Below are 72,089 nucleotides of genomic sequence, written 5' to 3'. Positions count from 1 at the left end.
CAACCAAATTTACAGATGTTCTTAGTGACAAATCAGTCACTGGGAGCAGGTGGACATCTAAACTTAACGTTGAATTTATTTTCACACAGACAAAACTGTAAATGGGCAGAATCCACAAGATAAGTTGATGAAACTGAAAAACTTTACAGCCCCAAATTTTATGTAATGGAAATTTCAAGATCTCATGTAAATCCCTGCCAAATTCAGCATCCATACGCGCTGCTCTGATGTTGATTTGAATTTTGAATTTAACATGTTACTTTTCTGCTGGCTTATAGCATGTTTGATAAAGATATTCATAATTGGAGAAAAGATGAAATGAGGAAAAGATGAAATGAGAAAGAACATGAGCAGAACATGAGGAAAAATGAGAGAAAGAAGAATGTCAGATACTGGCATAGGCAGAGGTTGCAGCAGCACCAGCACCACCTCACACCCTGGGAGCTATGGAGCTGGGGGCAGTGTGAGGGTGCTCCATGCTCTAAGGGGATTTCATTCACAAGCTCTGGAGAGGGAAGTCAAGTTAATAAATATACAAATGGCACTTTTTCCATCTGATTGCTTGCAAGACCATGCAAATGAAAGCTGGCAATAATGCTAAATGTCTCTCCAGGCTGGATGATTGTGCAATTATTGCCACTTCCTTCCTCTATGTTTAGTTTGTATTTTTTTGCTACAGTTGGTTCAGCTCGATATGTACTTAATTACTGGCAGAAGTCACTTACTTTAAACAGAGATTGTGGAGAACCATTACGAAGAACTTTGAAGACCAACCGGAGGAAAAGAGGAGCATTCATAACCTCTTATGGACATTGATGGAAGATTAAACATAAACATGGGCACACAAACCATGCACTGAAGTGCACAGTGAGAAGCAGATAAGTTGTTCACCTCAGTTGATAGTCTCATACCCCTCTTGTGAGGCTGTAAATCAAAGATGTTTTGGAAAGACAAGGAGAAAGTGCACCACTGAAGTACAAATCCACAAGTTCTCACATTATGATGGGTTTCTTCCTTTACATTCTCTCTATTTTCCTAAAATAGAAGGAAAGTAATTTCATAACTTTGAGAAATTTTAAAAGCCCTCATGCATATGAACTGAAAAAAAGGTCTGGTTCCTGACTCATTTTATTTCCTATCTGAATACTAATTTCCACAGCCCTGTTGTTCCCACCAAACAAAATAGGCCTTTAGGCTTTACCCCTCCTTTATCCAGCGGGTTCCATGGTGGTTCTGCTCACTCTCCAGCTACAAAAACAGCTTCTTGGCCAGAGGGGACTGGGTGATGCAGCTCATACCTGTGTAGCACTTAGCCAATCTACAAGCTGATGGAGAAAGCTGGTAGCTAAGGATGTTAGTTCTGAGATTGTCAGTCCACTACTAAACTTCTCCCAGCTGCCAAAGAGACAATAAATGAGGACTTTTTTTATTTCTCTGATACTTCATTTTTTTTTTTTCCTATTAGCAGTCCACTCCATGTAGCTAAAATCTTAAAGATTTTTAGTACATTTAGTACAGATTTTTAGTAGATCTAGACAGTTTCAGTAAGTTCCAGCATATTTCTTCCTTATCCCTCGATTCCTAAATAAGTATCAGTGCAGCACACACCACTTCTGACCTACACTTCTTTTCAATTCTTGCAGCAGCTCCCAGTTTTGACATCTTTACTGTCTACAAGGAAGGTGCCTTAGCTGCTTCATACTCTGTTCTCCATTCAGCAGAACATGGAACAAATGCTCAGTGCCAGCCTGTTATACACCAGTTCATTAGCCCAGAAAACAAAAAGGCTACTGATAGAAGCCTTTGAAAATTCAGCATTTTGTATTTAAAGTTATTCAGCTTTGCAGTAACGTGATAGCTCATTCTGCAGCTGGATTTCCAGAGACATGTGGCTCTGTGTGTAAAGCAGTATTACTGAATTGTTAAGACACTTTAGGAATTCCAGTACAGAGCCCTTTGTAAGCTCCTGAGAAGTTTCTTCTACGTATTGCAACAGGAGCAGCTAACGATACAAGTACCCCACTAACTTTGACAGAGCCCCTCATGAACCATGGCCTCTCCAAGAAGTCAAACATTTTTGAAGATGTAAAATCACAGCAATGTAGATTGATAACGACACGTTTCTCTGGTAACCATGTATTTCTGTGCAACAATAAATCTTAAACGCTGTTTAGATATACTGTCACTGTTGGTGTTACAGCTGGAAAGATTACAGTGGTGAAAATGGGAAAAGAAACAAACAGGGAAGAAAAGCTCACCTGTATCCAAAGATCTAGGTTCATAGGAAAGACTCCAGAGGAGGCATCTCCAGAAAGATCCTTCCAGAGTGGCAGTCAACCCTTAAATGGGGTCTAGGAGGGGGTGCAGCCAGGCTTCTGGTCACACAGGTGAATTGCCTTCACCTGTGCTCCGTCACTGACTCAGTCCTTTCCTCAGGTGATCAATCAGTGGTTCAGGCTGTGACTCAACAGTTCCCATACAGACACTTCACTACCAAATGGCTGACTACCAACAAAGCTGTGCTTCTGTGTTAAGAAAAGAGCTGTTTGTATTAAAAAGGGAAAGGAGAAACCTTCAAAACTCATGTGCGGACTTGGTGATACATTGTCCCAATTTACTTCTGTCTCCCCATTTTCTTTTCTAGGACTCCAAGTCACTCCATTTTTTTCAGATTTCCCTCGCCCAGGCCCTTGCTTTACCATTGGTTATTTACTGCCTGCATTTACTTCATGCAGCACCTTGGAGGCCTTACACCCTTCCCCTCTAGGAAATCTGTCTTCTCCTGCATGACCAATGCCAAGAGCAGCAGGAGCTCCATTCCTGCCCTTGGGATACCTTGTGCAGCTACATGCTCTGCCCACTGTGTGAAAGAATTCCATTTTTCCCTGGGGCTGAAGATGGCAGTGCAAACCTGTTCCTATTCTGTTCACTTAGAATGCCTTCATGGATTTTTGCCCATTGCAGGAAGGCTGCATTCCCAGCAGACAAGGCTGAAGGCTGCAGAACGAAACAACCTTCCTGCTGAGAGCATCCCAGGGCTGGGGAGAACATTCCAGTGCTTCCCACTGTTCCCTCTCCTATTGCACTTATAATTCCCATTGAGAGTCAGCTCCTCCAAGCCAGCCAGGAAACACTCCTTAACAAAACAGAAGGTAACAGGCTGCAGGAACCACCAGCATCCTCTTCCACATAGTGCTCAATTTAATATGAACATTTGAGGGGTCCAGCATCATTCTCTGCCTGTATTCAACACCTGTGAAAGGTTTTAAGCAGCTTTTAGACAACTCTTATCAGGATATTCCTTTTCCAATTGCACATAAATGACATCTGAAGACGACTTATGTGTCTGGTCAGTCCTCAGTCTTCTAAGAATAAATCAACAAGGTGCAAGTTAATTTCCAGTGACACATAATGTCACTGTGATGCAAATATCTTTTCAGGCAGTATGGTTTCCTTACTATCAAAAAATAGAAAGCTGTCCTCATGGAGAAGGATGGAAGTGATGCAACAGCAGTGAAGCAATCCTACTGCAATAAAGGCAAGAAGCCGTCATACTGCAGCTTGTTACTAGGTGCTGGCTGCCACCTGCAGCTGCTAGGAAAGCTAACAGTGCACTGTTGAGAAGCTGTTCATTGGTGTGGATTTCTTTCCTTTACCTGTGGCACCCTGGCAGCACTGCTAAGAGAGGGTAAGCTATGAGGACAGCTGACTGCCAATTAGTGCTATTCTTCACAATTATCAGCTCTACAGCACTGTAAGTCATTAATCAATGTTTTAAGAACAGTTGTCTCATCTTTGACTGTGGCATGAAAATACATTCAACATCTTAGGAAAATAAAACCCAGTAGCTCAACATAAAACAACCAGTGGGTCCCTGCAGTTAGTTTCCTTCAGAGCTATCAGCGCGCTGGCCAGCTGAGCAATGATTCCACCAGCAACTAAGTGCCAAAATGATGATTTCATTCCGTTTCATTTATGCAAAAACAAGGCAGCAAATTACCCCTGTCAAGAGAAAGCTGATGCACAGAGGGCAGCGAGGGAGTCTGTGTTTTTACCTTTGTTCATCCAGGAAGCACGGGGGGAGGTTTGCAGAGCACATTGCGGTCTGTCAAAAACCCTCGCTTAGCGTTTGAGTCACCACCACTCTGTGACCTGGAACGCCCACAACTTTGTTGTTGTTGATTGAACTCCAGGAGAGGTGAAAAAGCTGTGTGCCACCGCGAGGGAGGAGGGACGGAGGAGCTCGCAGGCCGCTTTCCAAACAGATTTCCCAGAAATGGAGCAATTAATGAGGTCTCCAGAAGTGCTTTTTGTACACTTCTATTTGTTATGTCATAGTGTCAGCTGAAAGCTTAATGAATCATGAAATGCAGCATTTTTATGATTATTTCTTTGCATCTAATCCAGATATTTCAAAATACACAGCGTATTAGCAACACTCATGCAGCATTTGGATTTAGCTTCCCCTTGACCAAGGTCATATACACAAACAGTTGTGAAGAAGATAGCTAGGGGAGCCTGCTTTGTTTGGATGCTGTCTGGGAGATGAGCTCGCTGCTAGCAGGCTGGGTGTGAACTGCAAGTTGTACTTGGGTACATGTAACATAGCTCCTTGTTTAGAGTCTAGTTGTCTGATGAAAGCTGAAAAGAGGCTTTCCCAAAGTAGGGCCGCAAGCTCCCTGTAACTGGTTCTTGAGTTTCATGGATTTGTAGCAATATAAATTTTTTGAGACTGCTGCTGCTCTCAAGCTCAGTTAGCATTGGAAGTAACTTAATAATCTGCCACAGCAGAACAGATGAGTACATGACCACAGGATTGCACAGGCCTTGTTCTCTTAGAAAATCAGAACAAAAATTCCCAGACCAATGAAAGGAAACTCCAGGGAAAGAAAAGAGCAATTTATGCAATGTATTGACAACAGCTATAACGCACTGCCTACAACTATCCACAGCAAGCAAATCCACACACACTAAGTTCTCGAGACAAATATTGTTCACAGATTAAAAACATCTTAATGACTCATTTACCACAACTGTTTCACTTTCTCATACAACACTGTCAGTGGAATGAGCTTCCAGAGGACATGCTTTATCATCATCATATCAATAAGGTAATACAATGCATTAAGAGATGTTATCCAGTGGATGAGATTTCTCACTCTGGAATCAGAAAGACATCACTAGATGTCCATCTTAGTTCTCCCTCTTGCGAAAAAAAAGAACTGGAAATGAAGCCAAGTAGAGATATTACCATTGAGATAAATAATAGAATGAGTATTCAGTCTCTTTAGTGACTTGGGTTTGATTTTACACTGTTATTCATTAGAAACAGGACCGAAGCAGACTTTGCTAAAGCGTGCTTGCGGTTCTGCAGAAGCTCTGATCTGAATATGCATGTCTGTAGGACATGTCTCTGTTCAGTTCGCACAGAGGCAATTTCCTGATTCAACAAAGCTGCAGGCTGTGTGATGAGAGTACAGTCCTGGCACAAGAGCAAACTTACCTAATGGACCTGAACTAACAAGAAGCCTTTGGTAAAGAACTTCCATCCAGACATAACAGCTAGAGCAAGTCTTCCACACTAATGGCTCAAGTGAAGAGTGTCAGCACAGAAGATATCATTTTTGTGTTTTTTTAAACCAGAACTTCTTTCAGTTGGTTTTGCACAGGAATCAGTTGGCTTACTACACAAAGTTGGAATTTTAGGCATAATGTAACACGACACGCATTATGCTGAACACAGTTAACAAACACCAGTAACTGTCTGGACTCACAGGTGGCTTATGACTTCATGATGCTCTTACTGATGTCCTTGTTAATAAAAGATCTCTATATGAATGTATTTCTTCAGATTTAAGATTTTTCCTCTCCCTTCCAAAGACTACTCATATTTCTCTCGTACGTTAAATTCAGCTTTTTCTTGGTCTCCACTTTTTGCTTTAGGGAAGAGTTCTGGTTTGGAAAGATTTTTTCCTTTCAGTGTCCTTTCTTTCCCCTCTCCATGAGCTGCTGGCAGTATTTCAGAGTCATTATGAGTTAGTGAGCCTGGAGAGCTCAGCAATGGAGCCCAGGCAAGTCAGAGATGATATTCTCTTTGGTAGCTTTGCTATACCAATGACGTAAGAATAGCAGCGCTCAGGCTATACTGATGCAAGCTGTATGCTGATATGGCTTGCTTTTTTACTAACTTGTTCATATTTTTAAGCAAATACATATTTTTATTGAAATCTCTAAGGAGAGGCCACATCCACAGGGTAACTTAATTTTGTTCTGGGAACATTCATACACAAGTGAATAGAAGACAGGATTGTATGACACAAGTAAGGCACGTCTGTCCTAAATTAGATCTGTAATGCTAGTTATGACATGACAGCAGAACTTATAGTTCCTTTCCAGCTTTACATTCCCTTCCTCATCCTTCCTGTTGCCTTTCCACCTAGCTGTAGTTCTTGTGACCCAATTCACACCACCTTCTCCTCCCACCCTTCCCAGCGTCCGCTGAGTGAGATGTCCTTCACCCTGCATGGGCACCACAACATTGTGTCTGAGCTCAGTGGGTTGCAGCACAGCTGGAGGGGCTCAGCTTAAGAAGCTGTACTTCTGCAGCTGCATAAAGGAAGCAGTGCACTGGTAAATACTTACACTGGTAGGCAGATTAGATTTGCTACTGGGAGAAGAGATTATAGAACAGAGGTAAACAATCTGCAGTGCCAGTCAAAGGAGTGAATTGCAGCATTCTGTTCTCTCCATTCCTTGCCTCTGAATTAGCTGCTAAGAGCTAATATTTATTTCTCTCAAAATTTGCAATATGTGCTGATTAAATTAGAGCCAAGAATTCAGTGTTTTCCCGTTTATGGAGCACTTCACCTTACAAGCGATACAGACCTCCACCAATAAACATACCTAAGAGTTTTGTGTTCCCTGAGGTTGATGTCACAGTTTCCCAACAACCACCCAGGTAAGTGGAAATAGCAAGCTGGGAAGTTTTTGCATTCAGAGCAGGGCTAGCAGAGCTCCAACTTCCAGGAACGACATAAGGGGGTGCTTGCTGTCAAGGTGGCAGCACTGTCACCATAATCCTGCTTTGTGTTTGCACCAGGCAGGCTGTACCAGCTGCCATGGGTTTGTTTTTCTGATGGCCTCTCCCAGGGAAACTGAATCCCCAGCAAGGAGCAGTGACTGCTATAATTGCTGAAAGCAGAAACAAATGTGCATTCAGGAACTATCTAATAATAACCTTTACCCTCCTTGTCCCTATCCTGTCTATTTTCTATGTTTTGAACTGTTACATCAGCTATATGGAAGCCAGAAAGTAATCAGACAAGGCTGAAACCTGAGCAGAACGGATGAAATTATTTCAGTCCCTCCCCACAGCAAGGAGTTCCATGAGTCGGTGGCATTTACATGACGGCTTATAAACAAACTTTCTCATTCAATGGAACACAGACATTTTTCAAGGTACACACACTGGACATGCAGAAACTCTGAAAAAGCCAGGTATTAATGCAGACAAGAATCCTGCTGCTTGTAACTTTCTTACCGCATTTGAATTATTATTCTCTCATCTCCCAGTGGCAGTCTGCCAAACGCCTCTATCTCTTGAACTGCTCTTTTGTACGCTTGCTCCAATACAAGCATCAGCATGCATTAATATTTCTATTTTTGCACAGAGCAGCAGTTCACAATATGACAAATATGATAGCACAAAAACAGAATTTAATCGAGGCTGCTGATGACTGGAATCACATTTTTCCTGGTGGGAAGTTAAAGGATTTTGACGAAATCTTAATAGACTGGAGATCTTTGTTATGTGCAGATTTGGGGATTCAAATGAGCACTCACTGGAATTTACCCTTTTTACTAAATACAAGGTATTTAATCTCTCTACTCAGGATTCATCTTGATTTCTTGATAGAGAAGAATATACTTAAGAAAGGTTTGTCACATTCCTCAGCTCCCCAGCTCACTCCTTTATGATTTTATCTCAAGTTCAAATACAAATAGTTTTCTATCATTATTCCACAATGAAACATTAAGATTTGGCATTTAGATCTCCTCTGAAAAGAGAGGATACAAGTTTATATACTTTTTAAAAATAGAAAAAGCTCTTTCATTTATCCATTAATTGGAACACTTTTTAGTGCAAATGGCTTGCTTCTAGCTAAACATCCCACTCTGGAAAATTCATCCCCCACACTGCTCTTGTTTCTATTTAACTATAAGAAGTCAGAATCCAAATCCTTCATTTCCCAATGTTCCCTTTAATTATACAGCATCAGAGCTCACAGTATAACCTACATCAAGTGTTCTTCTCAATTCTGCCTTCATGACAAGGCATTTCAAAGGGTGTGTGGAGGAGGTTTAAACTGCTTACTGTAAAGGGGCTAAGAGGATGAAAGGCAAGAGACAGCCACCATGTACAAAGATTCCTGCAAAAATCAGTGTACTTATGTGTTTGAACAATGCGTCCTTGTTTTTCATTCTAAGTGACCACTTGTCGGGTATAAAACTATTTTGGGACAGCAAAACCTACAGTGTTTCAAACAACCAATTTCTTTTAATTCATTGAGTCGCAGCAGGTGAAATGACCATGTTAATTCTTGCTGCTCTTAACAAAAAGCTGGGATTGTCAGGCAGGACTGACAAGTTCCAATTAATGGTGTGGCCAGCTCTGCTTGGGAAGGTCTATGGGGAATGTAAGTAAGCCTTGTCCAAACTGATGTCCAAATGTGGCCTCAGAGGTTACACAATATACAGTTATATATGTAACATTAAAACAACTGAAAAATAAATACTGTATAAAGGTCTGTCCTTTTATGCCAATGTCAGAGTTCCCATTTGTCTTCTCCTGTCCTTTCAGAGGGAACTTCAGAAAAGGCCACTTGTGGCTGACGGCTAGCATGAGGTAAGCACTCGCACCACCTGCTGTCATTTCTAAAGCACGATTCAAGGAAATTATTCTTACCTCAGCAAAAGCTATAATCACATTTCATCAGAAGGAAAGGGAGCTTTTGGAAGCGCCCTGTGTCCAGAACATGTACCACTGCCATCTACAGGAACATCAAGTTGTGAGTCAGCTACTGAGCCCAGACTTTTCCCTAAGTACACTCACAGTCGTAACATTGCTTCTGACTAAGTCACTAAGTCTGACAGTCACACCATTGCTGTTATAGTTTTAAGTCTACTATCTGTGGCCTTGATTTTGAGGTAATACCAGAAGATACAGGTACCAGTTTAGAGATCTTAGTCACTGTTACACTGATGAGAAGGGTATTAGTCAAGAGAGTCATTTTTTCACAAAGCCATTCACTTTCCAAATATCTCAGATCATTTTCCGCTGGGAAGGAGATACCCTCTCTTGAGCAGAGGTAACTGAAGCACTGGAGAGATGAAGTGTTGGCACCACCACCTCGCTCCCCAGTATGACTGCTCTTCCTCACCACAGCTGGTCATGCAGGTGAGCTTGTTGGTGGCCATTCTGTGACTTGAAGCTCCTGATGTCTACAGTGGGAGTTAGGCCAATATCAAACACTTTTCAAAAAAAGCGTCTGAGATGTATCTCAAATTTATTTTAATACTTTAAAAAAGGCTTCAAAATAAGGCCATTGTGGAGAACACCATATCAGTGTCGAGTCCATGCAGTTTGAGGGATCACACAGAGAGCCTTGAAGCACACTTGGTTCTCTTGCTTTCAACTTACTGAACACATCTCCCATCTTCACTAGCTCCACCAGGGCTTTCTGCCAGCTTCTGTAGTGCAGTTAACCTTCCTGAAATATGAAAACAGAAGAGGAAGAAACCATGTTCTCCTCCCCTCATTTCTTATAGAAGCCAGGAAGTGCTGAACTCACTGATCAGTATTGCCTAAGAAGATTTTCACCATTACTGTGTTGAGTAGGAAACAAATTTTCACTCAGACTTGTAGTGGAAATAAAGCTGTAATTACTTTCTGGAGAGCACAGGCAGTCAAGTCAGACTGTGCTACTCCAGGTTCAAAAGAAGAGACTGAATGAGGCTCTTCTTTTGGCTCATTTGTCATTTCTGCTGCCCTAATACGAGTGGTCTACAGAACTCCTTGTGAGAGCATATCAGACTAAAGAGAAATTCTCAAATGTCATTATAAGGCACTTGTAAATGAGTCAAAGTGTTAAGCCTTTGATTTCTGGAACTACCAAATGCTGGCTCGAATCCCAGCTCTAGCACACTGTATGCATAACTAGGACATACACCGAGCAAATCAACAAGAGAAAGCTTCTCCTTCTTAGAGTTCAGGGCAACAAGAGAGCCACTTTGCACTTAACAATTCACTAACTGCATCTGTAATAATTCTCAGACATCTTTTCTCAACTGCATTATCTTTTCTTTTCCTGTCCCTGAGAAAACCCTGTCAGTCACCCTCCATGACTCACAGCCTAGGTCAGATGCTCTGACCTGAATCCAGCACCCATAGGTCTCCACATGGATGTTCAGAAATGCTCAGATGTGGGAAGCTCTAAGCATACAGCGTGCATCTGATAAGGTTAATGTTTCATTGTCTTGTTTTTGCTAGTGATTTAAGGAGTTCCCAAAATCAAAGAGCAGCACAATCCCAAGGAGTTTTTTTTGCAGCACTGGCCAGGAGGAGCTGAGCAGGGGTATGACAGCTGAAGCATGTTCTCTAGCGAGACCAAGGCGTTAGCAAGTGCTAGAATTGCACATCTCAGGGCCAGTGAAAACACAGTTTGTACATACCTCGAATTCTGAAGATTAAAAAAAATGGAACCATAAGAAACTTGCTAGGTAACATTGATATTCCCTTCTTTTTTGACAGTTTAAGTGTGGGTGAGGAAGAAAGGAAAAGAGTTTTCATCTGGAAATGCTTTTACAATGTGATGTCATCCAAACATAAAGGATTAAATTCTCTAATGTAGGCTGACATAAATCAATTGCCTTAAAGCACTAGATTTGGCCCAGAGCTGCTTCTGTCTTCTTTTGGTCATCAGATAATATATCACTAGTTACTTTTGGCATCACTAGGACTCCTTCACTTCATTCCCAGAAGACAGAACTGCTATGGAGTTACATGACTGAATAGGCACCTTCCATCTGATTTATGTCTCTGATCACTGGACACTGTCTCTCTGTTTACCTTGTCAGATTGAGCTGCCATAAAACTCAATAGCAGAGTCAAATTTTAATAATGCAATTAAAATCAAGACAGAAATCTTGCACTTTCTAAATAGGAAACAGTCTAAGGTAATAGCGATATATCTTACGATATATCTCAACTATGTGTTTTTCTTAATTCTTATTATTCTTTGCTAAATAGAATAAACAGCCCACACTGTACGGACTGTTAAGGCTGTGTTTGATCACTGTGGTAGGAATATACTAGATAGCTGGGGGTTTGTGCATTTCACATCCCAGAAGAACTGGCAATTGACAGACCAAGGATACAGAAATTATCACTTCAATAAAACTATGCAGTTGCTTTTTTAGAGACCACATGGGATAAACAGTCATGGATTTTCAGGAAGAGTGGCAAGGAGTAAAGTACCACTAAGTATATAATCAACTGGGCTGAAAGGAGCGCAATATAATTTTTCCTATTTTGTGGAGAAAGTGGTTTAGATTCTTCCCTGTGATTTTTTCTGCTTTTTTAGTTGATGAGGCCCACTTAATTTCTTTAATCCACAAAAGAGAAGCTACAGGCTCCTCAAAGGTAAATTGCAATCCATTTTGTGGCTGTTTTCTGGATTAGTAACTACATGTTAAAGGAAAACAAGCTTTCATGAATTATACATCCTTATTGGTTTGATTTCTAAAGCTCTTGACATTGAAGGTATAAATAATCTAATTAGTCTTTTGTACAACAAACCTTTCCTTTCTTCTAATGAGGATAGTGTGTTTTAATTATGTTACCAAAGCTAGGCCACAAATTAAATAAATCCTGATGTGGTTGGTTGGCAACATTAATGTATCTCCATTTAGCATTAGCGCACTAATGGTTAAGTTGGGGAGGACATGTTCTACAGGTCCTTTGGGATTTCTGCTTTTTCTTCCGCAGCCAGAGGCATGAGAACAGGTCTGCTGAGCAGGACAGTGTCCAGACCTCATGCCTTGCAGGATGTTATTACAGACTTGTTTCCAAAGGACCTTTCTTGTATCACTCCTTAGCGGCAAAGAACTCAATGAACTTGCATTTCAGGTGCCTTCAAGCTGAATGAGCAAAGGAGATAAGACCAAAGCTGAGGGAGGAAGCTGTGTTTTGAGTTTGATAAGGAACATATGATGCAGAACAGGTTGCCAGGAAGACAGGAGATAGCACCTCCAGTGCAACTGGATGTACTGTGTGCAGTAAACTACGAGCTGATGACACACATCAGGCTTTAAGTTACCAGAACAGCGAAGTTAAGGGTTGCTTTCTGAGACACTCAGGATGTTTTGCAGCTGTTCTTTAGGGAACTGAGAATTCATCCTCCCTAACACCAATGGTAAGCCTCTGCTAAAGGGGATTCCATGAAATATGAAGTGCATTTTAAGACTTTGAGAAAAATCTAAACAGGAAACCAACAAGCAGCACTTCTACATCGGGGGTTTATACAACAAAGTCAATTCAAGAAACTCTCTTTCTGCTTTACCCATATTTTTATAAGTGCTAATATATTTTGATGTGATAATGTAATTCATAGAATTCCTCACCAAAGTTCTCTGATTTTAACTCTCTTTCTGAAAGGGCAAAGCTAAAAATTAAATATTTTAATGAATTCATTAAGTCAGATACTCCACATATACAATTAAGCATGGAAGGAAGCCTGTAGTTTTCTCACATTATCTTGTTTCACAGTTATTATCAGAATACAAGAAGAAAAATTATTGAATCATTCATTTTACAACTTTGGCAGCAATACCAGTGAATATACAAAGCCTTTCTTTCAAATAAAAGCCAGCTCTGATTAAAGCAAACAACAATTTCCACCACAAAAATCTACATATACATGAACGTTCACACTTCTGTTGTCCTTCTCTTCGAGAAGAGTGCTTTACAGAGCACAGAGAGAGAAGGGGCTGAGACTATTACAGGGTCACAAGATACAAACTGGGGACTGAGGCTGTGCCACAGGATGAAAACATCCACTATTGGGCCGCAGTGGGGCATAATGATGGACAAGAAGGAAAAAAAATGGAAGGCAAATATTTTGACATTTAGTTCCCATTTGTTTTGGAAGTTGCTAACTTACAAGGAAATCATTATTATTATTATTTTTAACTGACAAATCAAGAGAATTTCACTTTGAGTCAACCCAACTTTTTTTTTCATCTAATGATCCCAAAGCCCCAAATTATTTAGGCAGATCTAATTGCAACCTATTCCCTTAGCTTGCAGAGCTTGGAGGAAATTCTTGTTGGTGCTCGAAGGGGAATGGCTCCAAGGCTCTATTATAGGAGAAATAACACCAACTTACGGGAAAATCCTCAATGCACAGTTTAAGAATGTAAATTTCAGTTATCCAAGGTGCAAAATGTATTTCAGCTGCAAGGACCTTCACAAGTCCACGCATTCCTTCATTGTTATTAACATCTGTATAACTCAAAAAAAAGGGTAAATGTGTTTGGGTAATTGTTTATCAACAACAGGAGAGCTTTCCAAGTAGAGCTGGCACTTCTCAAAGATGTAACTTCTCTGTAATTGGACGAAACGGGGATACCTTTTCTCCACAACTCAAGTTTTACTGGCACAAATAAAACCTATAAAGGAATTTTATGAAATCCCATTTCATTAGAATACCCTCCCTTCAGAGCTGACATGCTAATTTAATATTTCCTAAAGTTACTGTTCTGTCTGAATTTTCACCTTCTCAACTTACTGAAGTCTGTTTGTAAAAGCCATACACTCGTGCAAGTGTGAAGACAAGAATTTTATTAAAATGTAGTTTTGGAACAGGAAAAGCTGCCTGACATAGAAAACAAAGTTGGAAACCCAGAGAATCTCAGTCATTGAGAGTAAGTGGTGTTGTTACTATCACACACTACTGAGGGTATTTAAAAGTAAATCAAGGTGAGATTAGTGGAAATTACTGACTTTCAAAAACAACGAAGATACTTTTTGACAGTTGATTCAGATACTTTTCCCACCTCGAATTGCAGGGCTAGCAAGGATCTGAAGAAAACTCAATTATTTGACATAGGTGGGACAACTGTTAAACCGGTAATTTTATTGCTGCTTCTGTATCTTTCAAGTATTCTTGCTTCATGTTCTTTGTGTAAGCAGTAAACATAGGTATTGATTACTGCTGAAGAAAATCATACTTTTGGCTATTGGTCCAACAGAATCTAAGTTAGTGTCTGCATGACAATTTTCAGACAAAGAAACCAAAGTCTTTCAGTGGCCACCTCTTCTGTTTCTACTTGTACCACTCATAAAATATTTACCTGTGCTTCAAGTACTGGACTGCATGGAAGAAATTTGGTTTAAAAAAAAAATAATGGGGAAAAATGCTTGCAAATCTCAGAGAAAACCAAAGCAACCACTGCTGAAATTTCCTGCTTATACCTTCTCCCCATCACTCGGAACATACTTGTGGCCCATAAGCCTCTTTCTGTATTCTCAGCTGTATCAGCTGGTGCTGGGATGAGAGCAGAGGAGGAGAGTTATATCTGCCATGAGTTGAACTCAGTCTTTATGGGTCCCCACCAGCTTGGGAAGTTCTGTGATTCTGTGAATCAATTAGAGTTGCTCTTTTCTCCTCTCCCATCTCAAACATAAAAAAAAAAATACACACGACATGACAATACAAGTTGTATTTTATATTGGACACTACCAACCAGCGACTTTCCAGTTGCCACAAAACAAGCAACACTTAACATTATCTTTCAGAAGGAAACTACTTATCATTTCGTTTTCAGTATTCGCTTTCTACCCAGATTCTGAAATGCTTGTTTAAAGTCACTGTTTCAGTATATCACTGGTATTAAGTATAGGTGCTAGGATAGCCGCAGAGAAACAAGAGCAATACGTAAATGAATATAAGTAGCAGTGAGCTTAAGACCGTTCACAAAAGCCAATTTGCACCTTTCTTTCAGTTTCAGGGAGGTATCAACACAAGCCGACAGTGCCATGATGTACTCTGAAATGAATTTAAAGCCACGTTATTCTTAGACAATCAGTGCTGGGAGTTTTGTGGAGTTTCCCCATCCAGCTGGAGCTGATTGATTTATGGCAAGGGGCTGTAGTGAGCTGTTGTGCCTCACGTAGGATGTCCCACCTGCACTTCCACAGCTACCCACTGGTACATAGCCCCTGTCTTGTTTGTAAGCTTGAGATCTACCTTGTTACTATGAGCTGCTCAACAAGAAGTTCAAAGCAGAGCATGAGAAAGTCTAGTAGCACAGAGACAGAATGGAACAGAAGCACATACAAAGACACCACTGGGGGACACTAAATGTTTTGGAAGGGCAGCATAAGGGATTTACCCAGCTGTGATCTGAGCATTATTCCTGGGTGACAGTAAGCATGGTCATCAGGTATAGGAGGTTCAAGTGAGAGCAAATTCAACAGCCTGGGACTTGTCATGGAGATGTTAATGGGGAACACAGCAGTGCAAGGACAGATAGCAGAGGGAAAAGCATTTACGGGGAAGCAGGGCCCAGGAAGACATCACATACAGCCAAATACGATTTATTTAGTCTGGCAAAGTATGCATTTGAGGTGGTTTCTTAGTTTATGTTCCTTCTTCTCCACCGGTGCATATGGCAAAGATTAAGATAGACAGGTGGGTGCAGCTGTAGCAGAAGATGTATTCTACTTTCAGGACTAAGTCAAAAGTTTTATTTTAAGTGTCTCCATCTTCTTCTAATTTCCCACTATACTCAGTTCTTGCCCACCCATCTCTATGAATTTGTAAGGCAAATGTTCCACTTAGGATGCTGATCGCTCATTATCTTTCTGCTCAGGGTTCTAATAGAGGCAGGGCTCAAGACCTGAAAAATAGAGTCTCCTTTCAGATTCAGGGCTGAGTCCGTGTAACGTCCTCAGTTGGGATCAACTCTGTTCTCTCCCTAGGAATAGATCCCTGAGTGCACCACCGTGCAGATAAGCAAGCATGGCTCTGCAGACGAAGCTACTTCCTGCACTTGTGCACTTGCTGGGATCTTATATCAACTTTAAAGAACAGATGCCAACAATCATATGTAAGTGATATTAAAATGCTTCACATTTTTGTCTCACATCTACAGAGCTAATTTTAGTTGACAGAAGTACTTCCAATTGTGGATATTTTAGTGTTTTATGTTTATTGCAGTACTTTCCCTTGGTAGAAAGGCAACTGTTGTTTGCACAACAAGAAAGACAAAGCTATTAGAAGCTATTTACCCTCATGAGCATTAATCTAGGTATTCATATGGCCTCTGGCTACATGAATATGTTCTTCTAAAACAGGATTTAGGATTTAATCTGCAAACATATTTAACAAGTGCCAACCAAGAGCTCCCTGAGCAAGCCTCTGCACATGACAAGTCAAATATGCAATTCAGAAATAGAAACTCAGAATAAGGTTAATAGAGTTTTATGGAAAAAAGGTATTATGTTATATAAAGCTCTGAAGACTGGAAGAACAGAGGAAACTTCTTGATATATAGACAAAGTTTATATCCTGGAATAATCCAGAGACTCAAGAGCTCACGTGGCACACCACATAGCATAAGATGTTCACCACATCCTATTTGTACAAGAGCTATGAATTTGTTTCTTTTAGACAGGAAAAAAAAAAAGTTATCATCAGCAGATACTTGCCACTGCGTTTCTGTATTTAAGTGAGAAATGAAGAACAATTGTCCATAAAGAGATGAAATTTCTTTTTTCTTTTTTTTTTTTCCTCTTTTCTTTTTTCCCATGGGAATTCAGGTCAAGGCACGCAGGAGGCTTTCCAGAAGGCATCCTGCAGCAGCACAGCTTGCTCCTGCAGGGGACATCTGAATGGCTTTGGGGGTCCTGCACAGCAACAGGAGCAAGCTCGAAGAAAATTCAGAACAGCATGAAAACAAGAGTAATGAGGAGAGAAGTACAACCCCAGCGGATATTTAAGGTCTGAAGGGCTACAGGAAGGGAAAAGTATATGATTCTTTGTTTTTTAGGTAAAAAAGGTAGGTTAGATTAGGTTGTGATTTGGATTTAAGCTTCTGAAGTAAATGGAGGTGGAAAGATAGTAACGTTAAGGCTCTGAGATTTAGCAATGATCAAAGAGGGATGAAGAGCTGGCTGGGTGCTATATGAAATACACTGTAGGCAAAGGGGAAGATGGAAAGTGAACAAAAGGAAACTGCCACCTGTGCAATAGCAAACTCAAAATTGTGAGTAATGGAGACAAAGAGAATAAGCTCACATTGGGGGAACTTAGAGCTATTGGAAATTTAAAAACTAGAACCTTCAGAGCGGGCTTAGCCTCAGGATTATTTTAAAATGAAAGTAGAAAATGAAAAATATTTGGAATAGAAGAAGGGAAATTCCAGCACCTTCTCTCTAATATGAAAGAAATAAACAAGCAAAGGAAATAGTAGGAAAAGCCAAGAAGTAAGAATTACTTGTTTATATGAATGATAAAATTGTCTTAAAATAAAAAGATGATCAAAACAGGATAAGAGCAGCCTACTGCTGCATTTCTGTGAGAGTCCTATGACCTGATAGGACTCCATTACAGATTAAAAGCAGCTGCCAAGTATCTGTCTACCTTGAATTAGGTATTTTGGTACCTTCATATCATTACCATAAAATGGACTTTCTGCCTGACCTGAAAACAAACAGTACTGGCTTTTACTGCAGTTGGCAATACTGGGATTGAACCTGAAGCACCTTGTAAAGGTCAGCAGCAAGAAATTTTATCCTGTATTACTCAGTAGCCAACAGCTGGGGACAAGAGCTACAAGTTGTTTTCATTATCACTGTCAGAATTTTAATACCATACCTTATTCACATGATAATAGCAGGGGAGCTTTATTAGAAAGCTACGAACAATTACTGCTGCGGTCAGAGGAGGGTGATAATCCCCCTAGTGTTTCACAGTTGAAGCCTGATGATGGCTCCTATACATTTAGCAACAATAAAACTTCACTGAATTCCTTGGAAGAGTCCAATATAAATGTGTAACCTTGCTTTGTTATGAGACATCTGGTACTGTCTGATGCAAGAAATTCTAGAATAAGTGTTTTGAAACAAGTTAACAATCCCTTCCACACCACAAATCACAATAATCTCTAAACTCTAAAAGCCTACATCTAGAAAAATGATGAAAAACATCCCAGGGAGTTCTGTTCCCAGACAGACATCAGCAAGGAAAGCAGTTGCTTATGGTTTTATCAAATTAATTTCAATAGTTCCATTTAAAAATTCACAATTTCCCCACTAATATTTTGCGAGATGGCCTTCACACGTTCAAACATTTATCATTTCTCTCCCATCCAGGCAGTGCCGCTGCCTGTGTTTCCTCTACCCATTACATTTGGTTTACTCTAGGTTACAGGGTTTACAGGGTTTTTTGCTCAAAACCCTGTAAAATCATGAAATCAGAGAACAGAAGGAAGAAGTTGATCAACTGCTTCAGGTCAATTATGAAGACTAAGGTAAGCATTTTCCAATTTTTCTATCTTTTCATAGCCAGTTGTTCACTGTTTGAAATGACTCACCCTTGATAAACAAGATGATGAACCACCAGGTCTTGAAACAAACTGGGGGGAATCTAAATTCCTCTGTCTTGCATCATGAATAGCAAGTCCACTTCCCTGACACCTCGTGCGCCCATTTTTCTCACCCCCATTTTAGACACTTGTTCACAATAGTTTTCCCAGGTGATGTTTTCTACTTTTTTTCCCTCTAAATTTTGCCACGCTAAAAAAAAAAAAAGAACTAAAAATAAAAAAGCATGAATGAGTGCTTTCTTTCAGGAAACAACAAACATACTGCTCGCCCTAATGTAACGCTTGGAGTTGTGCCTGATAAAGAGCATTGGAGCTGATCCAAGCATAAGCTTGAAGCTTATATCCTTGATAAAGATACTCTCCACATCCATCCAAGAAGATCAAGACACCCCTAAGGAACCTCATTTAACTTCTGAGAATTTCAGACTGGATCAACTGTTAGCTTCTCTTTTTACTGAATATATGGACTGAAGCAGACTGCTTAGTGCTCTGATAACCAAAGCACGTTGATCCATTGAAATCTCTTCAGTTCTATTCTGTCTAGGTTCCTGCACCAGCTTACCAGCTGAGTGCCTTCCAGTCCAGCATCAGAAAGCACATTTAACAGTCACGTACGCTGAGTGTTCTTACCTCCTTGTTCAGGAGAATGATTTGTTTTGGTAGATTTTTCCCCCTAAGAACACGCATACTGCTATGCTCGCATTTAAGCACAAAGATACATTCTTGGAATTTGTTTTGTCAAAAGTTGCATTGTTCTCTTTTTTTTGTGAGAGTGTTTGTGAGTTTGTGGAAGAATTGTTTCAACATCTTGGAGACAGGAAAGATTAACCTCCTTCACAAATCTGCATGTTGAAGTGAACCTACTGACCATGGGAGACTTGAGCAACAACTCGACAGGATAGAGATAGCTTAACTGTAAGAAACAGTCAAAAATCCCAATTCTGCATTGGCTACAAACACAACTGCTCTATGGCAAAGATAGAGCAGTGCTAGCAGCATCTCCAGCACCATAGGATAGAGCATGGGTGCACACAACTGGGTGAGCACTACAACAGAAGCGCATCCATGCATGACAGTGCCCAAAATGACCAGAGTGCTGCCTGCAGCCCTGATAACAGCCCAGTACCTTTTGGAGCTCAAGAGTAAGTGGGGAGTGGCTGTTCTGAGCAGAGCTGCCCTTTGTAAAGTGCAGGGCAGTGCCTGCTGCATATGAAGTATTGAACTGTGCACTGTTACAAAAAGCAGCCAGACTCCTTGAGAACGAAACACAGTTGCAGCATCTTCTCTTATTAGAAGTGATACCACATCCCTCTAATGCCTGAAACAAATAGGAAAACTACTGGGGATTTTGTGCCTATAAGTAACGAGATGCTGCAGAAGCATTAGCAATGTTAACTGTGGGTGCAGCGAGAGGATCACTCCCATCCTTGCAGAGGCCTCACTTGCTATGCAGTACTTCAGGCTCTGTTCACAAGATGACTGTTGTTTTAACAAATTGCAAGGCTGAACTGCTTCACATCCTCAAGGCTGCTAACCAAACAAGTATTCAACCACAGCACAGCAGAGCCTTGGTAGAACCTGAGCAGTTCTCCAGTGGCTGTTCTAGGAGCTCCTTTCCCTCTTCTCTGCTGGCAGAGACATGGGGTCCTCAGTCCAGAAGGAACAGGCCTTGAGTTTTTGCTCCTAGGGTGCCAAGACCAGCAGGCCCAGCCTGCTGGGAGGCCTGAGCATTTTGAGCACTGCTGCTAGAAATTCCCTCAACTCCTCAGCCTTCAGCATCTTCTCCACTCACTGAGCTAATAATACAGTTCTCACTTGCCAAGAGTTTTCATGTCAAACTGCCCCCCAAAGCCATTGGTGCAATTCTTTCATGTCAAACAGCAGCACCACAGGGTACCAGCTTAGCTCTTCAAAGATACTCTGTAAGGCATTTTCCTGCAGATGACTGGATCCAAACAGCTATCTGCAGGCCTGCAGTGGCAGAAAATTAAACTACCAGGCAATACTATTTGGATTCAAGCATGAGCCTGCAGATTCCCTGGCCCACAGCCAAAGCTGGGTGAGCACTATCACAAAGGAAAGCTAAAGTTTCTTCAAAGCTGAGGATAGATTTCTGAAGTTCTTGAAGAGTCCAGTTTCCCCTGGGGGTTGGGAAGACAACCACCAAGCATCAGATTTTTTAGATACTATTCACAGTGAACTCCAACTAGATTAGTCAGTACATCTGTTACCTATCACATGCACCACTTCTTCCCCATAACTCCTCTGTGGGAGACATAGCCCATCCCATTATGGAAGCACCAGACCAGCACATCTCAAACACATCCAGTTTGGTCCTTTGGTCCATCTACATCTAAAAACAGAAGAGTGGCGAGGCACTTGGTCCGTTTGTCCTTGCTACCAGTCTTTAGCCTTCTTGGTCATACATTTGTGGTGACTCTGGATTGGTACCCACTGCTAGGTACAGCCTCTGGATAAACAGAGAAATTGGAGTATCTCAGGAACTTTGCCTTCCTCAGGGCAGTGCTTGCACAAGCACATGTAATATTCTGCCTCATCTTTTGCCTTTTTACTTCAAGTCATACAAACTCACACTTGCAAGACAATAACCCAATTCCAGACAAAGGCAGCCTGCATTACTGAGAGGTGATTCAGCCGTACCACACTTGCAGGTGGCACTAAGGTGCCCCCAGAGCTGTGCTCCTCACATGCTAGCATTCAGGGTACGTAGTTATGCATGAAGATGTTCAGGGTAGATACGAAGTCTAGACTCTCTCACCCTAGGGTATATGCAAACCTGCCAAGGTCATGTTGAGATTGCTTTATCCTCTTACAGCATAAGCTGGGGGTACATTATATCCATTAAAAGAAAATAGCTCTTTGCTCCCAAGGTATAAACTGAATGGCAGTTGAGGTGGAAGATCCTACCATCACTGATCTCAGCATTCACTGTTTGCCTTCCTCAATACTGCATGGAGAAATCCTACATCTGCTTTTGAGTGCCCTGCTTTTCTTCTAAGTGAAGACACAGCTCTAGGATCTCTCTCTAGCAAGAGAACTAGGGCTAGAGAACATGCCTTCTCAAAGTGGGATTGCAAAGAGTGCCCAGGTTGTTCTTCAGCCACTGCTTTGCAGACAAATCTCCACACACAGAGCCCACAGCCAGCTATGGCTGTCACATGCCTTTACTATTCAAGAACAAAACACTTAGAAATTAGCATGTCACCCTTTACCCCTCCCCCAAGCAAGATGCTCTTAAATCTCACTGTTGCTGCCAAATTGGCATGCACACATGGAAGTTTAAGTGAATAAGCTCTGTCAGAGCAAGCAATCGATTAATAAAATTTGAAAAAAAAAATATCTAGAAAGATGGGATGTCCAAGCCTACCCAGATGTGCTTGTGGAAAGTACAGAAATTCCACAGCCTGTGCAGAGAGACCTCCTGTATCATCTGGCTCCAACATGGGATTCATGATTTCTAACAGTTACATTTATTAACATTTATGACAGCCTACATGTTAAACCAAGTATCTGAAACATACAGTTTTCCCCATCCCAAATTGCTTTCTTTGAAGGTGCAGGATGTGAAGGAAATGAAGGAGGTGAAGGAAATGATGAAATCAGCACAGTTACTCTTATTCATCCTCCTTATAACGAGCTGCAGCGACACGTATCCAGGAAACCACTGCTGGCAGGCTGCCTGCCCAGGGACACAGCTGCTGGAGCTTCATGAGGAGCAGGCAGAACCTACCCTGCTGAGGTTCTACCACACTTGGATCTGCAGAACACAAGGAGCACTTCTCCCTTCTTCCCCTCAGGAGCATGGCAAAGGTGCCCAGCCACCAGGCTGGACTGTGAACACAGGGCTATGTAAAGCAAAGCAGTGAAACAGCAAAAATAATTACAGAAAACAGCAGGACAATCCCAACAAGTGAAAAAGGCATGTGCATGTAAATAAAACCCCAAGTACTTTCTCCTTTATGTACTTCCTATCTTGTTTCTCAGCAGCCCCACGCACTAGAGCATTCCCTCCCTGTCTGCCCACCAGCAATAACAATGCAGCCTCCCATTTAAAGTCTACCAGTACAGCCTGCTTCCCACCCCTTGGCCAAGCTGTCATTTCTTTGCCTCAATGTCCACCCCAGGTAATCCCTTTGGATCTTCATGAAAAGCACCGCTGTGCTGCTGAAGCAATCACATCAGATCTTATACCAGCTGCATTCACTAACAGTTGACAGAAACAAAGCAGAACTCCCTCATCCCCTATAGCAAAAATATATATATTTTTTTGAAGTAATCCCTGAAACAAAACAGGAATGTTTTTTTTGCTTCAAATAATACCATTACACAACACTTCTTCCACATAGTCTATTGTGAGTGTTTTTCCAGTGCCTGTGCAGTCAGTTATTTCATAAGAAGGTGCTTTATGTGCTATCTGAGGCAGCATTCATACAATCCCACATACCCTCACTGTTGCTATGGAAATCATTCCTCTTTAAGCCAGTGTGCAAATGCAGGTCTTATTGCTGAATGCAGAGGCTAAAGGTGTGCATGAGTCAAGTGATTTGTTGTGTGTTACTCTGCAGCACCTCTGTGCTGCAGACAGATGCTTGCATCAGGAGCAAGGCATACAGGAAGTTGTTAGTAGGATAAAGACAAGGCCACAAAGCCACAGGAAAACTCTGGCTGAAAACTGCAGTCCAGCATGATTTGGTTGCCCAGCACCTGCTGCAGGTGACATAAAGGACAGGATCCAGGCACAGGACATATCAAGCTTAGAAATGCTGTGGGATGTACATTTGAGAGGAAGGAGAAAGTTGCAATGTACTATGTCAGATTTAAGGCAGACAGTATCCTGCCCTGTCTATAGACTTTTTTCCTCTTAAATCTCAATAATAAAATTAAACTTCTGATCTGGACTTGCTGTTAACTACAGTGGCAGCAGAGATGTCAGGAAAGCATTCTGAGTCCAGTAGAGAGTCATGTTCACAAAACACCTGAAGAAGACAGGCTTTTTCATACTTACCACACTTGGAAGCAATTTCAAGTATTCCTTGAGATCTAAGGCTAAATACCAAAGTAAATACCAGAGTATTCCCAACCAAAACATAGTTTAACATCAGCAGTTGTTTTTCAGTAACAGCCTCTGCCCTCCCATAACGTAACAGAGGAACTTACTGCCTCCAGCACTCAGTAACCTCTCCACCAGCAGAAATAGAGAGACAGAGAAAAGCTTACAGCAGCCAGCTGCAGAGCCCCTCTACACCCCGCTCAAGCACTTATCTGCTTGGGTTTTGTGGTCATCATATCTTCCACAGCTGACAGCACACTCGACACCTACCTTTTACAGAAGGCTGCAGCAGAGAAAGGCAGATCCATCAAAAAGAGCATGTAGGGTTCTTTTCTTCCATCCCACTTACAGGACTGTTCCTGCAGAAGATTGGCAAGCGATCTGTCACTGAAACTAAAGCCACATCCCACCCCTTTTCTTACTCCTGCTACTAGAGCTGTAAGTGTCACACCCATCCTGTCCTCTTATTTATTTAAACTCACCATAGACATCAGGGAAAAGCACAGCAAGCGGTTTAAAGTTATAGAAGTTTTTATGTAACTGTTCTGTCCACCTGTATAATCAAGATGTTATAATCACAATATAATTGTATAATCAATAGATATCAAGATGTTATAATCACAATATAATCAAGAGAATTAGGCAAAGTGAACAACGATCACAAAAGAGAATAAGTGGAAGAGCTTACCCTTCGGCTGAGCTCACCAGAAGACACCAAGAGAAGTGATCTCCAGAAGAGATCCTTTGCCTCTGGTAGCCAGCTCTTAAATAGGTCTAGGAGGGGTGGAGCCAGGCTCCACCCCTTCTGGCAGCACAGGTGAATTGCCTTCACCTGTGCTCCTCTGGCTGACTCATGGCTCGCTTCAGGTGATCAATCAGAGGTTCAGGCCGTGACTCAGCAGTTCCCATACACCATCAAACTGGGGAAAGGCAATAAGTTGAAGAACAAAATACAAACACAAAACATCTCAGCTCATGCAGGAAATAACCTCAAAGCACATCTCCTTTGGGGCACTGTTATACATGACCATTAGACACATAACAAAGGAAACAACCCATGAAGTTCTCCCTCAACCAGAGCTCAAAACAAAGACAGCACTTACTTCAGCTCAGATGTAAGAAGGTTACTACTGTAACTATGAAAACCCAGAGCTACTTCCTCTCTGGCTGATCGCTCCATACAACCCACCTGTCCCCTACCCTCCTCTTTTTCGCTGCCTGCCAGGAGAGCAGCAGGTGGGCATCCTAAGCAGGAACACCTGTGGGTTCAGCACAGCTTGCTAGCAGTGTGCGGGGGTGCTAGGGATTTAAAACAAAAGGAGACAGGGGTGTCTTGTAAAGTTTGTAATGAGTCTAAATATCTGTGATGAACATCTTTATGCTGTGTTTGGATGGTCAATAGCATCTCAGTATTCTCATAAGCTGTTACACTGATCTATGAAAATAATCCACAAGTAGAGGTGATTCCAAATGCTTTAAGAATCTATGGTATGAATGTTAATAGATTACATAAAATCATGCTGTCATAAAGGAGAACACTGTGATTGGTAAATTAATATCAGAATTACCCACAGGCTGCAGCCCTGTGGATGTATGTCTTTTGTGTTGTGGTATGAACATATTTACTATTCCTCAAATGGTTCCAAATATGTAGGTGAGAGATGCAGAATATAAATGATGTAAGGTAAGAAGGGATTTAATTAGAAGAGTGTAGAATGCTGGAATATGGTATTGTGGATTAGAAGCTCACTTGAACTGTTAGAAAGACTGTAAGAGAAACATAGAAAAGGAATAGTAGAGGAATAGCTAAGAGTAATGTGTGGTTTCCATAGCCACCATTTCTTCTATTTTTAGTATAGCACTATTCATGCTGAATCATGTTGTGTCAATTTCTGAAATGTAATTGTGAATGAATTTCATTCCCGCCTAACATGATCTGTTCAGAACATTCACAAATGCAGATTCAGCACCATCATCAATGGGGAAGGATCCTTCCCATGTGCATGAAAGCCATACTTCAGATCCTCTACGTGTCTTAATTAAACTCCATTTCAGGAGAAGATATCTCTTATCTGATAACAGACCTTGCTGTGCCTCTTCGCACTGATCCCACAGCACAAGCTTGCTCTGGTCCATCTGGTCATCAACACACAGACCGCAGTTGGAACAACAACACATCATATACACTAGGAGCATTTTCATCTGATGTGGCTGCTAGTCAAATTAAGGATGAGTGCTGCTCAGCTTCCCCCACCACTCCCCTTGGCTGCTGAATTTATTTTATGGGAGCGTTTGTCCTGTAAACAAGAAGGAAATCTTGTGGGAGTTCTCTTCATTTTAAAAATTATTCCAGAAACTTTTAAAGTTAGATGCTGCATAATGCAGTGTGTCCATCCATTCACAGGAGTAGAGTTGGGCTCCGGTATTTTTTACGCCACAAAGCAGAGAAACCAAGTGATGCTTCCTTCTCATCTGAAGGAGCCTTTGGTTCTGAGTTCAAAACTGACCATCAAACCTAGATTTGGAGCTTGAGAAAGATGAAAGACGGACAATGAGATTTGGTTACCGTGTGTGACAGACTACTGCTTCAGGAGGAAACCTCCCAGTTAGTTGGCTGATAAGCACCAGGAAATCGCAGCCAAGTTGTCACTGTGCATGCAGCAACATGGTTCCAAATGTTTTATTAAGTCCAGGACATCCAGCATGTGCCTGAACATGACACATGATCAGAACAACTGTGCAACCACCCACTTGTGCTTGGAGTGAAGTGTGCCAAGGGCTCTGGATCCCACGCAGTGCAGGGATCAGCACACGTGAATGTACCAGGCCTGAAGCATGGAAGGCATCACTTTGTAACCAGCCTGCACTCTGACCGCTGTACACTCTAGAGGTTTTTTGGGTGGTTTGCAGTTCTGGCTGCAAATGACTGTGATGCAGTGAGGCAGCAGGCACAGCTATCTGGCTCTGGAAGCTATCCATAATCTATAAGGTCTGGTAATGCCTATAGCGTTAGAATCCAGCCCCTGGGTAAAAGGAGGCATCCGCAGGGGCCTGACCTTCCTGCTTAGTTAATAGCAGCTCCTGGCCCAGGAGTCTGGATGACTCCAGAGTGACAGCTCAGTATCCCAGCCACAGAGGAGAATACATAGTTGTCCCTATGCGACACGAAAGATGACACTGCTTACAGCACACAATTTTAGCAATCAGACATTTGTTATGAATACGTAGCAGCTGCAGTTGCAAATAGTTTGTGGTGTGAAGGGTTTCCATTCCCTGTATGTACAGAGAGAAGGCAGAGCCAGCAGTTGCTGAGGTTATAGTCCTTAGCCCAAACCCTATGAGCTTCTGACCCCACGTAATTTGCCTGGTCCTAGTGGCCCTATGGGAGTACAGCTGTGGAGGTGGTGTTTCCTTGCTCTGGTGGGGATGGGTGTTCCCAGCTCCACGTTCAGCCCCTCACAGCAGCTAAGTTTGTCCATTTCTGACTGGTACTTTTCACAGTTACTTGATTCCTCTTTCTCCCTTGGGACTATTATGTCTAACGAAAACCTCGTGTCCTTTTGAAGATACTGTTAGCAGTTATCCCCTTTCATCCCTCATGCTCAAGCCATCCTAATGTGGAAGGAAGCATGCTAAGATTGATGAGATCATAACAGTCATTCAGCCTCACAAAAATTTAGAAGCTAGCTGTTCTTGCAAGCTAGGAAGAGATGATCGAGGAAGTTCATCCAGATGCTCTCATCTCTCTTCCCTGAGCAGAACTGATATTAGTAACTTGTTCCTGTCAGCAAAATCTTCTGGCTGAGTTTTTGTATTCTGTTGCCTTTGGACGAATGTTCGCCTCCTTCTGATGCAGAGGCAGGCTGTGAACTTCAAAATGGTGATGTCTGTGGTCATTAATGCACCTAGTGATACCTTCTATAGGATGTTCTCCCTTGTATGATATCTCTTCATGAGCCACCTCACTGGTTGGCTGCTCACAACTGTCAGGACATAAGTGAGATAAATTTTCTGTGTGCTGGTCAAGGAGAGGGTAAAATGTTTATTTGTCATCCTAAGTGAACTGGGGCAAACTGTCAAATCCAGTAAAGATACAGCACAATCTACTGGGAAGGTGGCCCCTATTTTGTGGTTATTGGGCTATCAAAAACCAGTGTAGACTAATAGATGATTTGGGGATTTGTTTTTAAATGATGGTGCTCGTATGTAGTAACAGAATAGCTCAGGGGCTTTTTCTGTTAGCAGCATATCTGTTTTGGATATACTAGCTCAGCCAGCTGGTTTTTAGCCAGTTCGAGGCAAGAGCTGATTATGGGGGAGGCTTCACACTCACTTATGGCATCTTAAGGGGCTGACAACTCTTTAAGTACAGCCTTCAACTCATGAAAGTTATGTACTGGATAGCTTACTACCTGAAAAGAGAAAAACAGAACAAGCTGAGGTACAGATAATCAACAGGTAAAACTATAAGTTCATTATTAAAAAAAATTGACTTATTTGCTTGAATGGAATGCTGAAAGTACAAGAATATAAATAAAATGTAAAATTCTAGGTTTGAACATTTTGGTTTAACAAACTCTTTTTGACTATTCTGACAGGTACAGAATTATAGACCCTACTAGCAGCAATTGGTCATTCCGTACTGATTGCATACTAATGTTTATTTTTTTTTGTCTGGGATAACATTTCTGTCTGTGGCTAATAGTTCATTAGTCTCCTTATGCTTCAACAATCCATACTCCACTAATTCACTTACATTATCAACTCTCTATATAGGCTGAATTTATGCAATTTATGCTTTATGTCAAGATGAAATTGGCATGTCCTTACACAGTGATTAGCGCTCTGTATTTCAAAGCCTGTCAGTAGGCAGTGGAAACCATCAGCTCATAAAGAAACCAATCAGGCTGCTATTTGCTTCTGCACAAGGATGCACCTTGTGGTCTGTGATAGAAAACTCCTGATAAATGCTGAAACTAAACAATTCCTGTGTTCAGAGTGGGCTTTCCATTACTTCTCAGGTACCTCTCAAAATAGATTTTATTCCTCAGCAGTCTGGGGAAGAACATGAGTCCAGATTTGAGTTCAGCCTGTAAGTAAATAAGATTATTTAAAGTTGAATAGTGTCTTTTTTTCTCAGATCAAAAGTCAATGGAGCATAGAATATGCTTGCATTAGTCCCCAGTTTTATGTTAAGAAATTCTGTGACCACCGAAGTAACCACTTCAAAGAAAATGCATGCCTAAGAGAAAGTACTCATTAAGCTCTTCATTGTTGCCGCCTTCTTATTTTCCAATAAAAGATTATTTCTGATGAAGTTGGATCTTCCATCCTCTACATCAGTCTATTTTCTCAAGTTCTACTATCTCTTCTATAACTAGAAAGATCATCCAAGCATGCTCATCATTGGCCTGTTTCTTCCTCAGAAAATTGTCTGCACTGAAAGAACAAGACAGGGTTGATAATCCATAATACATGGGATGGCCTTTGGCCTCTAAATCCAGAAAGGCAGTTTCTAACATAAAGAAAATGGGAAGTCTTCTGCAAAGTTTTGGAGTACATGTTTTTCTCTGGCTCATAAACTGCTAATGCAAGCCACATGTAACTGTCTCCCATGGAAAAGCCACCTGAGTGAAAAGCGGGTGAAGGTGAGTCACATATCATCACATGTCTTGGTCCTCACTGAGCCTCTGCTCTCTAGCACAGATAAGAAACAGGAACAGACGTGAGAGAAAAGTGCTAAAGATGAAACAGAAGTTTGAATGTTTTTTTTTTTACTGAACACCTCTTTTTTTTTTTTTTTTTTCCTAACTTGTTCACCTGTGATATTGTGATAGCAGCTTTAAAGAGCTTCTTAAAGGTAAGCAGTGACTTGTCACTGGGGAAGTGAGGAGTCTTCAGAATGCGCTATGTAAACTTTATCGGCTCTTTTTATGTTGTATCTCTGGAAAGAATCTATGTTAAAATGTGAAATAGGAAAAAAATTCCTGCATCAGATGTTTCTTCAAGCCAAGCCAACATGCAGATCTTTATATGATAAGTCACCTTGGGGAGCTGAGGAGCCTGGAGTGGTCACAGTCTAGATCAACATGTCAGTATGCCTAACATGGAGGCCATATGGATGGCTATGGCTATCATTACTCTGTTAACATGGTGCAGTAATTTAGCTTAGTCATAAAATTTCTTGACTATTCATCTGTTCAGTTACATATCTGTAGGCTTACACTTAAAATCTCCAGAGACACCACATGGAGTGATTCCACACAACTGTAACCACGTTATGAACATGGAGGCCATTTACAGAACTCAGGCTGAGAACCTAGAAGTTAACTGATTCCAAGCTGACACCTGAGTTCCTTGCAATTTCTGATGGCTGCTTAGTTTCATTTTTAGTAACAAATGGGTACATTAGTCTCTGAGTGCATTAAAAATACTCTTCAGAAATGTACATTCCACTGGAGTAATTCTGTGCCAATTCAATGGCTTTGGGGCAGTCTGCTCAAGCAAAATTCTTTTCCTATGTAAGAATGATCAGCATCTCCCTGCAAGTACAGGACAAGTATGGGACTGCTTCAGAACTGTCCATCCCACTTGCCTTGGCATTTAAAGGTGGCAGAATCTCCTGCAGCTGTGGATGAAACACTGTCACTCTGGGAAAGCTGCTACCATGTGTCCCTACTATTGTTCTCAGATAACAACAAGCAAGAAAATGTTTGTTTTTTCCTCACTTCTGAAGGCTCCATTAATATGTACAAGTGACAACTCCCTCGGTAGCAATGAATCACATTAATTAATAAACACGTGAAATAAAACATGGAGAAAATATGCACTCAAGGGCACAATCTGTGTGTATGAGAGTACATGAGTCTCCGATGGAGACAAATGGGAGATGCACATACAGGCAAAAGGGAGAATACATTCACCACAGTGCATGGAAAAAGGCCAGCACAGAACAGAATGGAATGCATACAGGGATTAATGCTGGATTACAGATGCCTGTGGCAACTGCTCTCAATAAATTATAGTTAGATCAAAGAAAAATAGAACCCTTTGATAAGAGATTAACAAGTGCCATTCTCATATGTACAACTGTAATTAAAAACAACAACAGCAACACATTTTAACCCCTTACTTGAGATACTAAGTTTTTTCTTTCCAGTATTATTTATGAGTTACTTCTGGCCACTCAGGAATAAAAACAACTTTCTCAGTGTCTTACTTCTGTTACAACCAGCTACCAAATAAACACACAACCATTATTTTTATGCATACACCAATAATTCTGTAATAAAGAAAAGCAAAATTGGATTTGGTTTCATCTATTTTCTACAGTCTTTTCTTGCCCTAGGATATAATGTACATATGCACTGTTTACAGCTCAGTAGAAAAAAAAAAGCAGTTTTTTGAAAGGTCAGTGGAAAATTAAGCAATAAAGTCAGAAGTTGCTACAAATGTGAATATCCTTCCATCATCTTATCTGAAATGTGAAGGCTGCTTTTTTGTTAACTTGCACCTTGTGTGGAAATGTGCATTCTGACTGTTCCCTTCCAGGATCAGAAAAGTGGGTAATCCAATACACATTCTTCAGCAACTCTTGGGCTGCAGTTTTTGCAGGTGCCTCATGCAGAAAGGAAAAGACTGCTGCAAATCTGAGCATTTTAATGCTGCAATCAATTAGTAATTCTATCTTTACATGACTAAAAGTGTCTTTACATGACTATTCCACACTTCTGAAAAAATACACTCAAAGTAAAACTCAAATCTTGTACTACAGCCTTATGAGTTCACATTTTTGAACCAATTCATCTACACATTTCTCATCTTAAGGTAAAACCTACTATTTTCTCCCACTTGTTCCTGGTTGCAGAAATCATAAGTAGAAAGTTAACTGCACTTGCAGAGTGTGTTTAATAGTTGACTTTACTTGTTAATCAACTGGCAGTGACAGTTCTAAAATTTTACTTGTATTAAATTCACTTGGTTCAACAGGCTGGAGGTCTGCTTGTCAGCTACATGTATTCCTGTAAGTGATACTGCAATGCTCTGAGAGCTCATTTTACCAGACATTCATTTCCAATGAGAAGATGTTTTCATCTTGCCATCAACATTTTATGTTTGATACGTATATGTATGGCTGTACTCTTCCTCCTTAAAAAAACCCTTGTGGAAGCAGCACCATTTCCAACATCATTAGCATCAACTATAACATTTTCCATGAAATCTGAGACATTAAGCTGAGGGAGTGGAAGCATATTCTTGGGATCTATTTACTTGGATTTACTACACTAGTACCACAGATTCACTGTTTGTGCTTCTGGGACAGAAACTGCGTATAGCAGTGAACCTCTAAAATGAAGTGACCATTGCAGTGAAACATGTGGAGCATATACCAATAGCATTATAACTGCTGGGTAGAGCTTCAAAAGCATGCAGCTTTTTGTTTTGGCTCTTTTCAGAATGAATTAGCAACATTTTTCTCTAGTTGCTGATTGATTGCCTGAGTTTCATCAAGAAAACTATTCTTACCATCTATGCAGGTCTCTGGGTCAGCTGGTGATGACTTCTGAGAGGAGGTGACAAATATCATTTATTTTTAAAATGAAATCTTTTGTCCCTACCTCAAAGGAGGGGTGGGGGAAATTCCTCTGCCTTCTATGATCCAACACGAAATGAGGAAAGCCTAACAGGAAGTTGTGAGGACAATCACAAATTCATCTGTACAGGGGTACAAACTCAATAGTTACGCCAATAAAATGTGCAAATATATGAGTTTCACTGTGACCATGAGTTCGACCTTTTGAAAATAAGGCTCAAGAACACTGGAAGTGAGAGAAAAGAATTTCCTAGACCTATTTGGGCTGGAAATCAGGCAAAGTTGGTCATCAGTCTGAGATTTCCTAAACTTCCTGGACACAGGAAGGCCAGGACCCCAGTGAACGTGAAATGTTTCATTATTTCTCTTCCATTTCCTGCCTCAAATTGAGAAATGGAGAAATGGAGAAAGATATTAGAAAAACAAAATCCAAATACAAAATAACTCATTAAAACTGGGCTACATGCACAAGCTGCAGTTTCTTGGCAATGGTCTGAATGATTTCTGATTTCCTCTAGCTCTCCCACTCCTGCTGCTGAATGGGGAAGTGATGCCCTTTCCTCTCTTTGTAATAATGTGATATAAAAGCACAGGATTACTCAGCAGGATTGAATGATCACTCACTTAGCAAAAAGACAATGCTGTGATCTGGATCAGAGCATCAGAGAATGTAGTGACCTCTTCTTTCTGTTCTGATGGGAACACCACTGGCGGTCACCAGGTGAGAACCCTTGGTTGTCTGACAAGGTGGGTAAATCTGAAGAGACACACAAAAAGCAAAGTTGATAGAAGTTTTGTATGTGGGATGTGTGTGAAATAAAGGCAGAGTATGGGCCTAGCTCAGGCTCAGCAAGAGCTAGCTTGGCAGTGGCAAGTGACTTTTTGCATTCTTTAACAGCCTTTAGTGAAATTTGGGGAACAAAGGCCTACAGCACATTCACCTTTTCCATCTGGCCCTGGTGTGAAGATGCCTCTGCTGAGAGAAAATTGCTGTGGGGGAAATATTTGGTATTTTCTCTTTTGAAATATCAACAAACTAAAAACAGTGCCTGCAGATTAATGCCTTGCAGTTTCTAGGCCCAGAGAAACCAATTTAGATTAGTTGCTCCTCTTTCTTCCCCTCTCATGCATTCCCTACACTTTTCCTTGAAATGAAATGGAATACAGAAGTCCATCCCAAAGTGCCATAACAGACTCCTTTAATACTTTGATGTGTTAGAGAGGGCACAAAGCTTTTTCCAAGTCCATCATCTGACACAATTTTTTTTTTTTTTTTTGCTCCAAAGTTATTCCAAATGGCTGAAAATGATGATGATTAGAGGAAAACATGGGAAAGGATTAAGCAAAATTTAATCAAGAAAGAATTGGACCCCTTTAAATGCAGTGAATGCCAATCTATGTGGTTAGGTGCAAAGCAGGCCTTGCTAAACAAGTCTCTTTCCACACCATGACAGGTTTTGTTGAGAGTAGTTTGTGTGTTACTGCAGTTTATTAGAGACTTGCCAAAGCATTTCACTCATAGCATGGGTTGGTATGATTAAAAAGCATGCATTATATGGAATTAAAAGGATGCACATTGGAAGAACTAAGAGCTGGCTCCCTGACAGATCGCAGCATGTCAGTCTCAGTGCAGAGAGAGCAAATGAGTGGAACTATTTCCAGCAGATTCCCACAAGGATCAGTTCCTGGCCCAACATTGTTTAGTATTTTCATCACGTGTCCAAACAATGGTGTAAGATCAGTCCCAAGATGGTTGGGAGCTGGAGGACTGACAGTAGAAGAAATGGCTGCAGGAGCTGGGCTTGCTCAGCCTGAAGAAGAGAAAGTCCAAGGATATATTGTAGCACCATAAGAAGAATTTGTGAAGAAGGCAGAGCCAGGTTTGTTACAGACATCTACAGGAGGTGAGAGAGAGACCATGGTCATAAGTTGAAATGAGGGATGTTTCAACTGTATGTAAGAAAAGAACTTGCTATCGGGATACTCAGGAATTGGAGCAGGATGACAAGAGAAGTTATGAAATCTCTGTCCTTGGAGGCTTTCAGGAGCTGACCTTACCTGTATTATGTTCCGGCCCTGTTTGGAGCAGAGGTGTGGAAACAGATTATACCCCAAGGTCCTTCCAGCTATAGCATGTTATGACTATAGCCTAGTTTATTCTGCCTGGAGAGACATTTGGGAATTCTGTTAGATCATTGTTTCAATGCATACTGTAATGCAGTGCTACAGGGAAGTGCAGTGCTTGGATGCAATACTTGAAAGTATTCAAGGAGAAATAGATGCTAGTAGAATGTCGTGCCCAAACATAAAACAGTAGAAACTCTGGAGAGCATTCAAAAGAGCTCTGGCACATCTTCCTGAAGCACTTCAGAGAGATGTTTGCATCACCCAAAACTAGAGCATCCCCTTACTCTTACAAAGGAAAAAAGGTATCATACTTGGGACAGCAGTGCTTACAAGGTCTCAGGCAAACATAGAACAAGATTCAGTACGGGAGGCTTTAATTTAAGATAGTGTAAAATTCAAAATAAAACACTGAGGGAAAGGCAGAAAATGTCACTTTGGAGTGAAGCTGAATTCTCCATTGCTAGTCAAAAGCACTAAATGTGCTTCACTGCAGAGCAGTTGCCAGCCTGGGTACCTGCTGGATTATCAACATGACCAGGATTTCAAAGCACTCTCACGTTGTATAGCTGAGAACTTGTTCTGCATCCCCCTAGCTTTCCTTTTCTGACTGATTGAAGTTGTTCTGCAGTATTTATGAATGGCATAAACCTTTTTTACAACTCCATACTGGCACAAACAAACCCCGTTGCCACAGCTGAGCACATAAAAACATAGTAAGATGTTACGTGAACATAACGTTGGCACAAGTTCTGGATACACAGAACTTGACCAACATTGCTGACTGAAGGCCGAGTGTGCAGCCAGCAGATAACCCTTCTGACAGATAACTGTTCTGGTGCCTTAAGCTGCACTTTGCTGCTTAACTGAGAACCATTCTGGTGAACTAGCTAGATTCACATGTACTGCACAAGTGCAATTGTGATAGAGCTCAAGGTCTCAGATACATTCCAATCCCTTGCTTTTAAATATAAATCACTGATTTTTTCAGATTGTGTGGAAATCCCAGCCCTAATGTCATCTGAGCAGGGTTTTTTTAAGCACTACAGTAAGTGATGCAATCACTCACTGCTGGTTTGGGTTTCACCAGAGCGCTATGAAGCCCAGATCAGCAACCTCCCAGACTGTAACTTCTTTGCTTTGTTAACAGCTAATATGAGCAAACTGAATTATAATCACATCCCACTGTTAATTTATCAATTTCTTATACTCTAATTTTGTAGTTAAAACAAACTTTGCGTACCTTGGTGAAATCTTGTTTGTTTTCCTAAGGAGATAGTTTGTTTCTCTTCAACATTTTACCCAAAGAAAGATACATTTATGAGAAGTCTCAAAATTGGTTTAAACAGGTGATATAATAATTCCTTGATCATTGAAATGAATCAAACATACATATGTACCAGAGTGCTGAAAAAGTGAGGGGATTGAGCGATATACCCAAACTGCATGGTGATGATAAATTATCAAAGAGTTTATTTGCTAGATAAATAAATTCCTGCCTTTTATGGAAAACAAACAGTCAAAATAGAGAAAGAAAAACAGTTACTGCAATATATTACGAGTTAGTGCTCCACTGTGTATGAATATGCGTAATGTATGAATGTGCACTCAGAGAAAGAAAAAAGCCATTGCACACTGAAGGAGAAAGCTGTGGGTTACTGTTCCTTAGGAGTATCTTCGGGTATGCAATACCCATGGCTGCACACTCACAGAACATGGGTTGCTGGATTCATGCCCTCTGCAATGCACAAGCACGTTCCAGCCCCTGCTGCCTGCCTGCCTTGCCTATCTGGCAGCAGGAGATGCCAGAGACAGCCAGGCACCGCACAAGGCAACACCTTGGGTGCAAGGGCAGAGCCAAGGGCAGAGGGCTGGGAGGTGCCTGTTGGCTGGGATAGTGACAACACTGAAAACACAATGGTGATACACTTGACAGGAAGTGTAATATTGTTTGTATCACACATAAAGCTTTCCCTCTACTATTAACTGTAAAAATTACTTACAAGCATTCTTTACACTGCTCTGACAACTCCTCCTTTGATATCTGGGAATGGGCCTGCTGCCTTTCAGTGTTTTCTTCCGCAAAGTTCTTGTGGCAATATAAATTGCCTTCACCTTACAGCTCATTGCAGATCCATTAGCAGACCAGCAAGTGTTTTCCAGATTCCTGTTACACATCTCCCACTGACCATCTGCTATTACTACCTTAACAGAGATGCAAGAAATCACTTGTTGAAAGGGGATTACATGGTTACAGCCCAGCACAAGGCTGCAAGCTCATTATGCTACTTCACCTTCTAACATTAAGCAATAGAAATAAACAACAGGGCTAGAGTCTTAGTAAAAACACACAGGTTCATATCAGCTATCTCAGAATAATTATCTTGGTTCACATGACATTCAGCTTACGAGCATTGCGTTTGGTCAGTTTAGATTGTAACCCTTTGTTACAGCAGTTTTATGTGTGGGGCTTTTTTGTTTTTGTTTTTTTTGTTTTGTGTTTTTACACAGCAACTCCGGATTATCAAGGAAGACTCACTTTTATTTCTGGTTCTCTGTAGTCAGCAGAGACTGGATGCTTTAACTGTTACATGTGGCTGGATTTTTTTTTTGGCAGCTTGATGTGAGAAGTGGGTCAGTGTTTCCCTTTGGAGCACTGAGATGTTAAGCTCATGTGGGCTCTGGATTCACTGGCCATTTGCAGAGAAAGATCTACCCGCTTACACTGTCTTGGATAAGTTTTGCTGGTCTAGTTTATATACCAGGCTGTCAGTTCTCTGCTGTGATCTGTTACCAATAAACAAGAAGTGATCTTTTCAGCCATCCTACTAGGGTTGCAGATTTCAAAACAATCTCCCACAGAAGATTCACAGAATAATACAGAGCAAGATAATCTGTTGCTGCACATTTACGGACAAGAAAAAGCTAAGCAGAGCTGCCTCTGATCACAGAGACACATAGCAGGAGCACAATGCTGCTGCAAGAATGGGTCCTGCAGTGACTCAGGACATACCGCTCTCTGGGAATGATATCCTGGCTCCACTTCGGTTTGGAAAAAAATGTTCCAAAAGTCTCTTGAGCTGCCACATACTCTATTTTAGTTCTGGAGCTCATCCTCTAATGTCATATATATTCTGAGTAGTAAGGGAACCACCTGATGTCCAGCTTCATTTCAGGGAAAGGGAGGGCATAGGTATGATGGGCACTAGAAGGCAAGTTTGGATGTACTCACATTACCGGTAAATAGTTCAGAGGAGAGACACCTTGAAAGGTCAGTGTCATGAACATAGCATGCTAATGATGCTAATGAGATAAACAACACCCAAGATAGCTAGATCTTAATGCAGTGGAGCTCTATGTACATGTTGCACAGGAAGTACCTGAGACTGACTCGTTTCAGCCAGGTGACTTGTCCTGCTTGTGCCCCACCGGATAGAGTCTCTTAGCACTGCAGAACTGATTTCCTTGGCATTTATCTACACTCTTAATGCTGAAATTAGTGCTTGAACCTGTTGTAAGATTGCTTTCTGCTGGCGTTCATTCTCCTCCTTCCAGGCTGTTCTGATTTATGACACAAGAAAACCTCTTTATTTTTTCCAAAGTACTCCATAACTCCTTGTACCCCAAACACACCCAACAACCATTTATTTCTGTAACTCATCTTAACCACCAAAACTGAACAAGTCCTGAACAACTGAACAGTGCACCTGTTCTCTTGCATTCAAATGAAAAATATGCTCTGAGAAAACAGCATTAGTTTTACTTTTTTGGCACATGACATAATTCATTATTTTGCTTATGATCACTGTCAGCGTCCCAGAAAAATGCAAAGTTTGCTGTTGCAACATGTTACACTGACTGTAACTTCTCATGTCATAGGCTAAAAAGCACCAGAGACATCATTTTGGTTTAGTAATCCTTTCAGAAAATTCCTCCCATCAAATATAGAAGACAGTCATCATGATGAGAAAAGTCCTTTCCCCTAAAACTGTTTATCATCCCAGAATAAATAGCAATGAAAAGAATGGCTTTCCAAGACTTAAGGGGTCACAATCCTCTTATCAGGAAGGTATGACTCCAAGTACTGTACATAAGCCACTTACCCTTCCCAGCACCCTGCAGTCATCTGAATGTCAGTTAGAAAAAAAAAAAAAAAGATGAAGCTATAGAGCTACATCAACAGACAGCTGTCCCAGTGGGCACTGGGAACACAGGATGACTCGCATTGCTGAGCCATGCGGTCATGGCCAAAGGCACGATGAGCTCACATTTCATTCCTATGCACATACGCGGTGTGGTCAGACTGAGGGACTCGACCACCCTCACCCTCCTGACGCCCCTCGCCTGGTCTCGACACTAGATCTGGCTAGTTAACATGTCTGGAATGAGCGCGAGCCTACCTCCCAGCTGGCAACTCTTCAGGCGTACTCGGATTCCAAGGTTGGAAGATTATCTCATTCAAGCATAGCTTTCCCAACGATATATAAGCAAAGCTAGTGTGGTGGTCCCAGCAGAGCCAGCCTGAGCATTGGGAGATTCATCCACAGGGGAGTACAGCCTTCAAACACTGGCAAACATGATGATGATGAAAGTAGAAGAGCTGGTAGGTACAAGCTTCTTTCATTTACTCGTAATTACTTTCCTTTCTAGACTGTCATTGTACCAGCCTTTGTGGATCACTGAGGTGACAGAGCAGTGCTCAAAACCTGCATCTGTTATAATTCATTATCCTACTATAGTTCCACTAACTTCTGCTAGGGAAGGGGGCTTGCCACTGGTATAACTACACAGTCATTTGAATTTTGCATCAGAACATAACTCACCAGGAAGTACAGAATGACCAAAATTTAGCTGTGTATTTTCCCTTGATCTTGACTGACATACATATACTTGTAGAGCTACTAACTTCAAAATCCTAATCCAGTAAGAGACTAGGGAAAAGACAGCAATGCAGGGAAACCAAATTATTCTCTTTCCACTTTTAAGCCAACAACAGGCATTACTAACAATTCCTATTTTCACTGCTGTTCATGGTACAAATTTTGAAAGCCCCTATCTAAACCAGATCTCAAGCAATAGAACTTTCCACTGCAGAGTTCAGACTAACAATGACCAACAGACTGGGGAAAGAGGAGCAATCCAGTAAAGCACTGGAGCATTACACAGGAATATTTTTTTCTCCAGATGGCACAGTTAAGATGAAACTCACATACACTGACTAGCCAGTACCATCCAAACTCTTGGCAAGGCCTTAACAATTTTTCTAGTATTAAAATCTATAACAAACACAACTTTACAAGGATGATTGAACAGAAATCTAGTCAAGAAAGCATACATTTACTAAACCACTTCAGAGTTCATCCTAAGTTCATCAAAGTTGGGGTTGGACTCGATGATCTCTGGAGGTCCCTTCCAACCCCTACAATTCTGTGATTCTGTGTGATTCTGTGATTAACCCACATAAAGTTCATCATCCTCTAAGTTTAACAGGTTATCCCTTTGAGCATACTTAATAAAGCATCCAAAATATTTCCAAAAGCTATGAAGAGCTGTGCTGCAGCACAGCATCACGCAGCTTCAGCACAGCAGCTACCTCACATTCATTTGCCAAGTGCTATAAATGGGGACTTTGGTACTGACAGCAGTGCGTAAGATCAGCCTTGAAATTACTCAGCATCCTGATTTAACTGCACTGTTTCAGCCAGACTGTAAGGTCCCAAGAGGAAAGCATGTCCTCCCACTCTGGCATCTCATTTCCCTTGCTCATGAGGTGCTGGTGCCTGCTCAGGTTGGCTCCTTCCAGCAGAGCCTTTTACAGCTTTCTGATAGGTCTGACACATGGCGAGAGGAAATGCAAGAAAATTCTGAAGAAAAAGGATGTTGTTCACAACTCAACAGCTTTTGTCAGCACAGCAGCAGCTCAGTGCCAGTTGAGCACTGAGTTACAGCAAGGTGGCCTCATGAACCTGACCCAAACCCCGAGGATGCCAGCAGGGGGTTGCTCTGGGAATGTGGAAGACCTGCCTGCAAGCAAGCCTGCCCCAGCTACCCACACATATACTACACATCAGGCTGAATGAGGCCTGCGGTCAGTCTGCCACACACCGATCCATCATCCCAGGGGGTGCTTGCTGCGGTCATCAAATTGATGCTCATAACATATTATCTTTACAGGTGACTGGGAAGAAAACTGACGATAAAGATACCGGCAGCTTCCTCCCAGAGGACTTCAAAACTGGAGAGTATGAAGCTGCTGTAAAATTAGAGAAGCAAGATGACCTAAAGACAGCCTCTGATCACCTACTAACCCAAGTAGACATGGCTCCCGGGAAGCAGAAGCATGAGGCAGAGGTAGGCTCTTGGATTTTGTACTTGGGCTTTTATCATCTTTACACACTTTCTTCAGAGCTCCATGAAGTTTTGCCTCAGATTTCTAAGTTAGAAATACATGCATGCTAGGCCAGATAAACAAGCCCCCAGGAAGTCATTGCCAAAGGAAGTTGGTCTAATGCCCACCGAACGCAGAGATGTGCCGAATCCTGCAGCTGACTGATGAAGGCAGTAACTCTGAAGCGGATCCCATGAACATGAATTCATTTGGAAAAAAAACATACCATGTGTCAGGACCTCACCAATTTATTTACAAACATATTATTTAAATACATTTAAAGGATAGAATTTGTCATGAGATAGTGCTTTACTTTGAATCACTCTTCCAAAGCCAAGGACACTGCGTCATACCTGAAATCTTATACTTCAGCAAAGACAACACACTTGTCATTGATGCTAGCAGTGCCCTGTACTCACTTCATGCAGGGATGCTTTAACAAAGGAGGCTTGAACAAGACTTAAATACTTATTGAATTGTCCCTTCAAAGACACCGCCGACATTCTCTCTAGTTTATCAAAATGCAGCACTTACTGATTGAAATGCTAAAATTGCTATAAATCACATACTTCATTTAAGGGTACACGTGTTTTTTTTATATCAAAAAGGATTAAGATAAATCAGTGGCTACCACATGAAAGTGGTTGAAGGCAAAATGATTTGTGGAAGTCAGTTAAACCTACAGGGGCCTCCCAGTCCTCATAAGCTGCAGATGTCTTAAATTGTTGGACCAAAAAGGACTGCAGGGCTGCTTTGACTCCTGGCCTTGCACAGGCCAGAAAATCTCATGATATCCCACAACATATGGCTGAAGAAAGCGTTTAGGAAAAAGTACAATGATGCATGAAAAAACTGTGTAAGAAATTGTGTACCTTTTACACTTTGCAACTTAATCTAATGGTCCATTAGCCATAGCCCCAGTACAAATCAAATCAAAACAAAAACTTATTTCAAAGTTAACTCTGTATGAACTGGATTCAACTGAATGGTAATACCCACTGTCCTGCCGCTCTAGAGGGAAGGTGTGTTCAGTCCCAGCTCAAACTGCTGCCTCTCCTCATTTGTTTCAGTTGAAGATGAAAAAACTACAGGAGAAATCAAAACTCGAAAGCTTGGAGGACCTTGAAAAAATTATTCAGCTGAAGAAGAAGAAGAAATGCAGGAAAGTGAAAGCTCCCCTTTTAAAGGAACCCGAACCAGAAGTTATTGTAAGTTCTGCTGTGAGCTCCTTTGGGAAAGAACCAACGAGCTTTTGTGCCACTTGTATTCACCTCCTGTATATTTTTCTCCATTAGACAGGGCCAGTGGACATAGCCATGTTCTTCAGAGCTGCACTGGAGAATAAGTTGCCAGTCATTGAAAAATATTTGTCAGACAAAGGAGATCCCAATGTCTGTGATGAGGTATGCTCTTTTTCTTACTCTGCAGCCTGCTGCACAAGAAAGTTTATTACAGAACAAAATTAACTTTCACCAGTAGGTTTTATAGTATGCACAGTTTTGAGGAGAAAAGCACTGGAAGTGGGTTGGGGTAAATAAACCCTGGAATTTTAACGTATTATGTATTCCATTGATAAAGGGCTGCTGGGATCCTCCTAAGTAATGTTACTTCAAAAGAATCCTTACATTTCAAAGAGAGATATTGGTGACCAGGAGACCCTGATTTTCTGTAACGAATGCTCTTCTAATGCTACAGATGAACAGATAAGAAATTTGTCTGCAGAAATACACACACAAAAAAGTGATGCTGCTGGCCCTTGTACTCCATAATGCATAAGCTGCATTTGCAAAATACAGCATCGTGTGTTGAATGCAGGAATCAAGAGGCATCATTTTAATGCCACACTGCAGATATTCCTCACACCTTTTTAAATGCTGGGTAGGCAGATCGCTGCTATTAGAATGCTATTAAAATTTAGCAGATTTCAGGTCTCGAAAGCATTAGCTCTTGAAAATGAAACAGCATAACGCGTGGATTTGCCATCATCCCAGAGACGCAAAGATAAAAGATTTAAAGAGACCTCTTTGTGCCATATTTGATATCTGACTTAGCACTGTTTTAATTGACAGTACAAGCGTACTGCATTGCACAGGGCATGCTCTGAAGGACATCTAGAGGTGGTCAAGAAGTTGGTGGAAGCTGGAGCCCTGCTTGAACTGAAAGATATGGTATGTTCATTAACACGTACTTTAAAATTTGCTCAATGTTTTGTAACTGGTAAAACAAACACAAGAAAAGCAATAGACTTTACACTGTCTTTCAAGTTTATCCTCAGAATAACACTGCTGAGGTTTCAGGAGGGGATGTCTGCCTTTCTGGGTCAAAACGTTTTGAAGTAAAATGCAGGAATGGGAGGACCATGTTCACCAACAGGCTGCCACAAACCATAAAGCCCTAAGAAGGGTAGAACATCTGAGGTCAGGCTACCACATCGGGCTGTGAGCAGCTACTGGAGGTAGCAGGGCCCCACAGGGCCCAGTGCAAAGTATACATTTTCCACCAGGAAATCTTTGTGCTCCTGAGAGACATCTTCTCTGCTGAACACTAACCGTGAGGGTTCTGCAGCTGTTTTTTCACTCCTCCACTTCCAGCTCTTAGTTTGTTTGCTAAATAGATGGCATCGACTAGCCTTGTTCCCCTCACTCAACCAGCCATGCCCACAGTGCTGTAAGAAATCAGAGGAATAGCGAGCAGAGCAAGACCTGTAGGGAAGGGGCAGCCCTCCAAGCAGAGAATTGGTGTTGGAGAGGTGGAGGGCTAGATGACAGAGGCTGTTAATTGAAATGGCTCAACAATCATGGAAAACTGCTTTAAGTTAAATTGCATGACAAATGATTTTGAATTCATTTAGAAGTTTGATCAAATTAGCTAAATTTCTTCTTTTCGTGCATTATGCTGAATTAAATTACTTGTGTTTTTTTCTGCCATAGCTTGAATCTACTGCCTTGCACTGGGCATGCCGGGGAGGAAGCCTGGATATTGTGAAATTCTTACTGGACAAAGGAGTAAACAGAAATGCAAGAGACAAGGTATGTTCCTCTGGGGCTCAGCCACTTTTTAGAGACTGCAAGCCCCCCAAGAAGATAATTTTTGGTGGCTGTTGTGGTACTATTTTACTGTGCTCAGTGTCACTGACGGCCTTCATAGAATTATTTGAGTTGGAAAGGATCCCTAAAAGCCATCTAGTCCAACTCCCTGCAATGAACAGAGACACCTACAGCTCCATCATGCTGCTCAGAGCCCAATCCAGTTCGACCTTAGATGTTTCCAGGGATGGGACATCTACTTCTCTGGGCAACTTGTGCCAATGCCTTACCATGCTTACTGTAAAAATCTTTTTCCTTATATCCAGTCTAAATCTCCTGTTTCTCCCCACTCAGCTTCGCAGCACCCCACTGCACGTAGCTGTGAGAACAGGGCAGTACGACTGTGCCGAGCACCTCATTGCTTGCGAAGCAGACCTCAACGCCAGAGACAGAGTAAGTTCCACCAGATCCTTACCCTTGGAACTGGGCTGCTGCCTGTCTTCATGGTTCCACTTCCCCATGAAAACCCCTGGTGACACGGTGCAGCCTGGTCTGTGGCGCAGGCTGACCCATGTCTCACCCCGTAGGAAGGTGACACACCAATGCATGACGCTGTCAGGCTGAACCGCTACAAAATGGTCCGGCTTTTGATTCTCTACGGGGCAGATCTTACCATCAAGAATGGCGTAAGTAATTCAGAAGTTTTCCTTCGGAGCAGCTTTGTGGGTTTTAAGGCTAGAAGAGACTATTGTGAACAGACTTAATTAAATCACTGTACAGTTAACTAAAGAACAGCTCACACAGGGAAAGGGCAACTTGGAGAAGGTCAGGGAACAGATGAAAAAAGCAATACCTACACTAAAAGCACAATCTATCAGCTGCAACTTAAATGACCACCACACCCTATTTTACTTACATATTATATTAAGACCCATGCACACAGTTGCTGTCTGCGCAGCTCCTGGGCTTCAGTCACCACTGAGATCACAACAGGAGCCCCATGGCTTAAGAGATCTACTTTAGCCAGCACCAATTAATGCTTCTGATTAGCAATCAACTACACCTGGAGAAAGTAAGGGAGAAATCAGTCCTTGCCCCAACCTGCAAAGCCACTCCCAGTGTTTCCCCTCACCCGGGTATGAAAATGAGGAAGAACGCAGCCCAAAAGGCACAAAGTCTACTCACTCAGGCTTTGCACAGTAAAGTTGCTCCTGTTTAATTTAGATGTTGTCCATAATTTAATTAAGCATGCAGACACTCTTATCCAAATTCTCAAATCAGTTTAGATTGGACCCAAAGAAACAGTGACATGCTCTGCTAGTCACACTGTTTGCTAACACGGCATAGGCCCACTCACATACATGGAAATTTCATCAGGAGGCTGAACAGACAGGGGATAGGAGGGCAAAATAACTCAGGAATGAGAGCACCTGATCCTGTGCACGTAGAAGAAGTCTCACATCAGATGCACTACGCAAATATTTAGGGAAGAATAAAGGAATAAATTCACCAGCTGAAATTAGATCTTGCTTTCTCTTTTCATCTTAATCAGGATGGAAAAACCCCTATGGACCTCGTTCTTCAGTGGCAGAATGGCACCAAAGAGCTGTTCAACAATCTGAAGAACAACTCCTATAAGAGCACCCAACTAAACAAGTTTTGAAGAGACAAAAGCCAGACTGCTCTCTTTTTGCTGCTTTTAAATGCTTCGCATGATCCTGGAGGAAAATAGCCCTGAACATACTATATTTATTGAAGATATTTATTGTACTAAATTATTTGAATTGCCTTCACTGAAAATGACAATTCAGGTAGATTGAGAATTAAGTTTCCACTGGTTTTAAAATAGCTTTATTTATTCCTATTTATTTCAAGGGTAATTTTTAATGGTTCTCAGTATTAATTTTTTTATAGTTTTAAATTGCAATGCAATCTTTATCAGCAACATGAGCCATTTTATCTTGATGGCACTATTACCAACCTTAGCAACTTCCATCAAGCCTTCCCACAGTTCTCAGTAGCTAATATTTGCAATTGCTGCCATGCCTCTGCAAAATTCTCACTTTCAGAAAACTGTATTACGTGAGTGGTGATATGTGGAAGAGAAAAGGAGTAATGGAAGAAGGTCTGCTGAGACCCCAAGTGGATTTAAAGGAATAGCTGAGTAATGGGGTTTAAACGTGCTATAGTGATTGTGGCTGATAAAGAGCTCACGGACAGAGCTCCATCATGTAGCCATATGGACTGCAGGATTCAGATGCAACGTGATGAAGGTGAGAGGAGACGGTATTGGAAATGTGGATTTCTTAAAGCTGGACTACTACAAAGTCCGATGATCGAAGAATGTAAAAAACAGATGATGTATATTTGTAAATTTGTACTGCTTTTTCTGTACATTTTGTACTGACTTATCTCAGATTAAATAAACAGCGTGGTTCTTTGTACTTGCTAGAGTGTATTATGGAACAGTAAGCATGCACCAGACAGTTCTCTTGCTCAGTTCAGACCTTAGCCCCTAAAATTTATAGATACTAAAAAAAAAAATCTAAGCTGCCTAAAGCAGCCAGCTCTTGAGATACCTTCCTGCCACTGTTAGATAAATACTGTCTCTTATTTTCTTCCATTATGCAGAAACACACATACAGAAACAGAAAGCCAGTACTTAAGAGGCTAGTAAGATACAAAGTTATACTTTTATCACTGAGTTTGATTTAAAATCCCCTTTTCTCAGCAATCAGTACTTACTGTGTGGAGCACACAAGACAGCTTCAATTGTCCCAGTCAAGGAAGATGTGCAATCCTGCTAGGAAAGAAAGGTATCTTTCCCCTTGCTTTAGTAGAGGTAGAACAATGTTAATAGGCTTGTCAGCAGAACCACTGATGTGAAATTTCACTAGGACATCACATGCCATGTTCAGTTAAAATCTGAACATCCCATGGAGCAGCCTCCCAGTGAAATATGCCACAGGCTCCCATGAAGATTCACCAGTCAGTAAAGCTGGCTTCTAGTGAGCAGACTTTACAGTGTGGCCAAAACAAAGTCCTGGGCAATGAAACAATGGACAGTGATGAGTATTTGTTACTTGAATGCCAATCTTGGAAATGAATTTACAGAAACCCCATAAGGAGCAGGCAGAACAAATGCCTATTCAATCTGTAACCAGCTACCCTGTGCTGAAGCAACAGATTTAGACAGATGAGACTTTTCACACAACAAGCACCGTAATTTGTGTCACCTGAGAACACATTTTTTTTTTCATAAGAACCATGTCATGTCTCTGCTTGCTATCCTCCTCTGCAAGCTACTATTTCTGTACTTGTTTCTGCACAATCATCTGGACATTGGGAGTATATCTTTCCAGGAAACAGGAATTACATCAGTGTTGGCTAACTCATCTTGACTATCTTAATAACTGAGCAGCAGTTCAGTGCTCCTGGAAACTGGGAGAAAAAGAAACTTTCCACACAGTTCCTGAAGCACTGCACCTACTTAAAGAGCAAGGATGCAGATGTTACATTTTCTGGATGAGGGCAAACAAGTGACAAGGAGGATATCTTGCATTCAAAAGCTTCTCTCTGCATGCTAGTTACAAAACAACTCTCCTCATGCTCAGGGTTGATGAGTCTCTGGCCAAGGTATATGACTTACAGAAGTTACACTTTACAGGCACATTTCCAGTGCTTCTTTATTTGGTTAGAACCTTACTTTAGAGGCAAGTCCATAAATAAGAAGCCACTATATATAATATCAATATCAGTATTATCTCAATACCGCAATAAAGCACTCACATGATGATGTCGACCAGTAAAATAAAATCAAAGGAAAACTAATTTTATTGCTTTTTGAATGATGCAAAAGCTGTTGTGACTTACACCAGCATTTTATAAAACTGTGACTCTACTGAGAGCTTTGTTAGCTCCTAAGAGCTCAGAGATAACCCACCGCAAGGCTTCTGCGGTACTTTACACATCACAACTTGTGCTTCTCAGCTTGTTGTCAGGTAAGAATAGAGAATCACAGAATCATTAAGGTTGGAAAAGATCACTAAGATCTGGTCCAACCATCCCTCAACACCAAGCCCACTAACCACACCACATCCATGACTTTCTTGAACATGTCCATGGACAGTGAATCCATCACCTCCTGGGCAGCCTGTGCCAGTGCATCACCACTGCTTCTGAGAAGAAATTTTTCCTAATATCCAATCTGAACCTCTCCTGCTGCAAATTGAGGCCATTACCTCTCGTTCTACCACTGTTACTTGAAAGAGGCTGACCATCACCTCATTATAACCTCCTTTCAGGGACATGTAGGGGAACAATAAGGTCTTCCCGGAGCCTCCTCTTCTCCAGACTGAACAATCCCAGTTCCCTCAGCCCATATTACCTGCTTTCCAGATCTTTCACAGCTTCGTTGCCCTCCTCTGGACACGCTCCAAGGCTTCAGCATCTTTCATGGGGCAACACAGAATTGGAATATTGGAATATTCAGAGTAAAGGTGCCACAAAAGCATCTCAAGTACAGCATCTTACATAATTTTTATATTGGTCAAAAGAGAAACTTCAGTCAACATTTGGAAGATGTCTGAAAATGCCTCACTGATTAGAAATCTGTTGTGACTGCTTTTTTGGATTAGATTTACTGAAGCACTAACGGGAAGTTAATTGGAAAGTCAGGAGGCAGCAAAACAACCTGGACATAAAAAAAAAAAGACATAACAGTAACAGTTGTGTGACATGGAGATTGCTCAGGCCTAGGTGAGACAGCTGTTATGCTGCAACAGCACACCATGCTGAGCACACATTCAGGATAACCTTGGGCTCTTCCTATCCATGGCAAATGTCTCATGTTACTGTTTGGCTTTAAGTTGGGATGGTTTGATTCCAAAGGCAGAGAGAACCTTTGTGCTGTGTGTCTAACAGGTTGATTTAGGCACTGCTCCTCTGATACAAACTCAAGATTTCTCCTAGCAAGCAACATATACTAGAATTGTTATAGTTATTGATCACAAAACAGAAGAGAGAGCAGATAAAGTTTTTACTGCACGATTATTCTCTCAGGCCATTTAAGGTAAACTTTACTGACTCCTGGTTCTAAGGCTTAGTACAGAGACATGTTTTAAAACTTCAGTTACTATAAGAGTGAGACTTTACAGGCATGCCTTCTTGAAACCATTTTTAATTAAAAAAAGAGTGCAGTTGACACAATGTTTCTGTCTTAGGGATACTTTCTACTGTGCAAGTTCACTGATTCCAGAAGACCCAGGACAAGGTGGAATGATTCCCTCCTGCCCTTGTCCAGAAGCCCAGCAATAGGATTCCCACAGAACTCCTCACTTAGAAACCATAAAAATAATTATTCTTTAGGCTAAAAAAAAAATAATCAGTAAGTGAGGAACCAAGCCAGTTGGAAGGTGGAGGAAGACTCAGCCACTGAGTAAAGACTGCGCGGAGGCTCCTGTTGACAACTGGCTCAAGCTTGAGTCTTAGCCTTTTTGCAGGCTGGCACAGTTTCTTCCTCCTCAATTTTGTGAGGCTTCTTCACTGTGTATACTACCCCACAGGCACTCTTCCGAGTTTCTGGAATACACAAACAAAACTGAATTACCTCAAATAAACCTACACTAATGCACTTCATGCACACTCACTGCAATTCAGCATGCTTCCCAGCCAGCCACGCAGCACACACAGCAGGTAAGCAACTTGCATTGGCAGAACATAGGACACACTCAGGAAACTGAAGTGGGAAATATGAGGTTGGGTGCAGAAATAGAGCAAGAATGAGGGAGTCTGCTGGGACTTGGGGGGAGAGAGGGTGGGGAGGACACGCTTGAAACCGAAGGAAAGCACGCTTTATTAGTTCTGTATCCACAGAAAGACACATTCTTGAGCACATGTCAAAAAAGCATTTCAGTATTTCTGAGCAAAACAACGTTCTCAAATAAAACAAATAAATATTCACATACTTCAGGGTTCTTAAAAAGGCTACACTGGCACAGCTATATTGGCAGAGACTCACATATACAAACAAAGTAAGCAGCTTCATAGCATTCAAACAAACATTCTATTTGCAGAACTCTCGGCATTACCATATCATGCTACTCTTGGTACTCCTCATACGTTTGCCAAACACCCAGTAAAACCAGTCCAACTTCAGAACCACTAGTATAAGGCTTCTCTGCAAACTGCAGATTTGAGGTAGACAAGGCTACTAACAAATACTCTTGCTAGCAAAGTGGCTTCGTACGAAACTTGCCAAAATATACTGACTTACTCTGGTCTACTATTTTTTGGGGCATGGGAAAATTACACCTGTTTTTTTTTTTAACTTCATAGGTAAGAAAAATGAAGGTCTTGAGAAATTCCACATAAACTGGAGAGAAGTTTATGCAAGTTATTAGCAAATCTGCTGATGATACGAAGTTGGGAGGATTGGCTGACACGCCTGAAGGCTGTGCTGCCATTCAGCAAGACCTGGACAGGCTGGAGAGCTGGGCAGTAAGAAACCAGATGAGGTTCAACAAAAGCAAGTGTAGGGTTCTGCACCTAGGGAGGAATAATTGCATGCACCAGTACAGGCTGGGGGATGAGCTGCTGGAGAGGAGCTCTGCAGAGAGGGACCTGGGCGTCCTGATGGACAACAGGTTGGCCATGAGCCAGCAGTGTGCCCTTGTGGCCAAAAAGGCCAATGGCATTCTGGGGTGCATTAAAAAGAGCGTGGCCAGCAGGTCGAGGGAGGTGATCCTCCCCCTCTACTCTGCCCTGGTAAGGCCTCATCTGGAGTACTGTGTCCAGTTCTGGGCTCCCCAGTACAAAAAAGACAGGGATCTCTTGGAAAGAGTCCAGCGGAGGGGCACGAAGATGGTGAAGGGCCTGGAGCATCTCCCCTATGAAGAAAGGCTGAGGGAACTGGGTCTGTTTAGCCTTGAGAAAAGACGAGTGAGAGGGGATGGAATCCAGGTTAATAAATACCTGAGGTGTGGGGGCCATAGTGGTGAGGCCTGTCTCTTTTCAGTGGTACGTGGAGACAGGACAAAAGGAAACGGACATAAGCTGCAGCAGAGGAAGTTCCTCACAAATGTGCGCAAGAACTTCTTTACGGTGAGGGTGATGGAGCACTGGAACAGGCTGCCCAAGAGGGTTGTGGAGTCTCCTTCTCTGGAGATGTTCAAGACTCGCCTGGACGCCTACCTGTGCGACCTGGTGTAGGGAACCTGCTTTGGCAGGGGGGTTGGACTCTATCTCTAGAGGTCCTTTCCAACCCCTACAATTCTGTGATTCTGTGAGAAATTCTTCCAACACACTGTCACTATGTAGATGAGTAGTGTAGCAGGCTGGATGACCCTGTTCATAGAAATGCACTCTTGAAGAGATCAAAGCTCCTCACTGTGAATTTACAGCACATTAAAACCGCAATTCTACTAAAATAACAGATACTAACCAAATTCTATCATGAGTTTGCAACTTAGAGCAACAGAAGTTAAGAAGACTAGAACCTACTTATCCAACAAATTCTAGAAGCAGTAAAAATTAACAGCTAGATACAACTTGGTGACAAAATTAAATTGCTATTAGAATACACAGTAAAAATCTAGGAACACCAAGAACCAGCAAATAAGCATATGAAAGGGAGGTCAGAGAAGGTGAATGGAAGGGTCACAAAGCGAAGTGAGGGTCTACATTGATTGCTAGAACACAAACTGCTATCAGGACATATAATAAAACCTTCTAATTTCTGCAGGTGGCAAAAAGCTAAATTTCTACTTTCTTTAATATTAAAATGGACAAATATAGAAGAAAGCTACTGCAAACTTCCTCTGGTGAGTATAAGGAAGCAAGTTTCGTTTCACCAAAACTAAAAGTCATGGTACACCATATGAAACATCTCCTCCTAAGCATCAGGCACACGGGACTTCAGATTTTGCATCAAGTTTGAAATGGTCCACACCAAAAAGTGAGCTAGTCTGAAGTAGACTACATAATGAAGTATCAGGGAAACACAGCAACAACTGCTTCTGTGGTCATGCTGCAAGAGGGCAAATGCAAGAAAATCTGGATGAATGTGTTTTGAAGTCAGTGACATAGTTTCTGCTGCTGTCACAGATAGGAGCATTCAATTCTTTCTGAAACAAACAGTATTTCCAAAATGCAGGAGAACGGGCAGATCTGTGTTGTAGCTAAACAATGTGTCTTTTTAATGTGGTTAAGCAAGTACTCCAGTACAGACAGCACTACCAATTCAGCCAGTGATTTGCTAGCACAGAAATCATCTCTTGCTGCAGAAGTTCCTTTTCACGCACTGAACAAGGGAGGAAAGACCCCAAGTTGACTTGCTCTCTATGGTCTCAGACCTTTTGGAAAACATGCACTGACCTGAACTTACCTTAACAAAGGCAAGAATTAAGTTTGCACATGCTTTTCACTTACCTCCATGAAGCACAGTGGCTCTGCAGTTGGTGGACACAGCTGCCTTGGCTTCGCCTTCAGACAAGCCAAACAGCAAGCCTCTGTCAAGTTTGTTCAGGATCAAAATTCACAGGAAGAAAAAAAAAAAAAAAAAGAACAAGGAAGACTGTATGACAGATTTGCTTACTCTACAAATAACTGGGAATTAGCAGCGCTGTAACTTGGAGTGACATTTTGTATAAGGTTACCCAGAGGCAGAGACCTGAGGCACCCAATTCTCCTGGCTACAGTTCCCCAGGAGCCCTCCTGGAAGGCTCCTGTCAATGCTGCTTTTTTCCAGACAAGCAGCTGTCATTTGAAAACAAAGGTCTGTCAACATAGGAATCTTTTTATTTAGAACGTAGAATCAAATAAAAAGGTACCCCTTGAAAAACTCAGCTTTGTGGGAAAGGGCACTGTCTAATACAAAAGCATTACACTGAAAAATTCCCAGCCACCTTGAATAGGGATGACACCAAACTAGGTATGTTAATTTGAGTTAAGCCTTACTGCTTTTTTAAAGAGGGAAGGAGATGTTACACATAAAATCCTTCCAGCCCGTAAACCCTCCCACACGGTTCTCACGACTCAGAGCGACTCAGAGCGCACGTTGCCTTTGAGAGGCAATCTGGACACACACCTGGGGGCGGGGAGGAGGAAAAACATCTGAATTCCTGAAAGAAAGGGAGAAATGATGCTCCCTATCGAGAACACAGTCCTTTACTTGATTGTACATATGGAACTAAGGACTGAAAAATTAAGAATCAAACTAGTACTAAGATAAGAGCCTTATTCTTCCTAAATAAAAACATGGTTTTATGGCTTCTTCTGTCAAAGACTGAGTGCCTTTGAGATCAGAATTAATTTCTGGTTTAGTCCACAGTGCTCGCCGACTTCAAAGTTTTCTTATTCAAAGATTTATGATTATGGGGTTTTTACTCCTTCTCCCACTTACACTCAACACAAATATCAACACATCACAACATAGAATTCACCTGTAACCGTACTCAGACATCACTATTTACAGCAACAGATCACGTCGCTTCATGACCAAGAATCTGTGTAGCTCCTTCCACACCCACAATGCACTCTGTTTCATTGAATTAGTCACCAACAAGCATCACTAGCTAAAGTTCAAGGAGAGCAATGGATGGAAAATCTCAAAACCAATTAAAGTTCTGCATGTTACTATTAACTCCCATTTCTGACTTGGAAAAAGGATACAGATTAGCCACATCATAAGGACCTCGTAGTTCTAGAGGCTAGAAAAAAAAAAAAAAACAACAAAAAAACAACAAAGAAGGTTGGAGGCTGGCAGAATGTGAGCACATAGGATAGAGCTGTTTGCAGAAGCAGCCATTCAGGAAGGGAAACATAAATGCTACATAATAGCAAGCTGCTGAAGATATACTACAACAATCAGGAAAATACCACTATTTTGCAAAACAGAGTCCAGGACTGTGAAGAAAACTGTCACAGAAAAAACCATATCGACAAAAGCAAAGCAAAACAAACAGATTAAAAAAAAACCCGCACAATTCTTCAGTAAAACAGTTGATTAAAAACACACAAGGTTGAAATCTTAGAACTTTAGTTATATATTAACATGTAAAAATTGTAATTTTAAGTATTTTGAGCTGAAAATAAATGCTCAAACTGTTTTCACTTGAACAAAAATCCAGGACTTACTCTTTCAGCTGCACTAGATATAACGATGTTCTGCAAAACACAAGAGAATAAAAGAACAAACATTCATCTGTCAGACAGCATCAAGAAATGGAAAACTTACGAACAGCAAGGACTTCATGAGCATTTGCTAAGTTCAGGGTGACAACACAATTAACTGTGAGTGTCCAGTGCACTCAGATGAACAGAACTCCAGCCAGGTATTAGTTTGAAATAAGCCCAAGCTATCTCCCCAGTATCTACAGAGAGAGAGCCACAGGGACAAGTTGTTCTTTGTAGCTATAAACCTCAGCACAGAGAGGTATGAGCTGAATGAGCACTGCACCTTTTAGAGAGCTATGGCCAAGAAGTATAAATCTTAATGATGCTATTAAACAAGCATATCTCTTATAGGGAACTTTGAAGGGACTTGAAGGGAAATGAAGAAATGCAGAGTTGTGTACACTGTGTTAAGTACTACTGCCTTTGGTGACAGTAGCTGAAAGGGACAGGGAGCCACGTGAGAGCAGTCAGGCACAGGGTGGATGCTGAGCATTATACTAAGGAAGGCATGGATGAACTTGTAAGAGAATCCCAGGATCCCTCAGATGCAGCTTACAAACCACAGCTCTAGGCACCCTGACTCTCCCAAATTTTCAACCTACTCTTTGCATTGCAGTGAAACCCAACCTTATCATGCTAGCTTAATCAAACTCATGCTGATGGAGGAAACCAGTCTGCATTCAGGTAAAGGCAGCCAATTCACACCAAACCTCCATCCCCATGAAAAGCACCAGGCAGAAAGACATCCTCCTCCCTTCACTGCCAAATGTTTTCTACACAACAGGTACATGACTGCTCAGGGGCTGGCAGATAGCACAGCTCAGCTGCCAGTGCTCTTCTAATGTTAAGCCACTAAGGATGCTCACTCAAGGGAAGATTGTTTAGTGCAGGCAGAAAACTGCAGCAGAAAAAAGATTCCACACACTTAAAAAAAAAAAAATATATATATATACATATACATATATATATAAAAATAAAATACATATATATATATATATATCATACATATATAAAATAAAAGCTTTGGGGATTCCTGCTTGAGTGCGCAACAATGAAATTGGTACTGAGGCAGTACCTCTCTGACGTCAGTACCACCAACACACCACACCACCTCCAGTTACATGGTAGGGCTTATGATCCCTTTCCAAAGTACTGCTCACTCGTCCCACTGTCCCCTCAGCAAAGAGCAGGGCAGATATTGGAAGAAAATGCTCTGTACACAGCTAGAACACAAACCATGAAAGAGCTGTTTGTATGGAAATGACTGCACTGTGCACACTGTGCCCAAGGTTTCCTCATGTGTCGAGAAGGAAAAGGAGGGGCTGAGAACTCTGCACAAGCATAAGGAAAGCCAGAAGCAGAAGCAATTCATACATCAAAGTGACTTAACAGCACAGAGCCTAGTTTGTTTCCTTCTGTGTAGTTCATCTTTAAAGTGACTGTACTACAGACCTCAAGGGTGCTTTTGAGCTTCATTGGTGCTGACTGTGAGAGTTCACTGTGAAAATGTGTCTGCTGCTCTGAGCTGTAAAAACCAATTCCTGTCTTCTCAACTCAGAAAAGCTCCCAGAGCAGCTATGCCATCTTGAACCCATCCTTGCAGGACCGTGGTTCACTGCTGTGTACTGGAGACATGTCCTGGCTGATTCAAAGCTAACTGACTTCCAGTTAGAGGATTGGGTAAGAAGGGAGGAGACAAACAGACAAGAAAAGTACAGCTAGCAAACAGAGGAGAAGCAGGCAAAGGCAAGTTCAAGGCAAGGGCTAAGGGAAAAACTCAAAGGCAAACCATCATCTCCTCAGGTAAAAGAGAAAGCAGCTCTTCAGCACACTGCTCTGGGTGCAGTACGTAACGCTGCTACCAAAACACAGAATGTGAAGGACTGTGGCTACATGCACCTTCTGTCCGACAAGGCAAGCAGGTCCCTCCCACATTCCCTGCACATTTTCAAATATTCTAGGGACTCTGCTGAAGGTCAGCTCCTTGGCCACTAAGTTTCCAGAAGTTTCTCCGTGCTACTATAACAGGAAAAACAAACAGATCCAAAAGCCGCTACAAACTCAGCACCTTTAAAAAAAGTGTACAAAAAGCTGTACAAAAGGTGACTGACGTGCAAAGTGCCAATGAAAGCAGCCCATGGAACAACCTCACTACATCTTGGTAAAAAGAGCCTTTATATAACTGATAGAGAAACTGCCAGTAAGCACTAATAGTTTTCTCTGCTGGCCCACAAGGTAACAAGCCCAGAAACAAAAAATATAGGCAAGAAACAATGACAAACTAGTAATCCATTTCTAGCTTTTCCAATTGGCTTACAACAAATCATGGAGTCCAGCGTCAGACAGTTTACCTCCCACACACAAATGGTGTATTAAATAGACACATGCAGAAAGAAAAGGCTCTTGTACACAGACCAAACTCTCACTCTGTGATGCTAACTCAACTTGTGCAATACAAATAAGCAACTGAGTGAGAAATGTTCAGCTGCATATAGGAAAGAGGAGAGCTGGCAAGGAGGTGTCCTACATGTCTCTGTGTGCACGTGCCTTTTGTTTAAGTCAGTATTTTGTGTGACTAACCTCCAGAGATAAGCTTCTCAGGAAAGATCATGTTAAGTGCTCATTTTTTCTGTACTCATCTGTTTAGAGACTCCCGTCCTATAAGACAGGTAACCACTCCTATGGGGAACTGCAATAATGACAATTCTGCTTTTAATTGGCCTCCCAAGCTCTATATCCTACTTCAGGTTGCATCTGCAGGGTAACACCAGTTTAGGCTTCTCTAGACTAGCTAAATACAGCAAAAGTCCTTCCTAGTAAGAATGATGGGAGCTACAATCTCTTTTAACTCCGATACGTACTACTATACGCTTCCCTTTTAAAAGCATGCAGCCTGAGAGGACCGACATAGCAGGGAGCTTAGCTTGGTGGCCTGAGAGGAGGCGAGGCATGAAAGCAATGGAGTACTGGCATCTCAGCTGCAAGGATTACTTCTTCCCTTGGTTTCAGTAGCAGGGAAGAATGCAGTTGATCTGATTTCAGCAAAACCTTGGCTTGGAGCCAGCAAGCTGTTGGATCTGTTCTCTACAGTGGGGATTTCCTAACAGTTAAACAAACAGGATTTCTACCTTTTTTTTTTTCTCCCCCATGTTCAAGGTATGTTTTCAAAAAAGTGCTTTTGGTGAATCAGACCTTTGAAGTGGGGGATTTTAAAGAGATGCATGGATTTCAGTTCTAGTGCAAACTTTTTTCCTTTTGTTCTGGGTATTACATACCAAAATAACAGATAGGTTATTCTGAAAAGAAGAACCAAGCAGTTTGACAGGTTAAGAGGATAGCATACAGAGGTGCATGGCTGGAAGTATCTGGAACCAGAATAATCACGTTCTTGTATCAGTAGGCAAAGATTCAGTCACAGCTTCATAAACCCTGTCATCAACACTCATTTAAAATGGCTCAGTCTTCAACTCCAGGAGAATTTGAACCAAATTAATTAGCTTGCTTTCACTTTGAGAGCTTACCTTTCCTTTGCAGATCTGCATCAGGCTGATCGCATTTGAAATTGTGTATCTTCTCATTGTGGAGTCTTTGATGGCAGGCGTGTAAAGAAGTTCAAAGTAAATGCCTCGATCTATTGCCTTCACATGAAAGGAAGTGAACAAAAATCAAAAGGAGAGAAGCAGAACAATCTAACAACCACTGACTATCATTGATGCAATTTATTCACAGTTTAACTGTGTTATGAAAAAAAATGAAGGAGATACTGTTCCAGCATCATATGAAGTGCAGGGAGAAAAAATTTCACTGTACACCAGTTGTGTTTCTTGGGAGGATAGAAAGATGAGGTTTAATGAGCAAAGAAATAACACCTACTTAATAGTTGTAATTGGCTTTCCACTGTCTCAGAGAGGATGAAGCAAGTAACTACTGCTGATCATAAACTGCTGATCCCAGAAACTTCCAGGACCCTCCTCCTCCTGTTCCACTGCTGGCGATAAGCAATAACACTGCTTTCCACAGCAACCACATCTTGCATATGAGGAATTCATCTTTGCACAAATGTAGCAGTGAGGTCCTGTCTCCTCTCTCTCACAGCACTGTGCTGCTGTTTGTGATCATTTTAAAGAACAGCAGGTCACAGTAAAGTTTCCAAATAGCAGAACTTAGTGTATATTCAGTTGCTTTAACATTCTTTGCCATCTGTGGAAGTACCTCACCAAAGCCTTGTATTCCTGTTCTCTCAAAAATACAGAGAAAGGTTGAACAACTTCCTGTAGGATACACAGTGGTAAAGACAATTCCAAGCTAGGAGTTTCTCATTCCTTGGTCTATAATACATTTGTGCAAAATGCTACTTTGTGCTTCCACTCATATTATAAAACACTACAATGCTAATGCAGTAAGAGAGTCCAGTAATTGAATACAGACGGAATTAACCCAGCCATAACAGCTGCATGGAAGCTCAGTAGAAGCTATGTACATTTTAAATGTTTTACACAGAGCTAGTCCAACATCTGCAAACAAGACAACTGTATTTATCAAAACCAAAACGGGTAATGGCAATACACCAATTTCAAGGTAAGGATACTTTTAACCTCATGCCTGCTCCTCCAGCTGGCAGCTAGTCTGCCTGCCTGGCATCAAAACAACCAAACCTCACTGCCTGAGGATGCACAGAACCAGTCTGAGAGACTGCCTTGAAGCTCGGAGTGCAGAAGACGAGAAACAGCTTGTGAGGGAAGTATCTCCTCACCTGGGTCAGCTCCTAGAGTTTCAAGCAGTGAGGGTACTTTCAGACAACATTTTATACAAGATTTTTATTCCAAATGGAATACTGAATTTTAAGTCTGTGGTAAATTCCAAATAGCTACTTTTGTTCTGTTTCAGGGTTGATTCTGGTTTTTCTAGGTCGAAGTTTCTCTAAAAGACAGAAGCAGGATTTCTAGCCAGTTCCAGCTTTAAATCCTAAAGCACTAAGGACTACACAACAGCCAAAAACATCCAAGCAGAACAAACCTTGACATAAACTTAAAAGAAAATACTGGTTCAAGTAACCACGTGTTCAGATTAAATTTTCTGCCAAATCACCTACAGTAGGCAGAATTATATTAATAAAATACTTAATACATACAGATAGTTAGTTTGAGTCCCACAGCAGATATTGAGCAATCCCACATTTAGTTTACTTCCCAAGACATTCCTTTGATTAAGTAGGGTTTCAATACATCGCCCTCCGAATATCTAACACAACATCCTTCTCCCAAATCAATACTGTCATTCACATTCTCCCATCTTTCAAATTACAAGACTATTTACAGCTGTACAATCCCTTCTGGTTTGGGAGGCAGCTCTGTCAGCAATCACACTACATCTCACTGGCACAGCAATAGTCATAAGGTTCTGCTTCCACTCCTTGGAAACATCTTTTCTGTCTTCAGAAGCAGAGGACAGAAAGGAAAAAGAACGAACGCACATCAATGCGTATTAAATGCTGCAAGTGGAGGCCTTGAAGTGAAGGACATCTAAAACAATACATTATGCAAGAAAATAAAAAGAACCACTTGAATGGGAATGGTGAAAAGGAAACTGTAGGGACTTCAATTCAGACTGACATTTAATAGAAAAAAAAACAATACAGGTGTCAATTTACCATATTTACAGGAGGCCTTCGGAAGTAAAACGGAAGCTTCTCTGTTACATTTATACAGACTAGATCCACGTCAAGAGTTGTGCAAGCGATCTAGAGCAAAGAAACAGGAACAGATTATTAGATGTGCCATTACATAATGCAAGAAATGTCTCTCCAGAGGCAGTTCAATTTTGAAATGAAGTACAACACCTTGTAGGTGTGCCAATAGAACAGCAGTGCTCAAAGTGCACAGCCAGAGCACATGAGGCTAAAAATCCCAGCCCTTTTCTCACTTACAGAACAGCTTTTCCAATAAAATAATGACCAACTCAAAGACAAAACTTACTCTTTATTCTTATCTGACATGGGACGTACAGAAGCAGTGCTGTTTTTTGGTAAGAGAGCTCACAGCTAATAAAGGACCCATCATTCTCTAATCTCATCATTCGCCCAGTGTTGCAGCTCTTTAAGTACTTTTACCAGCAGCAACCAAGAAAAGACTGAAATAGGAGACGAATTTTAGAAGCGATGAGTTATACCACATGCCCAGTACTGGGTCCATGACATGGTACCTCACTTTCCTGTCTGGATAAGAAAGACAACTTTCTGAAAACCAAGCCTCCGGAGATGTCTCAAGATTGTACCTGAGCTCATGGTTTAAATACCTGGCTTTGAGCTCACACCACAAATCATATCCTGTATTAATAGAGAAGGAATGAACAAAGGGTGGAAAATCTCCACACTGACACGTATAGAAAATTAAACGGACATAAAAACTAGCTCTTGATTTACATATAATCTTATGCACACAGGACTTGTAGGAATTATGTAAGTCTACCCTGTAAAGATGATTACACAGGACCAGATTAACACCTGTAAGCACTGTTGTAACAAAGAAGATAAAGCATGTTGAACATGCTGAAAAGGAATTTCCAATATATAGAGGAACTCTCCACACTCAGAAACTTGCCATCCACTGCTTCAATTACATCTGGGCCAGGTTCCAGCCCTTCCTCCCTCCTTGCACCAGCATGAAAGCAGTGGGGCTGCAGGACTGTGACACTCCAATCTAGCACAGGGCTCTGCAAACTCATCTTTCAATGGTCTGTTCACATGAAATCTGCACAGACATGAGAGCAGAGACCTAGCTTTAGGAATGTTTCCTAACTTCGCTGTTGATAGCTGTTCCGTCAAACTGAACTTTATCTTCAAGCCCTAACTTTACTAACTCTCTTAGGCAGAATACAAGTTGAATATACTACAAATACAAATCTGAAATGCAAGTTTAGCCCCACAATAGCCTATTTTAATCTTATCCTTACGTGAAGTACAAACTACCACTTAAACAGAGGTGATTAACAGGAACTCGCTCAAAGCAAATAGCTCTGAATCATACCCTAGAAAACACGCCAGTAAGACCATAGAAAATTCAGAGAGAGAGAAATCCAAGAAAAACGGAGAGCAAGAATACACACTAGAAGCAGGCAAGCTGCCCTGTGTGATGAGAAAACAAGCCCTCCTAATCAGTTCCAGAAACAGTGGAAAACACTTTTCCATTTTGAAAATTATGTGCAATGGAAAAGGAAGTGACCCAAATGCCAGGATATCTACAGGATTCCAGGGACAAGAAGAACTCAGAAAACATCACTGAGAAAAAAATAATAATTAAGAGTCACAATTTCACATAAAGAGGAATTTCTGAACTGCACAAAAAGTTGCAGAGGAGATTTCTCTAAACATCCTAAATTCAGCCCAGATTTGGCTCCTGGACAAGTCACACATGCAGGCAGGTTAAGATTATCCAGCCTCCTAAAAGGATCTGAACAAAAACTTCATCCAGAAAATGCCATACAGCAGTTGGACAGCCCAACACCTGCCTGGCCTCACCACAGGCAAGAGCTCCATCTGCTGGGAAACAACAGCCAACCAGAGATAAACTCACCGGGGCTTGGATGGCCTGAAGACAGACAGGTTTGCTTTGGCAAACATTTTACAAATAAACTCTGAAATTTGGCTTTGCAGTATATCCTCAGACTTACATAAGCAAGATTTTGTAGATACTGGTGAATCACTAATTTCCTACAAACAATAGGCAGAACTAATACTCTAAAGATTTGTTTCATTCATATTTTCTTTCTAGAAGCAACAGGCCAGAGCTCAATAACAGCACAGAGCAGGCATCCCAGCTGCAGCCAAAAACAATTCTCCTTGGGAACCTTAAATAAAGAGCATGTCCTACAGTTATCTTGGCAAACACAACTTCCTCGTAGCCCCAAGGATACAAATTATTTGTAGAATCTGAGCACATTTTTCAGCACTGCCTGCCTATTACTGCCTGTCTCAGTAATAGGAAAGCTTCTTTTACTTGTGAGAAGCGGGAACTGACTATTTTTAGGCTGTGCTAAAACTAAAGCCCATCTACAATGGTCACATATGTCTTCTATAAACACATGAGAAATCCTGTCCTATGGAGAACAAACTAAGTGCCAAATTGTTGGTGAGAAAGAGGATGCTACTGAGGCAATACAGTTACCAACAGCCAATTTTAAAATACAATTTGTGGTGCAAGATTCAGCCTAGGCAGCTTTATCCTGCAGAGTGAAAGATTCAAGTCATTAGGAGTCAGACATGCATACTGAGATCCCAAGTGCTTGATGTTCCCCATTGATAACTCTACAAAACTCTCCATACTTACTTAGAAATCTTAAATCTTTAAACGAAATACAAACATACAAATCTGCTCTGTACGTGAACGCATAAGGAAGATGCCCTTCACCTCATGCTGTTTGTAAGAAACACATCTGGCTTCCTCCCCAGGTCAAGAGAGTTTTGAGCACGACAGAAATTAAGATGTTCTCATTACAATCCTGTCTTCTTCCTATTATGCTGTTTGTATCTGTGAGAGTGTCAGCTTGAAGCTGCACTGGGCCTGCTCAGAGCACAGCCATCCTCACAGAGCAGCAAAGCTCAGAGCAGCAAAGCAGACCTGCCTGCAAAATAACTTGGTAAAATCTGCATAACTTTGCAATCAAAGGTGTGTTCTTCCAACCAAACAGCCATGGAGCTAAGAAAGAACCTGCACAAGCAGAGCAGAAAGGAACCTGAAGAAATGTGTGGCTGAGGGCAGGCATTATGTCAGCTTCAAAGTTGTTGCAGCTGAATGTCCAGCTCACGGATGTCTGAAAACAAAAGACAACCATCTTTACATGACAAGCTCCTGCCCTTCCTCCAAAGTCTTACAATGATCTTTAAGTAGCTTCAGGTACTTGTTTGAACACATGATAAATTGAGTGAACTCATTTGAGAAATGAGATCAATGAGAATCTTCTCCCTGCCCTTCTCTGCCATGTCATTAAGTATGAGCAATCATAAAATTGTTTGGGTTGACCTTACAGGTTACCTAGTCTAACTCCCCTGCAATGAACAGGGACACCTACAGCTCAGTTACATTGCCCAGAGCCTCATCCAGCCTGACCTTCTTTGAATGTCTCCTCTTGAGCCTTCTCTTCTCCAAACTGAACAGCCCCAACTCTCTCTCTGTTTCATTTCTTGGACCATTTTTGTAGCCCTCCTCTGGATGCACTCCAACAGGTCCACGTCTCTCCTGTACTAAGAATTCCACATGTGGACACAGTCCAGGTGAAGTCTCACCATTGCAGAGCAGAGGGGCAGTATCACCTCCTAACCCTGCCGGCCACTCTTCTTTTGATGCAGCTCAGGATACAGTTGGCTTTCTGGGCTGTAGGGCACACTACTATCCAGATTGCCATCCGTCAGATCCCTCAGGTCATTTTTGGCAGAGCTGTGTTCCATCCTTACATTCCCCGTCTTGTACTGACAGTGGAGGTTGCCATGACCATGCACTTGGATTTGCTAAACTTCATGAGGTTCACCCGGGCCCAATGCTCAGTCTGCACTTACATCACCATAAAAAACAACAAGGTTGGTCAAGCAAGATCTGCCCCTGGTAAAGACGTGCTGGTTATCCCATATTACCTCTCCTCCTGTATGTGCCTTACCATAGCTTCCAGAAGGATCTGCTGCACGACCTTCTCAGCACACAGGTGAGGCTGACAGGTCAGTAGCTCCCTGGGTCATTCTTTTTACCCCTCTTAAAAATGGGTGTGACACTGCCTTTTTCCAGTCACATGGGAACTTCACCTGACTGCCACAACTTTTTCAAATATCTCTGAGAGTGGCTCGGTGACTACACCAGCCAATTACCTCTGGACTCTTGGGTGCATCTGGAATAAATCACAATAATTTTATGCTGCTAACAGAGCACAAAAGAAAAGAATGGAGAGAAGTGAAAAGTCTTTTAGAAGTCTTTTGACTCTTGCACATCCTCAGCAGTCCAAAGTCTTGCAGGAGAAAAAAAAAAAAAATCAGTCAGAAATGAGTTTCGTTAAGTCGTCACTGTTACAATTAATGCTTAAGTTCTTCTGCTTCTTTAAAAGTTCACCTCCTGTTACAGCGTCTTGCCTTATACTTCTCCAGTTTTCAAAAAGGAGAGGAAATAATTTAAAAAAAAAAAAAAAAAAAAAAAAAAAAAAAAAACAGAAAAATATAGTTTTAATGTTTCAAAAATAGGCATTCATCAGAACCAGAAAGTAGCTTTTGCCTAACTGAAAACCAAACTCAGCTCCCTGACCACCTCACTTTAAAGTAAACACTGGCGTTCCTCCAAAAAGATTCCCGTTTGTAGTTGGTATCCCAGTGCCTTTTTCAAATTGCACATCTGCTTTCTGCCTGCCAAGGGCAATACAGACAGATCACCTCTACCAACTCTTCCAATTCACCCTTAATGATATGACTTAGGAGCTTGCAGTAGGTCAGATGTGTCACTGTCTTGATTTTTTTTTTTTTCCTTTTGCAAGGAAAGCATTTTGACATGAAATTGAGCTGAACATTTGAAAGCAAGTCAAACATCTGCGAGTGATCTGATTAGGACCAACTACTCACATCAAGGCCCTCCTGGGATTTCTCCCAGTCTTTCAGTCTGTCCACTAACCAGGGAACCTACGTTGTTTAATTAGCTCCATGACATGGCTACATAAAACGGAAAACAAAATCAAAACAAAGAATGCACTCAAGCTACTCCAAGACACTGATTGTTAGTGCCAGTTCTATAACAACTTACAGATAGTACTTACATGGAACAATTTCTCCGTCTTTGGAAATACAGCTATGATGTCATACAATCTTATATTTGTAGATGTAGATCTCTACAAAAGGAGGAAATGATTACTACCTTGACTTCTGGCAGGTGACAAATGTATACACAATAATAAAGAGAAAATCCCCTCACCATTTTCAAGCACTAAAACAAAGCCAATAATTTAATTAAATAGTAGGTCTCTACCATGACCAATTCCCTGAAGTCATTCTGAGGCCTGTCCCATCCACTTACACATACCTTTTGCCCCAAGCACAGTCCCACAAACAGACACAGAGCTCACTCCTGGTATTCTAGTGTACATATAGAAGTCCAGAATTCAATTAAAAGAATAAAGGAACAGAACTGCTACCCCATACTAACAAGTAATCAGCACAGTCACATCCAGTTTCATAAACCCGCATCCCCTCATGATGCTTCAGATTCTAAAGATCTGATCTGAGAAATCAGTACTGAGTATCCTATGAAATCCATTAAATCCTTCCCTACACAACTAAGTGACATTCTTTCATTGAGAAAAGGAAATTAAAAAAAATAACAGTAATAATTAAAAAGGAAAAACAGATACACTGAAGGTACTTACCAAGAGATTACAGTGGGAAGGATCAGAAACAACAAGTGTCAGCCGGGTTAAGACTTTAAGTCTTTTAGATGTCCCCTATGATGGAAAAATAATACAAGATTAAAAAAGCTCCAAAGCAAAACTTCATGACAACTTTCACCCTGTTACTATAAAAAGAAAGTTGTGCCTTGCACCAATTCTTGCCTATAAGTCTGTAGTTATGCTTCCCTAATATAAAAAAAAACACACATATTCTTTATATTGATCTGTTGGGTATTGTATCTGCCCTTCAGAAAGAAAGGCTCATTGTGTTTCTCTGAGGAATGGATCAATTTAAAGGAGAAAAATTGAAAGAAGGAAAAAAAAACCAAAAAACACATCATATGGAAAATATGAGTGTGCTCTATTAATACCATTCTGGTTTTCCAAAGAGGCCATGACTGGAAGCAAAAGCATTTCCTTAATTAACATACATCAGAATTGGTTCACTACATCCAAATCTTGTTCATCAAATCCAGGAAATAATTTCCAAACCTCAGGCTCAAATTCAGACAATTATACTGCAATTATTCAACTACAAGATTATTCAGAATTCATAAACAGCAATTTTAAAGAATAATTTTTGAAATAAAGGACACAGCCTCCTCCAACATGAGCGTTAACATTCTTCCAGTGCTGGGAGTTCGAAGAAACAAGCAGTGGACAAATTTCTCCTATGTTTTTTTTAACAGACGATGAAAAAAATATCATGTGTAACACACAAAGGAAAAAATGCAGCTCAGTAAAACAACTCATAGCTGGAACACAATAAACACACCTGCACAATAGGCAAAGATGGAAACAGCTCTGATGGAGATACCGGCTTGGCTATTTCCTTAAAAGAAAACAAAACAAAGTTATCCAAAACATAATGGGATGTTTAGAATGCACACAGAAATTGTGTTCCAACTCCAAAAATAAGTTTGCCATGCTAACAAAAGTATTTCCTAGAGACAATTCACAGACCGTAGTAAAAATTAACTCCAGGGCAGTAATACAAACTTGTAAAAATCGGAGTTCCATTATAAATATAAATACAAATACACTTCATTTAAGTGAGTATGTAAAAACAAAGGGGAGAGGAGCAGCACACAGATTTATGAGAGCAAATCCATCACCAACAACGAAGCAGAACTGAAATTACCTGTTTCTTTTCTTTAAAATCGATGGTGTGATTAAGAGCGACTGCAGAATATCCCACTAAAGAAGTGAACACATTGTGAGCCTGCTTTGTTCAGCAAGTAATGGAAAGAGACAAGCAGAAAACTGTCACATGCTCGTTATTTAAATATCTCAAAATTAATAACAATGTGCACATTTACCTTTCACAGCGAACTTTTCTGAACGTTAACTCACCAAAGATGTGCCTTAAGAGTACAAATTTCTTTTAACACAACCCAGCCTTGACAATGCATCCTCACTGACTGACAGCGACGGGGGCAGGGACTGCACGGCCAGTGCTACGGCACACGGAGATCCACAACTACCTAATGGGAGCGGCTGGGCAGGCTGAGGTGTGGTTGGGAGCCTGGTGGGCAGTGGGGTAAGCGAAAGGCTGCCAGGTCCTGGCTCTGCATCGATGCTAAGGCTGAGCCTTGCAGCAGCAGCAGACTGGAAGGTGCTTTACGAGGGAAGACGTGACCACGTCCTGTCCGTAGTGGACAGGTCTAAAGGAAGCCATGAAACCTGTGCTGAAGATCAGCAACCCTGGAACAAGTTCTCTGCAGAGACTGGAGAGTAACCGGAAATGTTAAAAGCGCCGTTCAGGCACGGCACAGACCCTGTGCCCTACGAGGGGCAGAGCAGGATCGGTGCACGGAGCTTCCACCCCGCCCAGCCCCGTTTCTCCAGCCTTCACGCCGCTGCCGCAGCCCTCAGCTAGAATCTCCCAGCACAGCCCGCCCCTGCCTCAACAACACATCCCGGCTCCCAGCCCCGACTCACGATGCGCTGCAGTCTCCAGCAGGCTCTGCACGGCCTTCCTGTCCGCGCCCTGCGGCACGTTCAGATCGGCGAAGCCGGCCATGCTGCGCAGCGCGGGGCGGAACGAAGACTATGGGCGCAGCCGGCGCCGGCACCGCCCCCGGCAGCCTGGAGCAACCTGGGGCTTGTAGTCCTGCTGAGGGCAGCAGGATGGGCCTCGGCCAGGAAGGCGGGGCTCTGGGCGAGGGGGGGTGTGAGCTTTCCGGAGCTCCCGAACGCGACCGTGAAGGCTGCGCTGGGGGCGGAGCAGGCGGGCGCTCGGGGTGCGCGTGCTGCCCAGCAGGGGGAGCCGCGCTTCTGCTCCTCTACCGGCCGGATCGCCTCCTTCCGAGCGCTGCTCCTGCGTGCCGGGAGAGGAGCCGTTCCTAGTTAAGGCCGTAATTTTCCTGCATTGACTAAAAATGTGAAATAAAATCTTAGGCTGACGCATCCCTAGATTCCTGAGAGATATTCCCTAAAATGCAGAAGCGCTGAACAGTTCCAGTGGACTGCAACTCACATACGCTTTGACTCTGTAGCACTGTTGCAAAACTCACTTATTTTATTGCTGCTGATCAGTATGGAATATGTGAAATACAGGTGGTAATGACTTCCTTTCGTTGTTGTTTGGGACAGGCTGAAAACTTTATAAGCTCCCTTTAAACACTGGAAGGCTGCAATGAGATCTCCCTGAAGCCTTCTCTTCTCCAGACTGAACAAGCCTATCTCCAGAGAAGTGCTCCAGCTCTCTGAGCACCTGCATGGCCATCCTTCTGACCCACTCCAATAGCTCCACATCACTCCTGTGCTGGGGGCCCAGGCTTGGACACAGTGCTCCAAATGGGGCCTCACAAAGGTAGGGCAGAGGGGAACAATCACCTCCCTCTCCCTGCTGCCACCCCTCTTTCACTGCAGCCCAGGATACAGTTGGCCTATGGGCTGCAAGCGCACACTGCTAGCTCATATCCAAATATTTGTCCATCAAGACTCCAAGTCTTCCTCTGCAAGGCTGCTCTCACTGAGTTTTTCTCCCAGTCTGAATGTCTGGTGTTGCCCCAGCTCAAATATAACACTTTGAATTTGGCCATGTTGAACCTCACTAGGTTTTTGTGGGCCCACTTTTCAAGCCTGTCCAGATCTCTCTGGAAGGTGTCCCTTCCTTCTATGTTTTGGCAAAGGAGTTCTGCTTTGACCTACCTGTGCCCATAACATGTTTCCTATTGGAACAGCCAGAGCTGCTTCTCTGCCATTTATCTGAACACACAGCCCAAATTGTCTTCTCAAGGCTCTTCTGTTAAGTGTGTGAACATTCAGAGAGAGCTCAAAGCATTATTTGAAGTTTTCTTTGACAGTGTATGATGGAACTTGATTTAATTTGTCTAAATAAATGCAAGAAGAAATCCATAAACATGTATCAATTATTTTGTGAATGGCCCTATTGGACTAATGTTCAGAGACATTAAACAAGATTAAGCAGCGTTTGTGTCTGGCAACAGACAAGCAAAACAAACCATTCCTCGAAGCACTTAAAATGGAGAGCACTTAAACATCAATTCAGAACTCTATCTCTGTGATGGCCCTTCCAGCACCGCATATCATCAATTACTTATGCACATCAGTGTGCAACCTTATTTCCTCCATCAGCTACTTGGATGTTAACATTTTTGTTTAGACCAGCCCCAGCGATCTACTTAAAACATAGCTGTGGTCCTCACTGTCAGTCACAAACTTCAAACATGCTTTGTTTCATCTGTCCTGAAGTCCTCCTAAATGCAGCCAATTTTTCTCCCCCTTGGCTATGTTTTTCACACCATATTTAAATTGTAAGGAAGACCTTTTCAAGTCTTATGAAGTGATATTCTTCTAATGTGCCTCCAGTGGGCAGCCCAGGGTAGCAGCTGTCATATATATATATGTATATATATGTGTTTCTTTGGCTTTAGTTCTGCATTTAGCATTTTAGGTAGCTAAAGATATTTGGCACCACCTATCTCAGCAACTCAATAGCTTGAATCTCAGGGTCACTTTAATCATAACCTTCACAGTTTCCTTCATAAAGTTGCAGGCTGAAGTTTCAGGGATGAGAACTGTTTTTCAGAGTGATCAAGAATTTCTAGAATAAATTTCATTCTAATTGTTTTTTTTCTTTTCAGCTGACAGCTTGCTGCTCATATTTGCTGGTTCCAAAAAAGGAAGACATCACTTCACATTTATTTTGCTTGCACAGGTGCAAGTATTTATTTTGACAATGATAAGAAATGCCAGATATGTGAATGGTTACCTCTCTATTTCACTGCCACAGAGTGGGGATGATTTATTTTCACAAAAGCAAGAAAAGACAGAAAAGAAACTGCAGCTGCAACATCTTTGCTAGAAGTTGGACAGGAGTGTTATTTGTTAACTACATGCTGGGAATAAAAATCAAGGTTCCAATAATATTTGTCCATGGAATTTTAACCAGCCTGATAAAATATTCTAAATATTTTGACAACGTATTTCCCCAAGGTAGAAGAAATGTGTACCTATACTTTATTTATTATTCCCAGCAGCAGGTCTTCACCAGACTTATTTTGGTTTCCAGGAATAGGAGATGAAAAGGAAAGAAAAAATATATATAACAGGCAAATGAAAATGACAGTTTATGAAGACAGACTGGATCAGGCAAGGAAGGACAACAAGGGAGATGATAAAAAAGAAGGGAAAATAGCAAGAAGAAAAACCCTCTTTATTACATTTCATACTCATGTTGTGGGATGAAAAGGATCCAGAATTAAATTGCTTAAGAATGAAAATGCAGCAACACCTTTAAGATTTTATGTTAAGATGAGCACAGATCTTGTTTTGCAGATACAGCTGTGTGGGGGAAATAGTTACTAAGCTGGGCTGCTCCTGAAGTTCTGCATGCTGCAGTCCTGGACCCACTTCAGGCAGCGGGCCATGAACTAGCAAGACCTGCTGTTCCAATGGACTCTGTGAGCAGCACACCCTCAGCAGAGGGGTGAAGCATCCAGAATGTAGCGTGAGTTCTTTCGTCACAGGCACCTTCATAGAAACAGACTGGACTCACCAAATCAACATGTGCTGGTGACATTTTATTTCCTTTATTTCCTCCAAACACGTCTATCTTACCTTACCTTAACAACACGGAAGCAAATAATTGATATAAATACCTACTGTTGTATTTTATGCTCTGTATGAGTCCTAAATTCTGAAGATGTTCTGTGGCTTTTTAATATATTTCCCTCCTCTGGTGGAGAAAAAATATAATTATTTTTTGAGGGAAAAGAAATTTTAAAAAAAGCTTTTAAAAAGCTTTAAAAAATCAAAGAAAAACTTCAAAGAAAAATCAATAAAAATGTCAATAAGTGCATGAAAAATGGTGGACGAGAGCCCTACAACAGAGTAAGGGGTACACAGAAATATGAAGAAGATTTTATAGGTAAGCAGCCTAAAGTACTCAAAGGACAGTTAGCTAAGCTGTGACAAATGGATTTGATGCTATTTATTGAAGCCTAATGTTAGGTGAAGAGCTAGTATCCTGAAAAGGGAGAGAGGTTTCACAAATGTCAGCTTGTTCAAGACAGCCAGTCAGCCAACCATAGGTTTAATTTCTGTATGCTGTTTGGAACAACAATTAGAATTTTTATTTAGGATCACTGAAGACAAAAGCAGAATGTTGACTTGGAAGGATCAACTTCTAATGCTGTATGTGTTTGATTTTAAATTAATAGAACAGATGTAGTCCCATGGAATGAGGAATGTTCTCTGCTGTCAGAGGCACTGGAGATGGGAAAAACCTCTGAAGCACACAGGGAGAGCAGAGTCAGTCCTGGAAACTGGAAGGTTTTTCTAAGTGTGCCCCAGTGAAAAGATTTCAAGGAAAAGATTTTAGAGAGGCTTAATCTTGCCAGTGTTTTGCCTTTTTCTGTGATAGCATATAACCTCCCTTTCTGTTATAGGATATAAATCTCTTTGACTTCAATTGGCTCATCTTTTAAAATATAAGATTAAGAGAGTAAACACAAAGAATGGCTGCATGTAATCTTTGAGAAGGAAAGAAGTCAAGTAATTAACTTCTAATTAATTGTATGGGGACTTGATACAGAAAAAAGATGAGACTTTTACCCCCTTTTAGGTTGAGATGGGTACATACAACACGCAAATGATTGTGCATATATTCCACTGAGTACACTTTCTAGTGTCATGTTCCAGAAGGAATCCATGAAGGGCTGTCAAAAGGAATGAGTGTTTAATGAACTGTGTCAACACATTTGCAGGAAGCCCCAGATTATAATTTGCTCTGTGAAGTGATGTTTTAAGTAACTGAAAAATTGCCTTACAGCAAGTATTAAACTACACAATGTTATCAGTTCTTATGATATGAATCTATTTTAAACAAAATTTTTCCAGTTCCGATCTCAGATACTATTTTAGAAAAATGTATTCACACAATGAGGAAATAATCTCCTTTCTCCACATGTTGCCTTAATGCTTTAACTTATTTTGATGTGTCCTTGCCATACCAAAAATTCATTTTCCTCTTACTATTTGCTTAGCAGGGGAGGAAGGACAGGGGCTCTATCACCTGGAAGGTAAGTCATCTGCAGCTCTAAGTTCTGGAATATGCTGTGGGCAGTTAAACAGGGAAGGATTTTATTGCGAGTGGACACAGTAAGG

The 72,089-nt window shown here is 41.5% G+C and overlaps 2 protein-coding genes and 1 long non-coding RNA gene across 3 annotated transcripts; 1 reads left to right on the top strand and 2 right to left on the bottom strand.

The window, feature by feature from the left end:
- Positions 1-19,930: 19,930 nt before the first annotated feature.
- LOC125694168 (uncharacterized) lies at positions 19,931-29,484 on the bottom strand. The gene is made up of 3 exons (XR_007377440.1): positions 24,429-29,484; positions 24,011-24,099; positions 19,931-22,535 (listed from the first exon to the last, which is right to left on the bottom strand). It is a non-coding gene; the product is annotated as an uncharacterized LOC125694168 (long non-coding RNA).
- Positions 29,485-38,809: 9,325 nt separating this feature from the next.
- Positions 38,810-48,860, top strand: ANKRD1 (ankyrin repeat domain 1). Its single transcript, XM_048946957.1, has 9 exons — positions 38,810-39,060; positions 40,632-40,808; positions 41,916-42,053; positions 42,141-42,248; positions 42,915-43,013; positions 43,776-43,874; positions 44,226-44,324; positions 44,459-44,557; positions 45,424-48,860. The coding sequence occupies exons 1-9, from the start codon at positions 39,034-39,036 to the stop codon at positions 45,532-45,534; spliced, it is 957 nt and encodes a 318-aa protein (XP_048802914.1). The 5' UTR covers positions 38,810-39,033; the 3' UTR covers positions 45,535-48,860.
- Positions 48,861-49,032: 172 nt separating this feature from the next.
- On the bottom strand, positions 49,033-67,596 carry RPP30 (ribonuclease P/MRP subunit p30). Its single transcript, XM_048946958.1, has 11 exons — positions 67,395-67,596; positions 66,595-66,650; positions 66,229-66,285; positions 65,433-65,507; positions 64,827-64,898; positions 59,695-59,784; positions 57,566-57,682; positions 54,006-54,035; positions 53,541-53,578; positions 52,299-52,378; positions 49,033-49,451 (listed from the first exon to the last, which is right to left on the bottom strand). Exons 1-11 carry the CDS (start codon positions 67,474-67,476, stop codon positions 49,345-49,347), a joined length of 804 nt encoding a protein of 267 aa, XP_048802915.1. The 5' UTR covers positions 67,477-67,596; the 3' UTR covers positions 49,033-49,344.
- Between the last annotated feature and the right edge of the window lie 4,493 nt (positions 67,597-72,089).

The sequence above is a fragment of the Lagopus muta genome, chromosome 5 (genome assembly GCF_023343835.1).
Source record: "Lagopus muta isolate bLagMut1 chromosome 5, bLagMut1 primary, whole genome shotgun sequence".
NCBI classification, from domain to species: domain Eukaryota; kingdom Metazoa; phylum Chordata; class Aves; order Galliformes; family Phasianidae; genus Lagopus; species Lagopus muta.
The sequence above is the reverse complement of the archived record's forward strand: the minus strand, read 5'-3'. Positions and strand labels throughout refer to the sequence as shown.

Bases quoted from the DNA above. Each gene is read 5' to 3' on its own strand.
- RPP30 (XM_048946958.1), bottom strand. From the start codon at position 67,476: ATGGCCGGCTTCGCCGATCTGAACGTGCCGCAGGGCGCGGACAGGAAG. The intron at 59,785-64,826 runs GTAAGTACTATC...TCTTTGCTCTAG, and splicing joins AGACGGAGAAATTGTTCCAT to ATCGCTTGCACAACTCTTGA. The intron at 57,683-59,694 runs GTAAATTGACAC...TTTCATGTGAAG, and splicing joins GAAGGCCTCCTGTAAATATG to GCAATAGATCGAGGCATTTA.
- ANKRD1 (XM_048946957.1), top strand. From the start codon at position 39,034: ATGATGATGATGAAAGTAGAAGAGCTG. The intron at 43,875-44,225 runs GTATGTTCCTCT...CTCCCCACTCAG, and splicing joins ACAGAAATGCAAGAGACAAG to CTTCGCAGCACCCCACTGCA. The intron at 44,558-45,423 runs GTAAGTAATTCA...CATCTTAATCAG, and splicing joins ATCTTACCATCAAGAATGGC to GATGGAAAAACCCCTATGGA.